This window comes from Spea bombifrons, chromosome 1, assembly GCF_027358695.1.
Source record: "Spea bombifrons isolate aSpeBom1 chromosome 1, aSpeBom1.2.pri, whole genome shotgun sequence".
NCBI classification, from domain to species: domain Eukaryota; kingdom Metazoa; phylum Chordata; class Amphibia; order Anura; family Pelobatidae; genus Spea; species Spea bombifrons.
In genome coordinates this window covers 66,134,402-66,206,490 of record NC_071087.1, presented here as the reverse complement: position 1 = coordinate 66,206,490, position 72,089 = coordinate 66,134,402, and the positions used below count along the sequence as shown (strand labels likewise).

The 72,089-nt window shown below is 40.4% G+C and overlaps 3 protein-coding genes across 7 annotated transcripts; 1 reads left to right on the top strand and 2 right to left on the bottom strand.

Annotated features, from left to right (window-relative positions):
* Positions 1-34,000: 34,000 nt before the first annotated feature.
* On the bottom strand, positions 34,001-45,753 carry HNRNPD (heterogeneous nuclear ribonucleoprotein D). The gene is made up of 8 exons (XM_053463138.1): positions 45,501-45,753; positions 42,249-42,417; positions 40,660-40,821; positions 40,032-40,163; positions 39,416-39,515; positions 39,184-39,327; positions 35,917-36,014; positions 34,001-35,573 (listed from the first exon to the last, which is right to left on the bottom strand). The coding sequence occupies exons 1-7, from the start codon at positions 45,620-45,622 to the stop codon at positions 35,947-35,949; spliced, it is 897 nt and encodes a 298-aa protein (XP_053319113.1). The 5' UTR covers positions 45,623-45,753; the 3' UTR covers positions 34,001-35,573; positions 35,917-35,946.
* Positions 45,754-47,849: 2,096 nt separating this feature from the next.
* HNRNPDL (heterogeneous nuclear ribonucleoprotein D like) lies at positions 47,850-51,271 on the bottom strand. 4 transcript variants are annotated; one of them, XR_008353992.1, is made up of 9 exons: positions 51,126-51,271; positions 50,550-50,718; positions 50,307-50,468; positions 49,964-50,095; positions 49,763-49,871; positions 49,473-49,649; positions 49,144-49,238; positions 48,691-48,794; positions 47,850-48,163 (listed from the first exon to the last, which is right to left on the bottom strand). XR_008353992.1 is itself a non-coding variant. In XM_053463055.1 (8 exons), exons 1-7 carry the CDS (start codon positions 51,182-51,184, stop codon positions 49,168-49,170), a joined length of 879 nt encoding a protein of 292 aa, XP_053319030.1. In that variant the 5' UTR covers positions 51,185-51,271; the 3' UTR covers positions 47,850-48,794; positions 49,144-49,167. The 4 variants fall into 4 exon arrangements, 3 of the variants coding, with proteins under 3 accessions (XP_053319030.1, XP_053319021.1, XP_053319043.1); XM_053463055.1 differs by having other exon boundaries at positions 47,850-48,794; XM_053463046.1 differs by lacking the exon at positions 48,691-48,794.
* A 144-nt stretch (positions 51,272-51,415) lies between these two features.
* Positions 51,416-71,280, top strand: ENOPH1 (enolase-phosphatase 1). 2 transcript variants are annotated; one of them, XM_053463087.1, is made up of 6 exons: positions 51,416-51,471; positions 54,616-54,717; positions 57,229-57,428; positions 64,367-64,499; positions 67,731-67,854; positions 71,063-71,280. In XM_053463087.1, the coding sequence occupies exons 1-6, from the start codon at positions 51,454-51,456 to the stop codon at positions 71,200-71,202; spliced, it is 717 nt and encodes a 238-aa protein (XP_053319062.1). In that variant the 5' UTR covers positions 51,416-51,453; the 3' UTR covers positions 71,203-71,280. The 2 variants fall into 2 exon arrangements, with proteins under 2 accessions (XP_053319062.1, XP_053319054.1); XM_053463079.1 differs by lacking the exon at positions 51,416-51,471 and adding an exon at positions 51,942-52,098.
* The last annotated feature ends 809 nt before the right edge of the window (positions 71,281-72,089 follow it).

Genomic DNA, 72,089 nt, shown 5'->3' with positions numbered 1-72,089 from the left:
ATGTCATAGCAACAAGAAATACATAGACATGTTGACAGTCTTCAAATCTGTTGATGGAAACCTGACGCTCTGCGGATCTCTTTGCCGGGGAGCCGACACTCCGCAGATCATTTTGCCAGGTAGCCAGCTGTCTTGAGATGGTCCTTCAAAAGTGTTTGCGCTCTGTGTGTGTGTGTGTGGAGAGCCAGCGTAACATATGGGACTTCTACTATGATGACACAATGATAGCTGGCAGGAGAGGTTCCATTGGTCACAAAGCACGGTGAAGCATATAACTAAATACTACAGCTTTATTTAAAAAAACAAAATTTGCAAATGTAAATCACAAAGATGCTAATCCATTAATTTTATTGAAAAGACTACATTTTACATTTCCTTTTAAGTGACATTTTAATGTGATATTTGAAACTATGAGGATTTACCTTTTTACTTTTAATTTGAGGCCCCCTGGTGTTGAAGATGTGAGAGGAGACCAAGTGAAATGTGGGAAGGGAGAGCTAAACAGATATGCTTGGTGGTTTGGAGATGTCTTTCCATGCATATATGTTTCTTTTTAGTAAACCCCATGGAATAACTTTATGAAGTGTACTAAACAGCATTCAATGGAGGGTGGACCCTAAAGGTCAGAAAGGAGTTGTTTTGCTTTTTTTCAAGAGTTATAGAGCATCCCTTTCCTTTAGTTTGCTCCTTGTTGGAGTCCCTTCCTGAGCATAATCGCTTGACACAATGCAGTCTATTCAAGGTCAGATTGCACACTGTTCCTGCAACATTTCTACAGGTGGAGCGCTATGATACAATTGTAACAGAATATAACAAAATAGTATTATCACAAAAGTAAAACATGATACTTAAGTAAACTGTTAGATGGTCCTGAAGAGCTTCATTTGAGAATACAATTTATCTTCCTCTTCTTTTTCCTCAAAATATCAGGGTATTATAAAATAGAAAAAAACAAACATCGCACACACTGTGTGATACGATTTTAAATACACAATCTCCCCCTCTGTAGTTCCACTCACAGATTAAAATACTGCTCAGTATATCGGCTTGTCTTTTTTTCTTTTCTTTTTTCAGATCCCAACCTCCAACATATAGTAGATGGCGCTGGCTCATACCGTAGAAAGCACAAGGGAAATATGATATAGTGTAACAAGTTTTTAATCATATAAAATTGAAAAAGATTAAAAAAGGCCTACTCTTAGCTGTGGTGACTACTCTCACGAGAGTCACCACAGCTAAAAAATGACTTTTTCTCACTTTTGCTAAAAATAATGAAAAAAACCTGCTAAATAGATTATACTGTTTGTCTTGAGTTTTGTTTAGAAATACCCAATGTTTTTTTTGTTGTTGTTGCCTTTTTGTGCACATTATTTCCCCCCCATGGTATGAGGGCATAAATTGAATTGACATAAATTGACATAATATTTTGGAGGGCTTAATGGCATTATTGGGATTTTAAAAAGTGAATGGCAGCGGTGGGAATCGAACCCACGCTCTCATTGAGACTGGAGCCCGTCTCCTCCAGTGCCGTCTACCAGTAGGCCACTCTGCCTTACATCAACTGTCACTTGTGGTTGTCATTTAGTACCTTCCTGTGTCTTGTGAACGATCAGTGCAGACGTATATATATATATATATATATATATATATATATATATGCACAATGTCTATCCCTTGCATGCTTAAACTCCTTCACTCTATTAACCTCTACCACTTCTGTTGCAAGGCTATTCCATGCATCCACAACCTTTGTAAAGTAATATTTCCTGATTTGCCCCTCTAATTTAAATCTATGTCCTTTGGTTTTGGTAGTTTCTCTTCTTTTAAATATACTCTCCTCCTTTATCTGGCTGATTCCCTTTATGTATTTACATGTTTTTAATCACATACCGCCCAAACCCCTTTCCTTTCATACAGTCCCAACCTCAACATCAACTATTTTATGCATTCCCCTTGGGTTTTTATGCCCCAGGGGCATTATCTTGCAGTTATCCACATAAAACACCAGTTGCCACGGCTCCTGCGTGTTTTTATAGTTTACCTAAAACATTTGGCATTTGGCTTAGCCCTCCAGGAACATTAATATAGCAAAAATACACATATAATTAACTTTATATGCCTGTGTGTTTGATTCCATACACGTGTTAGCAAAGGTGTGCGGCTGAAACACCTAAACTCAATAATTAGGAGGGGTGTCCCAATCCCTAGAAGGTAGAAGGTAAGCAGGCATTGCAAGAGTGAGAATCTGACTATACACACCTAGAACCCTGGAGCTCAGACCCTGAGTGTTCCAGGTATCGGCGGGATAGGCAGTGGTATTAAGCTATGGGGTTTGCATATAACGACCAAGACTAGTACAAAGGGTGATATCCATAATCATTAGTATTAAAAACCACAAGTGTACCTACAGCATTAATATGTTCAGTGAAGCAAGCATGTAGGATCTGAAGACAATTTAGTTTCAAAGATGTATTTTGTTCTGAAACAACTTCAAAGGAACAGTGTGTCTTACAGCACTTTCTTTCTTTGCTTGGCGTTTAAAAAGAGGGTGTGGGTAACTGGGTGATATATTATTTGGGCAAGAGTGAGATCAAGGTTCTTTTTATGAGCTAAGAAATCCTAGTACAATAAAGTATGAAGAAAATGGAACTAATCCTCAAAAGAACCAAAGTAAGCAGATGTCTTGTCAAGTTTGTACATAACCATAATTTATGAACCTCCTAAGAGACTGTAAGCTCACAAGACCAGGGATCTCTTTTCCTTCTTTACCAGATTCCTGAAATACATACATCGCCTACATAGCCGTGGTGACTACTCTCACGAGAGTCACTAACAATGCATAGAGTCCGTCTCTAGCAAAGGTTTGCTCTTTAAAGACAAAATCTTTTTGTTTTGTTTTTTAAAATCCTCATGGAATGTTGACAACGCTTTATAGAATGTTACTTACATAAAAATATATGGTTTTTAGTAATTAGCTAAAAGCTTCCAATGTTAAGCTTACCTCTGCTGCCCACTTCTGTAATGTCCTTTGTCTCTGTTGTGGTTGGTCAAACTGGTGACCAACAGTGCAGGCACCGGCAGTGCATATACCTGTTTGGATTAACACAGAAAGTGGGTGACAAAGACGGTTTCCTTAGCTTTTGCAGAACTAATCCAGGAGTCCTGGTCAACGGAGCTGATACCAAGGAGAAATATAAGAAGAAGAGAAGAAGTGGAGCTGGCTGAAAGAAGACGCGTTGGGGCCAGCGGACAAGGTAGAGCAACTTTTTTCTTATTTAGAAAGAACTATTCATTAACAATGATTATGAGAATAGTCAAAGCTTTTTTTTCTTTATCATTTTAAATATTGGCTGAATGGGTGAGGTGGTGGCCACGATGGGGTCCTGCTTGGTGCATAATGTCCCTCTTGTGTAGCAGATTTAGTCGTTTACAAGATAGAAATTATCAGGAAAGACTAAAGTATCTTAATATATATATATATATATAGCTTGGAGTAAAGAAGATGATCGGAGATGCAATAGAAGCATTTAAATACTTAAAAGTGAATTAACAAAGTAGAAGAGGCAAGCTTATATAAAAGGAAGAACAATGTTAGAACAACAGGTCATAGTCTAAACCTAGAGGGTCTGAGGCTTAGGGGCAATTTAAGTGTCAAGTTAACCCTTTAAGGCTGAAGACTCGTGGGGTTATGTTTGAGTGTGGGAGTAGGGCACTTTAGGATTTCTGGGGAGACTCCTTACCTGCTTGCCCAGTCCCTTGTCTGGGGAGCACAGGGTGAACGGAAAACCCCGTCTGGTCTGTTGGAACCAGACTCCCATGCACTAGCCGGCCATGAGGGGTCTGCAAGCCAGGAAACACTCGATGCGCCTGACCGGGACCTAGCCACAAATTCATGGAACTGTGCGGCAGCTAGGGACCGCGGCGATGCCTGCCGACAATTGGAACAGCGTCGTTACGGATGCTCTTTTGAGGGTACATTAAGCTTGTGGTGGGCAATACTTGGTGATGGTTACAGAGAGGGAGCTCGTTTGGGAACCGTGGTTTAATTACCAATTTCTAGGACTGGGGTCTACCCAGCAGCGGCTGCGGTACTCTGCCCGGCTACCGCATGGACTATTCCCTGGCGTGGTCCTCGCTTTGATATCAAGTTGGTTGCATTTTTGTTCCCGACCCTTGGCGTTGCTGACCTTCCTTTTGCTCAGCGATTCGAATTTGTTTCCGTCCTGTGTATGACCCGGTCCGCCTGACTACGCGCTCTGGAATTTAACCCCTGTTCATCTGACTAGCCATCTAGTGTATGACCTTTGGCCCGCCTGACGTCCCGCTCTGGTTGTGATTCTGAGCTTGACTACATTTGTTTTTTTTGGGGTTTCACTAATTTAGCGAATCGTGCCCCAGACACGATTTTCCCATTCTCTGTGGTATTCGCGCCGTTTCAGAAACTTCACCTGGCATACTCAAGAACTATCATTTTAACATATTTATCTACTTATTCTGGAGCCTCCTCACTGTTAGGATCATCGGTACCCTGGTGGACGTTACTTGGGGTTTTTCCACTTGTACTGTTTTGCTGGGAGAAGAACTTTTGCGGCGAGTTCTCCGGCAAACGGTAGACGAGACAAGAACAATAGTACGGGTGCCGGCATTGTAAATACCCGTCTGGATCTGTGTCACACAGAAAGTTGGTGACAAAGGTGTTCCTTTTGCTATTGTCATTGAACACATTCAGCTAACGACTGTGTTTGCTTTAGTTTTAATAGATGTGTTAAATGAGTTAGATGTGTTTTTACAATAAATAACTAAAACATTTGATGTCTATTTCACAGTAACACCAAATTTCAATGACATAAAATCAAATTGGTAGTCCAATAGTAAGTTTCATTAGCACAGCATTGTAGACTTTTTGGAATAATACCATTTTAACTAAAGGTGATAGTAATTTGAAAGAATTACTCATAGACAGCAACAATTATGAGAACAAACCTTTTTATTTAATAGTAAACATTGTATGGATAGTTTAAAGATGGAGCTGCCTCTGGACTCACGAAGAGTCATTCTTCAGCATGGAGGAAAGAAAAAACCTTGTTTTATTGAAGGAAATCTCTGGGAAGCCATGGCTCGAAGAACTGCCCCTCCCTCTGGGCACTAAGAGGCTAACTCTGACTAGTACTAAAATGTAAAGAATTTTTTTCTTAAAATGTCATAGCAACAAGAAATACATAGACATGTTGACAGTCTTCAAATCTGTTGATGGAAACCTGACGCTCTGCGGATCTCTTTGCCGGGGAGCCGACACTCCGCAGATCATTTTGCCAGGTAGCCAGCTGTCTTGAGATGGTCCTTCAAAAGTGTTTGCGCTCTGTGTGTGTGTGTGTGGAGAGCCAGCGTAACATATGAGACTTCTACTATGATGACACAATGATAGCTGGCAGGAGAGGTTCCATTGGTCACAAAGCACGGTGAAGCATATAACTAAATACTACAGCTTTATTTAAAAAAACAAAATTTGCAAATGTAAATCACAAAGATGCTAATCCATTAATTTTATTGAAAAGACTACATTTTACATTTCCTTTTAAGTGACATTTTAATGTGATATTTGAAACTATGAGGATTTACCTTTTTACTTTTAATTTGAGGCCCCCTGGTGTTGAAGATGTGAGAGGAGACCAAGTGAAATGTGGGAAGGGAGAGCTAAACAGATATGCTTGGTGGTTTGGAGATGTCTTTCCATGCATATATGTTTCTTTTTAGTAAACCCCATGGAATAACTTTATGAAGTGTACTAAACAGCATTCAATGGAGGGTGGACCCTAAAGGTCAGAAAGGAGTTGTTTTGCTTTTTTTCAAGAGTTATAGAGCATCCCTTTCCTTTAGTTTGCTCCTTGTTGGAGTCCCTTCCTGAGCATAATCGCTTGACACAATGCAGTCTATTCAAGGTCAGATTGCACACTGTTCCTGCAACATTTCTACAGGTGGAGCGCTATGATACAATTGTAACAGAATATAACAAAATAGTATTATCACAAAAGTAAAACATGATACTTAAGTAAACTGTTAGATGGTCCTGAAGAGCTTCATTTGAGAATACAATTTATCTTCCTCTTCTTTTTCCTCAAAATATCAGGGTATTATAAAATAGAAAAAAACAAACATCGCACACACTGTGTGATACGATTTTAAATACACAATCTCCCCCTCTGTAGTTCCACTTACAGATTAAAATACTGCTCAGTGTATCGGCTTGTCTTTTTTTCTTTTCTTTTTTCAGATCCCAACCTCCAACATATAGTAGATGGCGCTGGCTCATACCGTAGAAAGCACAAGGGAAATACGATATAGTGTAACACGTTTTTAATCATATAAAATTGAAAAAGATTAAAAAAGGCCTACTCTTAGCTGTGGTGACTACTCTCACGAGAGTCACCACAGCTAAAAAATGACTTTTTCTCACTTTTGCTAAAAATAATGAAAAAAACCTGCTAAATAGATTATACTGTTTGTCTTGAGTTTTGTTTAGAAATACCCAATGTTTTTGTTGTTGTTGTTGCCTTTTTGTGCACATTATTTTCCCCCCATGGTATGAGGGCATAAATTGAATTGACATAAATTGACATAATATTTTGGAGGGCTTTATGGCATTATTGGGATTTTAAAAAGTGAATGGCAGCGGTGGGAATCGAACCCACGCTCTCATTGAGACTGGAGCCCGCCTCCTCCAGTGCCGTCTACCAGTAGGCCACGCTGCCTTACATCAACTGTCACTTCTGGTTGTCATTTAGTACCTTCCTGTGTCTTGTGAACGATCAGTGCAGACATGTATATATATATATATATATATATAGATATATATAGATATATATATATATATATATATATATATGCACAATGTCTATTCACATGCTTAAACTCCTTCACTCTATTAACCTCTACCACTTCTGTTGCAAGGCTATTCCATGCATCCACAACCTTTGTAAAGTAATATTTCCTGATTTGCCCCTCTAATTTAAATCTATGTCCTTTGGTTTTGGTAGTTTCTCTTCTTTTAAATATACTCTCCTCCTTTATCTGGCTGATTCCCTTTATGTATTTACATGTTTTTAATCACATACCGCCCAAACCCCTTTCCTTTCATACAGTCCCAACCTCAACATCAACTATTTTATGCATTCCCCTTGGGTTTTTATGCCCCAGGGGCATTATCTTGCACTTATCCACATATAACACCAGTTGCCACGGCTCCTGCGTGTTTTTATTGTTTACCTAAAACATTTGGCATTTGGCTTAGCCCTCCAGGAACATTAATATAGCAAAAACACACATATAATTAACTTTATATGCCTGTGTGTTTGATTCCATACACGTGTTAGCAAAGGTGTGCGGCTGAAACACCTAAACTCAATAATTAGGAGGGGTGTCCCAATACCTAGAAGGTAGAAGGTAAGCAGGCATTGCAAGAGTGAGAATCTGACTATACACACCTAGAACCCTGGAGCTCAGACCCTGAGTGTTCCAGGTATCGGCGGGATAGGCAGTGGTATTAAGCTATGGGGTTTGCATATAACGACCAATACTAGTACAAAGGGTGATATCCATAATCATTAGTATTAAAAACCATAAGTGTACCTACAGCATTAATATGTTCAGTGAAGCAAGCATGTAGGATCTGAAGACAATTTAGTTTCAAAGATGTATTTTGTTCTGAAACAACTTCAAAGGAACAGTGTGTCTTACAGCACTTTCTTTCTTTGCTTGGCGTTTAAAAAGAGGTTGTGGGTAACTGGGTGATATATTATTTGGGCAAGAGTGAGATCAAGGTTCTTTTTATGAGCTAAGAAATCCTAGTACAATAAAGTATGAAGAAAATGGAACTAATCCTCAAAAGAACCAAAGTAAGCAGATGGCTTGTCAAGTTTGTACATAACCATAGTTTATGAACCTCCTAAGAGACTGTAAGCTCACAAGACCAGGGATCTCTTTTCCTTCTTTACCAGATTCCTGAAATACATACATCGCCTACATAGCCGTGGTGACTACTCTCACGAGAGTCACTAACAATGCATAGAGTCCGTCTCTAGCAAAGGTTTGCTCTTTAAAGACAAAATCTTTTTGTTTTGTTTTTTAAAATCCTCATGGAATGTTGACAACGCTTTATAGAATGTTACTTACATAAAAATATATGGTTTTTAGTAATTAGCTAAAAGCTTCCAATGTTAAGCTTACCTCTGCTGCCCACTTCTGTAATGTCCTTTGTCTCTGTTGTGGTTGGTCAAACTGGTGACCAACAGTGCAGGCACCGGCAGTGCATATACCTGTTTGGATTAACACAGAAAGTGGGTGACAAAGACGGTTTCCTTAGCTTTTGCAGAACTAATCCAGGAGTCCTGGTCAACGGAGCTGATACCAAGGAGAAATATAAGAAGAAGAGAAGAAGTGGAGCTGGCTGAAAGAAGACGCGTTGGGGCCAGCGGACAAGGTAGAGCAACTTTTTTCTTATTTAGAAAGAACTATTCATTAACAATGATTATGAGAATAGTCAAAGCTTTTTTTTCTTTATCATTTTAAATATTGGCTGAATGGGTGAGGTGGTGGCCACGATGGGGTCCTGCTTGGTGCATAATGTCCCTCTTGTGTAGCAGATTTAGTCGTTTACAAGATAGAAATTATCAGGAAAGACTAAAGTATCTTAATATATATATATATATATATATATATATATATATAGCTTGGAGTAAAGAAGATGATCGGAGATGCAATAGAAGCATTTAAATACTTAAAAGGGAATTAACAAAGTAGAAGAGGCAAGCTTATTTAAAAGGAAGAACAATGTTAGAACAACAGGTCATAGTCTAAACCTAGAGGGTCTGAGGCTTAGGGGCAATTTAAGTGTCAAGTTAACCCTTTAAGGCTGAAGACTCGTGGGGTTATGTTTGAGTGTGGGAGTAGGGCACTTTTGGATTTCTGGGGAGACTCCTTACCTGCTTGCCCAGTCCCTTGTCTGGGGAGCACAGGGTGAACGGAAAACCCCATCTGGTCTGTTGGAACCAGACTCCCATGCACTAGCCGGCCATGGGGGGTCTGCAAGCCAGGAAACACTCGATGCGCCTGACCGGGACTTAGCCACAAATTCATGGAACTGTGCGGCAGCTAGGGACCGCGGCGATGCCTGCCGACAATTGGAACAGCGTCGTTACGGATGCTCTTTTGAGGGTACATTAAGCTTGTGGTGGGCAATACTTGGTGATGGTTACAGAGAGGGAGCTTGTTTGGGAACCGTGGTTTAATTACCAATTTCTAGGACTGGGGTCTACCCAGCAGCGGCTGTGGTACTCTGCCCGGCTACCGCATGGACTATTCCCTGGCGTGGTCCTCGCTTTGATATCAAGTTGGTTGGATTTTTTGTCCCGACCCTTGGCGTTCCTGACCTTCCTTTTGCTCAGTGATTCGAATTTGTTTCCGTCCTGTGTATGACCCGGTCCGCCTGACTACGCGCTCTGGAATTTAACCCCTGTTCATCTGACTAGCCATCTAGTGTATGACCTTTGGCCCGCCTGACGTCCCGCTCTGGTTGTGATTCTGAGCTTGACTACATTTGTTTTTTTTGGGGTTTCACTAATTTAGCGAATCGTGCCCCAGACACGATTTTCCCATTCTCTGTGGTATTCGCGCCGTTTCAGAAACTTCACCTGGCATACTCAAGAACTATCATTTTAACACATTTATCTACTTATTCTGGAGCCTCCTCACTGTTAGGATCATCGGTACCCTGGTGGACGTTACTTGGGGTTTTTCCACTTGTACTGTTTTGCTGGGAGAAGAACTTTTGCGGCGAGTTCTCCGGCAAACGGTAGACGAGACAAGAACAATAGTACGGGTGCCGGCATTGTAAATACCCGTCTGGATCTGTGTCACACAGAAAGTTGGTGACAAAGGTGTTCCTTTTGCTATTGTCATTGAACACATTCAGCTAACGACTGTGTTTGCTTTAGTTTTAATAGATGTGTTAAATGAGTTAGATGTGTTTTTACAATAAATAACTAAAACATTTGATGTCTATTTCACAGTAACACCAAATTTCAATGACATAAAATCAAATTGGTAGTCCAAAAATAAGTTTCATTAGCACAGCATTGTAGACTTTTTGGAATAATACCATTTTAACTAAAGGTGATAGTAATTTGAAAGAATTACTCATAGACAGCAACAATTATGAGAACAAACCTTTTTATTTAATAGTAAACATTGTATGGATAGTTTAAAGATGGAGCTGCCTCTGGACTCACGAAGAGTCATTCTTCAGCACGGAGGAAAGAAAAAACCTTGTTTTATTGAAGGAAATCTCTGGGAAGCCATGGCTCGAAGAACTGCCCCTCCCTCTGGGCACGAAGAGGCTATCTCTGACTAGTACTAAAATGTAAAGCATTTTTTTCTTAAAATGTCATAGCAACAAGAAATACATAGACATGTTGACAGTCTTTGCCTTATACCCCCCTATGTGCCACTCTGTCCCATGATATGCCTTTTAACCCCCTATTTGCCAGAGTTGCATATAGGGGTATAAGGCATTTCTGGATGCAGAGTGACATATAGGGGGACACACTTACATACACACACATGCCATTAAGCCCTCCAAAATATTATGTCAATTTATGTCAATTCAATTTATGCCCTCATACCATGGGGGGAAAATAATGTGCACAAAAAGGCAACAACAACAAAAAAAAACATTGGGTATTTCTAAACAAAACTCAAGACAAACAGTATAATCTATTTAGCAGGTTTTTTTCATTATTTTTAGCAAAAGTGAGAAAAAGTCATATTTTAGCTGTGGTGACTCTCGTGAGAGTAGTCACCACAGCTAAGAGTAGGCCTTTTTTAATCTTTTTCAATTTTATATGATTAAAAACGTGTTACACTATATCGTATTTCCCTTGTGCTTTCTACGGTATGAACCAGCGCCATCTACTATATGTTGGAGGTTGGGATCTGAAAAAAGAAAAGAAAAAAAGACAAGCCGATATACTGAGCAGTATTTTAATCTGTGAGTGGAACTACAGAGGGGGAGATTGTGTATTTAAAATCGTATCACACAGTGTGTACGATGTTTGTTTTTTTCTATTTTATAATACCCTGATATTTGAGGAAAAAGAAGAGGAAGATAAATTGTATTCTCAAATGAAGCTCTTCAGGACCATCTAACAGTTTACTTAAGTATCATGTTTTACTTTTGTGATAATACTATTTTGTTATATTCTGTTACAATTGTATCATAGCGCTCCACCTGTAGAAATGTTGCAGGAACAGTGTGCAATCTGACCTTCAATAGACTGCATTGTGTCAAGCGATTATGCTCAGGAAGGCACACCAACAAGGAGCAAACTAAAGGAATGGGATGCTCTATAACTCTTGAAAAAAAGCAAAACAACTCCTTTCTGACCTTTAGGGTCCACCCTCCATTGAATGCTGTTTAGTACACTTCATAAAGTTATTCCATGGGGTTTACTAAAAAGAAACATATATGCATGGAAAGACATCTCCAAACCACCAAGCATATCTGTTTAGCTCTCCCTTCCCACATTTCACTTGGTCTCCTCTCACATCTCCAACACCAGGGGGCCTCAAATTAAAAGTAAAAAGGTAAATCCTCATAGTTTCAAATATCACATTAAAATGTCACTTAAAAGGAAATGTAAAATGTAATCTTTTCAATAAAATTAATGGATTAGCATCTTTGTGATTTACATTTGCAAATTTTGTTTTTTTTAAATAAAGCTGTAGTATTTAGTTATATGCTTCAACGTGCTTTGTGACCAATGGAACCTCTCCTGCCAGCTATCATTGTGTCATCATAGTAGAAGTCTCATATGTTACGCTGGCTCTCCACACACACACACACACAAACAGAGCGCAAACACTTTTGAAGGACCATCTCAAGACAGCTGGCTACCTGGCAAAATGATCTGCGGAGTGTCGGCTCCCCGGCAAAGAGATCCGCAGAGCGTCAGGTTTCCATCAACAGATTTGAAGACTGTCAACATGTCTATGTATTTCTTGTTGCTATGACATTTTAAGAAAAAAATGCTTTACATTTTAGTACTAGTCAGAGTTAGCCTCTTAGTGCCCAGAGGGAGGGGCAGTTCTTCGAGCCATGGGTTCCCAGAGATTTCCTTCAATAAAACAAGGTTTTTTCTTTCCTCCGTGCTGAAGAATGACTCTTCGTGAGTCCAGAGGCAGCTCCATCTTTAAACTATCCATACAATGTTTACTATTAAATAAAAAGGTTTGTTCTCATAATTGTTGCTGTCTATGAGTAATTCTTTCAAATTACTATCACCTTTAGTTAAAATGGTATTATTCCAAAAAGTCTACAATGCTGTGCTAATGAAACTTATTTTTGGACTACCAATTTGATTTTATGTCATTGAAATTTGGTGTTACTGTGAAATAGACATCAAATGTTTAGTTATTTATTGTAAAAACACATCTAACTCATTTAACACATCTATTAAAACTAAAGCAAACACAGTCGTTAGCTGAATGTGTTCAATGACAATAGCAAAAGGAACACCTTTGTCACCAACTTTCTGTGTGACACAGACGGGTATTTACAATGCCGGCACCCGTACTATTGTTCTTGTCTCGTCTACCGTTTGCCGGAGAACTCGCCGCAAAAGTTCTTCTCCCAGCAAAACAGTACAAGTGGAAAAACCCCAAGTAACATCCACCAGGGTACCGATGATCCTAACAGTGAGGAGGCTCCAGAATAAGTAGATAAATGTGTTAAAATGATAGTTCTTGAGTATGCCAGGTGAAGTTTCTGAAATGGCGCGAATACCACAGAGAATGGGAAAATCGTGCCTGGGGCACGATTCGCTAAATTAGTGAAACCCCAAAAACAACAAATGTAGTCAAGCTCAGAATCACAACCAGAGCGGGACGTCAGGCGGGCCAAAGGTCATACACTAGATGGCTAGTCAGATGAACAGGGGTTAAATTCCAGAGCGCGTAGTCAGGCGGACCGGGTCATACACAGGACGGAAACAAATTCGAATCACTGAGCAAAAGGAAGGTCAGGAACGCCAAGGGTCGGGACAAAAAATGCAACCAACTTGATATCAAAGCGAGGACCACGCCAGGGAATAGTCCATGCGGTAGCCGGGCAGAGTACCACAGCCGCTGCTGGGTAGACCCCAGTCCTAGAAATTGGTAATTAAACCACGGTTCCCAAACGAGCTCCCTCTCTGTAACCATCACCAAGTATTGCCCACCACAAGCTTAATGTACCCTCAAAAGAGCATCCGTAACGACGCTGTTCCAATTGTCGGCAGGCATCGCCGCGGTCCCTAGCTGCCGCACAGTTCCATGAATTTGTGGCTAAGTCCCGGTCAGGCGCATCGAGTGTTTCCTGGCTTGCAGACCCCCCATGGCCGGCTAGTGCATGGGAGTCTGGTTCCAACAGACCAGATGGGGTTTTCCGTTCACCCTGTGCTCCCCAGACAAGGGTCTGGGCAAGCAGGTAAGGAGTCTCCCCAGAAATCCAAAAGTGCCCTACTCCCACACTCAAACATAACCCCACGAGTCTTCAGCCTTAAAGGGTTAACTTGACACTTCAATTGCCCCTAAGCCTCAGACCCTCTAGGTTTAGACTATGACCTGTTGTTCTAACATTGTTCTTCCTTTTAAATAAGCTTGCCTCTTCTACTTTGTTAATTCCCTTTTAAGTATTTAAGGGTAAATTCAAAGGTTTTGGGGAGGGATACAAAAAGGAAAAAAGGGAAGGGTGGGAGGGACAAGGTACAATGCAATAAAGTACATTACAGGACATTACAGCATCCAACACAACACCACGCGTGAGAGGGCCCGGGAGGCAACAACAGGCCCCGGGACTAGGCACAAATCCAGCGTAGATAAAATATACAGGCAGTAATAAGGTAGACGCAACCCGAAAAGGCGCACCACGATGTGAGTGGCTGCAGACACAAAGGGCCCGCAATGAAGCTAAGATTATAGAAGGCAGAGTTGACAAAGCGTATTGTGGGTTGTGGAGGCGTGAGAGAGGAGAGAAAAGCACTGGAAAGACCAATCGAGAAGGCCAACTAGAGAAGGCGAGTCCATGCTCGAACCAAGCAGAGGCCGGACCGGGTGAGTATACGGCCATAACCAGTCAGGGCAGGTCAAGGGGATTAACCCGTACAATGCACTGTAGTGCGTAATAGTGGTACCAAGCCGAAAACCTGAAGTGCAGAAAGGGACGGTGAGTACGACGGGCGGGGGGGGGCAGGGTTGCAGGGGCAAGGGAGGGAGGGAGTGGACAACAAAGGGACGGGACGACAGGACCAAGGGAAATCAAGAAGGGAGAGGAAGACGAAGAAAAAAAAAAAAAAAAAAAAAGGGGGGGTGGAAGAAAAGGACGAGAGACAGAGACGCCGAGAAGAGGGCGAGAGAGAAAAGCAAAAGGACTAGATAAGTAGAGAACGGGCCAGAGGGCCAGACACAAATTCCAACCAGTAGAACCATGTCTTTTGGTATCGCTCAGTCGCCCCAGTCGCAGAAAGGTGGAGCTCCTCAAATACCCGGGTCTGTTCCACCCGGAGAATCCATTCCTTAAGAGTAGGCGGGGCGGAGCAACCCCAATGAAGGGGGATCAACGCCTTAGCTGCAGTGAGAAGGTGGCGAAGGACCGACTTCCGGAACCAGGAGGCGGAGTACTGCATGTGAAAAAGAAGGAAAAATTCCGGCGTGAACGGTATGGCCCTATCCGTAAAGTGCTGCAGTTGAAGGTGGATGGAGGACCAGAAGGGAACGATACGTGGACATAGCCACCACAGATGGAGAAGAGAGCCTGGAACCGCATCACATCTCCAGCACGTGTTTGGTACATCCGGGCGGTAAGCGGAGAGAACAGAGGGAGGCCGATACCAAAGGGCCAGCAATTTATAAGACATCTCTTGATCACCATTACTCCTAGAGCAACGATGAGTAAGGACACAGATCTTCTCCCATTCCTCGGAGGAGAGGACAATCTGCAGGTCAGACTCCCAACGCCCCATAAAGGGGGAGAGCCAGAACTGAAGGCCTCGAGAAGCAAGCCATAGAGACGTGATATGCCATGAGGCGGAAGGGAGGGCGCCGCACAAAGGTCCTCAAACTTAGTCAAATCCCGTAACACATTATGCCTCGGAACCAGGGACCGAAAGAAACTACGAAGCTGAGCATGGTGAAGCACATCAGTAAGAGAAGGAGGAGAATGCGTGGCAAGCTGAGCCAGGGGCTTGACACCTGCCGCAGTCAAGTACAAGCGGATGTCGCACCGCACCATAGGGGCGGAGGAGGGAAAGAGGGGGGCGCGCAATCCAGGAGGGAAATCAGGGTTGTTGCGAATGGACGTCAGAGGAGAGGGAATAGTGGACAATCTGGTCCGACGCACAACGGAGAGCCAGGCGTCCAAGGTAGCCCTAATGAAAGGATGGGGTAGCGCAACACCCCTGGCCGTCGGGATCGAAAGCCAGGGCAACACCCCGGCAGGAAGACCCAGCAATGCGGACTCAACCCCCACCCATTGCTTATGACCAGGGTTATGGGACCATTCCAGGACACGGAGTAAATGACAAGCCCTGTAGTAAGTGCGGGGGCAAGGTAAGGCTAAACCGCCTTGAGACTTAGGTAGGATTAAAGTAGAGAAGCGGATCCGAGGGGCCCGTGAATTCCATACAAACCGCATAAACGACGTTCGAAGAGAGGCAAAAAAGGAAGGGGGGACAGCGATAGGGAGCGTCTGGAACAAATACAGTAAACGGGGCATGATGTTCATCTTAATGATATTAATCTTACCGACCCAGGAGACCGACAATCGCTTCCAGGACTGAAAATCAGTGGAAAGGGCGGTGAGAAGGGGTAAGAAATTATTGGCGAAGAGTTGGGAGAAGTCTGGAGAAAGCCAAACCCCCAAATATCTAAGCTTAGCGCCGCACCAAGCAAAGGGAAAAGAGGACCGCAGGTGGGACGATACAGTCTGGGAGAGAGTGACATTGAGGATCTCCGATTTGGAACTGTTAATTTTAAAATTGGTGAGCACACCGTAGGTCGAAAATTCTCGGATGATGTTAGGGAGGGAGACCGAAGGACAGGTGACTACAAACAGGAGATCGTCGGCGTAGCTCAGCACCTTATGATGAGAACCCCCGATGCGCAGACCACTGACGTCCGGGTTTAGCCTGATAGCCTGGAGTAGTGGCTCCAAGGCAAGCACGAAGAGAAGAGGAGACAACGGGCAACCCTGACGGGTCCCATTACGGATATAAAAAGGGTCAGAAAAGGAACCGTTAACGCGAACACGAGCTGAGGGAGTGGTGTACAAGGAGTTCACCCAGGAGAGCAGCCCAGGACCAAAACCCATATGAGCGAGGGTGGACATCAAGAAGCCCCAGTCCACCCTGTCAAATGCCTTCTCCGCATCAGTGGCCAGTAGGACGGCAGGCGTGGAGGTGTGTTTGGCATAATGCATGAGGGATAAGGCCCTAATAGTGCTATCCCTAGCCTCCCGGCCCGGAATGAAGCCGGTCTGATCAGGATGAACCAGCAAGGGCATGAGAGGCTTCATTCTGTTGGCTAGAATCTTTGCAAAGAGCTTCAAATCGGCATTCAATAAGGAGATAGGGCGATAGCTACTGCACAACGCGGGATCCTTACCATCTTTAGGAATCACGGCGATTGAGGCCGCCAAAGTATGGTCATGGATACGGCCACCATCCAGAATGGAGTTAAAGGCCCTCACAAAGTGAGGACCCAAAAGCTCCTGGAAGACAGCGTAATACCTCAAAGGGAACCCATCAGGGCCAGGGCATTTACCAGATTGAGAGGAGCGAAGGGCCAACGTAAATTCTGATAAGGTAATTGGGGAATCCAGAGGAGAAGATTCCTCCGCCGTCAATGTCCTACCAATCGTCCTCTCCAGGTAGGAGCGGGCCAGGGAGACACCATTGGGGGAGCGTGAAGCGCCGGCGTCCGAGCGAAGGTTGTACAAGCCCTCATAATAGTCCCTAAAGCACTTGGCAACGTCCGCAGGGAGAGACTTAGAGACGCCATCAGAGGAGCGGATCTTGGAAACATAGGTAGATTTCCGACTAGCACGGAGAGCCCGTGCCAAATACTTACCCGGTTTGTTGCCATGCTCGTAAAATAAGGCCCTAGTTTTCAGAAAGGAACGGTGCATGTTATAATTAAGAAGAGAGGCCAATTCCCCCCGCAAAGCCAAAAGATGTTGGAGGTCTTCTCCCGACAGGGAGGATTTGTGAACCTGCTCAGCAACAGCTATTTGCCCATAGAGCTCCTCAATCCTCTCCGCCTCACGGCGGCGACGATAGGAACAGGCGCTAATAAGGTGGCCCCGAACCACACATTTGTGCGCTTCCCACACAGTCAATAAGGGGGTCTCCGGCACTAAGTTGTCAGCAAAGTATCCCTCAAGGACGCGGGAAGTCTCCTCACAGAACGCGGCATCCGTAAGGACAGACTCATTAAGATGCCAGGAACGCCCAGAGGGGCGGGCCAAAGAAGAGGAGAGAGAGAGGGAGAGAGGGGCATGATCGGACCAAGTGATGATCCCAATAGTGGAGCTACGGAGAAACGGGGCAAACTGACATGGAATGAAAAAATAATCAATGCGAGAGTAGGAGCAGTGAGCCGTGGAAAAAAAGGTGTAGTCCTTAACAGCGGGATGTATGGCCCTCCAGCAATCAACCAGAGAATCTTCCGCAAGACATGTCGAGGAGTCCGCGTACCACCCGTGGAGGCGTCAAGCACCGGGTGTAGAGCCACATTAAAGTCCCCTCCCAAAACCAATAAGCCCTCCTGGAAAAGGTCGAGCTCACGCAGGACCGCACGGAGAGCAACATGTTGCCCCCGATTAGGGAGATAAACGTTCGCAAAGGTGTACACCTGCTGCAAAATTGTCCCCTTCACCAACAGAAATCGCCCCTCAGGATCAACACGAGTGTCCATCACCGTAAAGGGAACACGGCTGGAGAAAAGCACCGCTACGCCTTTAGATTTGGCCAGGGGGTTGTTACTCACGAAAACGGTGGGATAGAGCCGGTGCTGAAGCTTGGGAGCCTTAGGCCCAAAAAAGTGAGTCTCCTGTATAAAGGCGACATCAATCCGATTCTTTCTCAAGTCCTGGAAAAGGGAGGAACGTTTCTCAGGGGTGTTGAGCCCACGGGCATTGAGAGACAGGAAAGTGAGCTCAGAACAGGCCAGAGGCGCCATAGCACAGTAAAAGAGAGGTCAGAGAGAAGGAAACGTGAAAGAGAGGGAAAAACGAAGGCGGAAAGTAAAACAAAAAAAAAAAAAGGGGGGGGGGACGAGGGGGAAACTCACAAGAACAGGACCAGGAGGGAACAAGGAGAGAGAAAGGGAGAAGGGGAAGAAGAGGGCAAAAGGGAAGTAAAGGAAAGGCGGGAAGGAAAACAGACACAAACTACGCCTGCCGGGGCCTTTTAAGTATTTAAATGCTTCTATTGCATCTCCGATCATCTTCTTTACTCCAAGCTATATATATATATATATATATATATATATATTAAGATACTTTAGTCTTTCCTGATAATTTCTATCTTGTAAACGACTAAATCTGCTACACAAGAGGGACATTATGCACCAAGCAGGACCCCATCGTGGCCACCACCTCACCCATTCAGCCAATATTTAAAATGATAAAGAAAAAAAAGCTTTGACTATTCTCATAATCATTGTTAATGAATATTTCTTTCTAAATAATAAAAAAGTTGCTCTACCTTGTCCGCTGGCCCCAACGCGTCTTCTTTCAGCCAGCTCCACTTCTTCTCTTCTTCTTATATTTCTCCTTGGTATCAGCTCCGTTGACCAGGACTCCTGGATTAGTTCTGCAAAAGCTAAGGAAACCGTCTTTGTCACCCACTTTCTGTGTTAATCCAAACAGGTATATGCACTGCCGGTGCCTGCACTGTTGGTCACCAGTTTGACCAACCACAACAGAGACAAAGGACATTACAGAAGTGGGCAGCAGAGGTAAGCTTAACATTGGAAGCTTTTAGCTAATTACTAAAAACCATATATTTTTATGTAAGTAACATTCTATAAAGCGTTGTCAACATTTCATGAGGATTTTAAAAAACTGCTCCCATGCGTAGTCTTCTGTCGCGGAAATTCGTTTCTCCAGGGCTCCTATAGTGTTGTCTCTGCGAGCTATGTGCTCAAGCAAGGAAACTTTCTCATTCTGTTTACCCAGGCGTAGCATTAAGTGCTTTTTCTGCTGATGAAGACCGATAATGACCGTTTGTAGCTTGTTGACATCACGGTCGTGGCTGTTTTCATCAAGCAGACTAAAATCTGACTGAGATCTTCCGCTCTGAGACACCCGACAGCCTCCAGGACTTGTCTGTTGATATTTATCATGGCGTCTGGGTGACTCTTTTGCACGTTCCCATTTCCAGACTTCATCCGCTGCCTGTTTCTTGCGTTCCAGAGCAGAGACCCGGTCTGCAAGATGGGACAGGGAACGCCTTCGTTCTGTCTGTATCTGGAACATGGTGTGGTTTGTGCGTTCGATTGCGAACATAATCTCTAGGTAGAGGTCGGCTTCATTTGCCTTTCGTCCTCCACTACGTTTTCGTATTCCAACAAGTAATAAAAGCATCATGAAGGTGCAGAGGCACCCCACGATTATCAGAAGAGTATCTAACATCTTCTCACTCGCCTGCTCTGCTGAGGAATGAGAAGTGTCTGAGTTTCACCTGCTTTATATAACCTCCTATGATGACATCACAGAGGCTGATGATGCAATAGTGGGCGTGGCTGCATCAAGTGGGCGGGGTCTAAATCATTTCAGTTCCAACCACAAATGAGACAAGTCCCTTAAAGCCTGGCTTAATCTTACAGAAATGGATTTTTGTTTAATAAAAAAAAACAAAAGGTAAAAAGTAATATTTCATAAATGGATATTTCGGATCCGTTTAATTTCTGGCTTGAAAAGTCGCGCAGAATACACGGAAAACAAAATGATTCCTTTTTGGTGCAAAGTTTCAATGTTGATCTTATCACCATGGCAACCATTGACCTGGTTCTTCTGCTTAGACCACTCCTATGGTTGCTATGGTGATAGACCTGATAGAACATTCCATTGGTTCCAACGTTCCAAATGTAGCTGTTGCTCTCAGTACATTGATATTGCCCTTGATCAAATTAAACTGACCCGTTATCTTAGAACATTAACTGATAATTGCTAAATATCATACGTTATTTGTGGGAAATAATAATATTTTTAAATAAACAGCATGAACTATACTAAATGTTAACAGAATTTTATTGACACGTTAAATTGGAAGTTCAGTTTACAGATAACATGAAAATCCTCTGGTGGAGGTCAGTGTAGGATGATGGTCTTGGACTCCATGGTGTAGCCAGCGAGACAAACAGGCAGATGATGCAATAATAGGCGTGGCTGAATCAAGTGGGCGGGGCCTAAATCATTTCAGTTCCAACCACAAATGAGACAAGTCGTTGGCAAAGCAGGCTCAGGAGGGCCAACCACATAACCATACATGCGTGGTAGAGCAGCTTGTCAGCGTAACTACCAACATGTCAAGATCATGTCACAGGTGCAATCTCACCTCTCAAAGTCCCTCAAATAAATATAAAATATATTTTCTCCATTTGAGTTTTTCCTCATATTACTATGGCATTTAATTTCACCATCTAAGTGTGCCGACCCTGGCATATGTTGTGTACAGTCACCTACATAGACCTCACGTTCAATCTACATGTATGTACAAACACATGTATGGGATACATTTATAAAGGCCTTTTAAGAAAATTTTGTTTCTGTTCCTTTCTTTTTTTAACTTGATTTGTTAGATATTGGGACATACTGGGGAAAATGTTTTATGTAAATACAAAAAGGAGCACATGGGAGAAGACAATACCTGAGTCTAAGTAGCAATAGGTAATATCTATAATGCTGGAAGTGAAAAGTTATCCTAGGATGAGTGATGTTATTAAGGTGAGGGTATTAAACATGCATGGGATAGACATACGGCTCCTGAATCTAAGACAAGACCAACGACTGATTAAGGTTTGAGTCTTTACAGCAGGATAAACGGGCGAGTAGACGGGGGCCGAATGGGGCCGATCTGTCGGCAGGTTCCATGATTCTATAACATTAGATTTATTTTTTTTGATTTCAAATATTTATTTATCAATTTTCCATACAAAGAGAAAAATTAAGGGGTACAAAAAGAAGAAACGGGACAGGGGTATTGCACTTTTAGAATCTCAATTGTACATGCCATAAATAACATATATAGTTGAATTATATAAAACTTATTTCATTTTTAACCGCCCGAGGTGTTTATCAACTTTCTATACAGAGAGGAGAAAAAAAAAAAAAAAAAAAAAAAAAAAAAAAAAGCGGGTACAGAGATAAGAAATAGGGCTGGGATATTCCATTTTAAATTCGCAGATATATCTGCCATAAATAATATATATGCTGGGATTATATTAAGCTTATTTCATTATTAGCTGTCCCGTAGAAGAGGGAAAAACAAGAGGGAGCAGAAAAAAAAAAAAAAAAAAAAAAAAAAGGAAAGAGCCGAGGGTAATTGTTTCTATGGTGTATTTATAACTTATTAATTTCAAGGATCCAGTCCTTATATATTGCTATTCTTCTATAGTAGCTCTGTCCAACCCATCCTAGCCCTTTTTCCATCTGTAATTGAAATAATAGTTGATTTTTAAATTGTATCTGTAGAAAAGCGTTGTTATTTTTCCAATGTCTGGCAATCAATATTTTAGCTGCTGCTAGAGCATGAATTAGTAGAATTTTCCTTTCTATAGTTAGGTTGGGTGGGAATATATGAAGAATAGCAATATCAGGAGTTTTGTTTATCCTAGATTTAGTAACCTTAAAAAATAAATCAAAAACCATGTCCCACAACAGGCTGACTACATTGCATGACCACCATATATGCATATAATCTCCTTTCTCTCTATTACATCTCCAGCATGTTTCTGATGTACCAGGGAACATTGAGCATAGTTTTGAGGGGGTTAGATACCAATGGTTTAGAACTTTAAAATAGTTCTCTCTAATTGAGATTGAGTGTATGATATTATGCGTCAAAGATATTGCATTTTGCCAGTTTTGTTTTGAAATTGGTCTCTGAAGTTCCCTGGACCATCTGGAGATAATATTAGAGGAGGCTACAGCATCTATCCTTTTTATCACTTCATATGCTTTTGTCAATATTTTCTTAATTGCTTTCCCATTAAATATATGAGCTAATTTTATTTGAATATCTGGATCTTCTTTATATAATGTATATCTTAGGAAATGTTTTATCCTTAAGTAAGGAAAGACCTCAGTAGATGGAAGATGGAATTGCTGAACTAATTGAGCGTACTCCTTAATGGAGTTATTTATCAAGAGATCTTTTAAATGCATGATGCCCGCGTCTTTCCATTTCGTCAAAGATATATCGGATAAATTAAGCTCAATAATGTCGAGCCCTGCTGTATCCAATATTTTATCTTTAAGCTTTAGTTTTTTCTTAATTTTGAACCATTCCTGTATGATATCTCTAATAATAGTATTATTCCCTGTATAGATCTTCGTTTTCAGTTTAGATTGAAATTCCCATACTGCACTAGATGGATTTCTAATTCCGGATAGGTGTTGTTCCAATTGATACCATGGTTGTCGGTTATTAATTTCCAATTGTGTGTTATATATATGTATTATCATACATGCCTCGTACGTGCGAATTATCATGGGGTGACTCAGGCCCCCTCTATTTGACTTTTGAGCTAATAGTTTAATTCCCAATCTGGCTTTTCTATCGTTATTGATGAATTTATTGAAAGAAGTCTGTATCATATTTAACCAAGAGCTAGGCATTTTTAAGGGCAGATATCTGAAGATATACATCCATTTGGGGAGGATATAAGAGTTTATTATATTTATTCTACCCACCCAAGAGTACATTGTATTTTTCCAATTTTTTAATAAGAAGTTGGTCTCTTTAAAACAGGAAAGAAAGTTTCTTTCCATCATATTCTTTACTTTTGGGGTTAATTTTATGCCTAAATAGTTAAGCTCTTGTACTACTTCTTTGAACTTAAATTCCTCATTGATTATTTGTTTAGTATGTATCGGGATGTTTAAATAAAGAATTTCTGATTTGTGGATATTTAGCTTATAGTTGGAAATTTCTGCATAATTATTTATAACTTTTAATAATTCTCTGATGGAACTTGCTGGATTTTCCACTGTTAGAAGAATATCGTCTGCGTAAAGACAAATTTTAAATTCTTCTTGTTTCAATACTATACCATTTATCTTGTCATTATTTCTTATGATAATAGCCAGGATCTCTATTGTTAATATATATAACATTGGGGAAAGTGGACAGCCCTGTCGAGTACCATTCTTTATGTAAAACCATTCAGATTTAATGTCATGTGCAACAATTCTTCCCGTGGGGTTAGAGTATAATGCTTTAATTGCCGATAGGAAACTGCCCTCTATTCCATAGGATTGAAAAGATTGAAACATAAAGCTCCAATTGATACGATCGAACGCTTTTTCTGCGTCTAATGCTAATAAAGCAGTTTTTCTGCGTTCAATATTAGCAAAATCTATGGAATCAATAATCCGTCTAACATTATTATAGGTGTATCTATTAGGGACAAATCCTATCTGGTCAGGATGTATCAACAGTGCGATTACCTGCTTCAATCTTTCTGCCAATATCCCTGCAAATATTTTCATATCTTCATTAATAAGTGATATAGGTCTATAGTTAGTAACATCTTCCGGTTTTTTATTTTGTTTAAGTATAGGAATAATATTAGCTCTTAATAATTCCTCTGACGCATGCTCTGTATCTATTAATTCATTAAACATTGCAGTTAAGTGTGTTGTTATCTCACCATTAAATTTTTTATAGAAGAGTCCACTGAATCCATCTGGTCCTGGACTTTTATTGTTCTTAATCTTATATATTGCTTTTCTCACTTCTACCTCTTCTATAGGTTTATTTAATTGAATCAGTTGATCTTTACTCAATTTAGGTGTCGGGACAATTTTTAGATACTTTTTAATTTGCTCCAAATTAGTATCATTTTTCAAGTTATATAGGGCCGAATAATATCTGTTAAAAGCCTGTCCTATCCTTTCGGGGGAGTTACAGATCTCATTATTTTCAATAATTTTATATATGCGATTATTAGCTTGTTTTTTCTTAAGCCTGTTGGTTAGTGATTTATCTACTCTATTATTTTTGAAGTACATTAGATTTAAAAGAGCAAAATGCGCTATGCGTTGCTTTGAGACCCTTTGTATCATATTTGTTCAACATTGTGGCTTCACAGATTCACCTGTTAACCGCTACAATGTAGCAAAATAATGAAAGCATAATTCTGTATATTATGCTGTATGATGTAGCAAAAGGAAAAAAGAATGCATGCAATTTGTGACGTGTATATGTTCTGTTACACACACACACACACAATTTTTACGTAAAAAGTCTATAAGGGGAGGCCAAGGAACGGTTGGAGCCTCTCGAAAAAAACAAGACTCCCCCTGAAAATGTTTGATTGGCTGAAATAGTTTTATTCAAACAATGATTTTGACGAGGGCACTAACTGGCTGCTTCAAGCAGCTAATAGGTGGTAAGAATACCTGGAACACACAGCAGGAAGACACTCTAAAGGGTGCATTTTTACCTGGGTATTGCCCTAGGCCTGACCCAGCAAAACCCCCCCCCCAGCTGCCATCCTCGCTGAGTTCCAGGATATGACATCACACAGCTTCTTCACAGCGTTCTAGGGAGGATGTGCCGGGCTGGCACAGTCTCCGTAGTGAAAGTATGCAAGTTGAGGGAGATCAAAAATCTCCATTGAGCAGCAGCATACTAGGGGACCTAATCGCCCAAGGACTTGCCTTCCTAGGCCCAGAAAGTCGGAATACTTGTTATGCATATTAACTTACCTTAAAGAGTGCATGGTGGGACTGTTAATATATATTCACGTATTATTGAAGCATCCCTTTTTAGGACTAAGGGTCAAATTCACTTTTCTATTTACTATTTTTTTATATTGTATACGTCTATGTCAGAACTTTTTCCACCTTTAATGTGACCTATAACGTGAACAATTCAATTGCAAGACAAACTGAAATCTTTGAGGGGGAAAACAACTCACAGTAACCTGGTTGCATAAGTATGCACACCCTCTTATAACTGGGGCTGTGGCTGTGTTCACAATTAACCAATCACATTCAAACTCATGTTAAATAGAAGTCATTACACACCTGCGATAATTTAAAGTCACTCTGATTAATCACAAATAAAGTTCAGCTGTTCTAGTAGGATTTACCTGACATTTGCTTAGTTGCATCTCAGAGCAAAAGCCATGGTCCGCAGAGAGCTTCCAAAGCATCAGAGGGATCTCATTGTTGAAAGATATCAGTCAGGAGAAGGGTACAAAATAATTTCCAAAGCATTAGATATTCCATGGAAAACAGTGAAGACAGTCATCATCAAGTGGAGACAATATGGCACAACAGAGACATTACCAAGAACTGGACGATTTTCCCCAATGATGGTGTGAAGTCTGAAGTCTGACGGTGACCAAGAGACCTGAGGGAAAGACCGATGGCGAGCCTATACCAATTATGGAATGTGTGAGTACAATAACAAACCTATAGGGCTAATTATACCCTAACTGTACTACACTATTTGTTTTGTGTTTCTTTTTTCTGTCTTAAGATACTACCTTTTAAGAAGTCATCTATGTACAAGACATATATACGGGTTCTGTAATATTGTCTCTACTACTAATAGATTATACTGAGCGCACTTATCAATTTTGACATTATTTTACTATCGCCAGCAATGCCCACCCGACCAAAAAATCACTATTTCGGTCAGGGGCATCGAGCGTTTCCTGGCTTGTAGAGCCCCCATAGCTGGCTAGTCCATGGGAGTCTGGTTCGCTGTGCCCCCCAATGAGCACAGGGTTACTTAGACATAAGAAGGGACTGGGCAGGCAGGTAAGAAGCCTCCCCAGAAATGCAACAGTGCCCCCCTCCCCAACACAAACATACCCCCATGAAAAAAAGGCTCTTTCATTGACAAGGCTAGGAGCTCACTAATCCGTCTAGCCGAGGTTATAGCTAACAGGAAAACCAGAAGGTGAAGAGAAGAACACTGTAACGACCCAAACAGATATCTAGAACGGCTTCTCAGGACCAGACTGAGATCCCAGGAACCATTTTGATGATAGGACGAGGCTTCATTCTGCAGAGAGCCTTAGAAAGAAAATGTCAACATCCAAAGTGAAGTGAGTTCAATCTTCATAATGGTGCTGAGAGCAGAGATTTGGACATTAATAGTAGCCCATAAAGGGTAAGGACAAGATGATGCTTAGCAAGCGCAAAAGAGCAAAATTTCTTCCAAATCTTCAAATATCTAATGGAAATCACCTTCTTTAGATTGAAGAGAAGAGTTTCCATGATGGCTGGAGAAAAACCTTTCTCTCAAGATCCACTGTTCAATCTCCAGGCTGTCAGATGGAATATTCTCTGGTTGGGATGAAATATAGGACCCTTTCTCAGGAGATCCTTTCGAACCAGCAAGCTTAGTGAGGGCTGAGAACTGAGATGGATCAGGTCTGCGTACCAAATACTCTTTGGCCTGTCTGAGGCTACCAGAATAACTAAAGCTCTTTCTTTTCTGATCATTTAGACAACCCTGGAAATGAGTAGACAGGGAGGAAAAAACGTAGCCTGGATGAAAATTCCAAACTTGAGAGTGTTCATCTACAGCCAGGGGATTGTCTTCTGGACAAGACAGAAATGTGCAAACTGTGTCTGGATGCCATGAGATTGATTTTGGCCCTTTCCCATCTTTGCACATCAGAAGAAAAACATTGCAATGAAGGGATCATTCCCCTGGAAATATGGTCATTCTGCTCAAAAAAAAGCAGCAGGGATTTTCCTGATTCCACTGATGTCTGTTGCAGAGAGGGAAACTGAGTGATGTTCTGCCCATAGACAAATCCCCAACAGGATATTTAACAGGCAACATCCTCTAGTGCCTCCTTGTTTGTTGATGTATGCAACTGCTGCTTGATTGTCTGACTTTAGCAGAATTTTTTCCCCGTCAACAACGCTTCCCAGTGACTAAGAGCTCTTTCCACGGCCAGCAGCTTCATACCATTGTACAGTAGCATGCACTCTTTTGGGACCAGTAGCCTTGGACATACAGCTCTCGTTAGACGGCACCCATACCTTGCTGTTGGCATCTGTAGTAAGGTTTTTCTTGGTAGTAGGAACCCAAGATTTCCCTGCCAAAAGGTGGCCGAAAGGCGATCTCAATGTAACCAACAATGGTCATAAAATTTTACTCGAGCAGGGAGCTGAACCTGATGGTCTAAAGATGATATCTTCTTGTCCCAACACAGAAGAATGAACTGCTGAAGAAGCCTCATGTGTACCAGAGCCCAGGGAACGGTATATCTTGCTGCTGTCACCTTCTCTATAAGCGACATACAGGTTGTTCATAAGTGGAGGAGGGGGTATTTTCTTTACAGACCTTCCCTACGGAGGAGGAGTCTGTCTTCATGTGTCACCAGGGAATGCAGGGAAAAGGGCCTTTTGTGTTCTGACACATTTCTGTCAGAACCGGCATTAACTTTTTCAGCAATTTGAGCTACAGTAGCTCATCTGTTGGATTTGACCACACGGGACAGTCTTCGCCCCCCCACATGCATCAATAACCCTTGGCCGTCCATGACTGCGTTGCCGGTTCACAGTTTTTTCTTCCTTGGACCACTTGCAGACCAGGAACACCCCAGAAAAGCTGCATTTTCTTAGATGCTCTGACTCAGTTGTCTACCCATCACTGAACTTGGAATATAAAAATCATAAGGCAGAATATAGCATTGGTGGCGTTATACTGTCAGCAATAATGGAAGAGAGGGACTTAGCAGTAATTATTTCTAATCATGTAAAGGTAAGCAGACAATGCAATAAAGCATCTCAAAAAGCAAGCAGGGTGCTGGGTTTCAGAAAGAGGAAGGTGATTATGCCACTTAACAGATATCTGGTCAGACCTCACCTAGAGTATTGCATACAGTTCTGGAGACCCCATCTCCAGAAAATATTGACACATTGGAGAGAGTTCAGAGGAGAGCTGCAAAGATGGTAAGCGGTTTGCAGGACAGAGGCTTAGATGTAAGTTCTACTTTACTAGATAAATTGAACAGTCTCCCAGCAGCAGTGGTGGAGGCTAATACAGTGAGGAAATTTAAAAAAAAAAAACATGGGATAGACATAAAGCTTTCCTCACTATATGACCTGACCAAAGTCTGATAGGGTTTTTTTAAACCATTTACATCTGGAAAAATGGGCAGACAAGATGGGGTGAATGGATCTTAACTGCCATCAAATTCTATGTTTCTATCACAATTTGGCCCACATCAGCATACCTGGGAACTCTCCAGGTTTGACCCGGAGATTGCCAGGTGAGCACTGCTCCGCCCGTTCTCTGGGTCAAGACCTGAATCCTCCGGTTCGCGGGAGTGGGGTCTTGACACGCCCCGGTTCTCCCCCATTTTTTCCTTTAAATGGGGGTGTTTCCTGACGTCAGTGTGCAGTCCTGGCCACGTCCCGCCGGAGCCGAGAAATTCCCAGATATGCACATCAGTCACTCAGATCCTTGCGCTTGCCCATTTTTCCTGCTTCTAACACATCAACTTTTAGGACGAAATGTTCACCACTATATCCCATCCACTCACAGGTGCCATGATAACAATATTATCATTGGTTTTTCACTTCACCTGTCTGGTGGTCATAAAGTTATGGCTGATAGGTGTACTGGCATAGAAAGCGTGAGCTGTAATAAAATTTAGCAAAACAACACTGACACCTAGTGTTTTGCATATCACTTACTTTTCAAAGCAAAATTAGTAGAATTATATGTTAAGATATTTGGCATATATCGTAAGCCCAGATGCATGTAGGTGCTACACTGTTTGAAATGGTTTTTGTTTTGGAGGTGGAGTGGGGCCTAAAACAAAAGTCTGAAAATAGGGCTATTGAATGTAAACAAATGTACTGTGCTCTGCACCCCATTTCAAAGAGGACATGGAAGCTTCCATCAGAGCTTCAATGAGATGTCTAGCACCTTTAGAGGTATAAGTCTGCTTGGCCGTAAATAATGTAGTAAGACATTCTTCCAACGTGGAGCACCTTGAAATGACTCTAGAGCAGTGGTGGCCAAAATTGCTTAATATAAGAGTCACATATGATACATGTGTGAAATCGCAAAAACGATATATGAATATTAAGAAATACATTTATGTAATATTATTTATTCATACGTAGTTCGATAAAGTGCACATGTACATACCAAATAGGTTACTTCCTGATAGCAGAGGTCTTGTGAGTAACAATTTGTTGGCTAATTGACAGATGAATATTCCCTTCTTTTCAAATTGTTATAAATGCATGTGGTATTTTGTAGTCCGAATTAGATTTGTGCATTTGGATTCATGCAAATAAAAATTTTAAGAAAATTTTCCAATTCAATTTACCCCATCACTCCATATATTTTTGAAAATTAGACACCGCTGGGCATTTTAAATGGTCGTATTTTAACTATTTCCCATGCACTTATTCTACTACCAGCCTTTGTCACATTTTGTGGTGGTAATTTTTTTTATTCACACACATATGTATGAATTTACAGTTCCTGGTATATGTCACTGACAAACCAGGGGTTTTTGGTTCCTCAAAGCCCAGAGCAAGTTTGCCATTTTTGCGGTATGTCGGATCAGCGATTATTCTCCTTTCCTGTGAATAGTGTACCCATGTAAAGTATATATTGTTTTTTCAAGGAGAGATAGAGCGTTCTTTTGATACCATAGTTAGATGATTAGCTGAAAATCTAGGATGAGAAATTTAGTAAAAACTAGCGAAAATTAGAAAAGAAAACCTATTTTTTATATATTCTCCCTCTGAATCCTCACAAAATTGGGTAAAGTGATAAATCCCCTCTAAGTTTATCAATTCAGGGGTCCTGATTTAAGAAATACCTAATTTATATAGATTTTCCATACTTTCCCAGCACTTATAGGGAACATGCTATAAGGTGTACATTATTTGTAGAAGTTTTATGCTTACGGCTAACGGGTTTGTGAACGGGGGCAGGAGGGTTATACTTTTTAGATGTGTTAGGGCAATTTGATGCAAGGGTTTTTGTTGTTTTTTTTTTATCTTTTTTTATGTGCAGTATGGTTAGGGACCTCTTGAACAGCTCACTTCATAGTTTTTTTTTATTATTATTTATTGTATTTTAGTGATTTTTTTTTTTTTTTTAATCATTAACAATTTTTTTTATCTTCGTTTAGTTTTTCAGGGTGAGAAACATGGTTTCTTGCTCTCCTCCCTGCGATCCCCCAAGTCTGTGGGGACTTGCATAGTGATCACAGTGTCTCATCGGAGAGACCCTGCAGGGGATATTCTGTACTCCCATCCCGTGATCGGGCATTTAAAAATGTAACAGCTGTTATATGAGATTGGGCATCAGAATGCCAGCGAAGCTGGCTTCTGCTGACACGGGGGAGTCCAGACCGTGACAGGATGTGTCCCTGCCGCTGCAAGAAGATCAGGGCGTACCGGTGTGTCCATGGCGGTTTCTTTATTTGCGTTTTTTGGACGTACTGGTACGTCCATAGGGGACTAAATGGGTTAAGGATCAAGGATGTTGCTGTTCTGTGGCAACATCAAGCAGGGGCAGAAGCGTGTTAGTTGTAACAGGCCAAGGTCACAAAGTTTCCTATAGGTTTGCTGAGATCTTTTAGGCAGAAACCTTTCATACAATTCTTTTTTATGCAACCCACCCTATCAGTTATTGTAATACAATACCTGTAAACAACCCCGAGTTTGTTTGTGAAGCCTAGCTCACCCGCACCACATTCTGCCTATGCTCACTGCTCAAGTAACACTCCAAATACCAGTGCAACCACCTTGTGCCATGTATTTTGTAATGTAGCTAGCTACTGTTGGGCCCTATGCACTGTTGTGGAAACAAGCCGCTGACATCCTTGCTAATTACCACACAGATAATCATTTGTTTTGCCTGAATCCTGATTTGCTGCCTGCTGCTTCCTGGTTTTGCACATGTTTTTTTACTGTTCCAGTGGCCTTTGACACAATACCTCAGAAGATATAAATCATTTTCACATTTCCTGAGATAACTCTTTACAACCATTCTCAGAATCATACACATTTCTCTTGAGAACGTCTAGGACAGAGATACCAACACTTTTTTCCCCTTTGGTGCAACATTGTAGATCGCGCTCCTGAGCTTTTTTTTTTTTTTTTTTTTCTGTTTCCTCGCCTATTTCTCACAAATAGCCAATCAGCAGCAAGAATAATCAGACCACAGGTGAGGGTTGCAGTTTGTACCCTGAGTACAAATAATAATTTATTTGTTTCTGGAAATACATTTCATTGTACTGATGTGGTACTTTTATATATTCTTTCGTATGGCTAAACTGTCCTTATTAAGCTTTCTTTCAATTTACTTGTTTGATTGAATGTTAGACTAAGTTTACAGATCTCTACTTTTAAAGGCAAAATATAAAGCTTCAAATAATACAAATATATCAGATTTCAAATCCTATGGAGGAAAATGTGTGAAATACACCTGGTCAGAAATTACTGTGAGTAGTAAGTTAGTTTGAATTATTTCTGTACAATCAACATCATAACCTTTTACCAAGGGTATGAAAAAACTAGACCTGAAAGATTAAAACAAAGATAAGCTATTTTAGAATACCTTTTAACTCCTTCAGGACTAGTTTGTTTTGTTTGGGGTTTTTTTTAACCATGTTTGCACTAATGGACCAGAGCAGTTTTTGTGCTTTTGCTAAGACTTTGTTCAACTCTGATTGCCCACTAACTCATTTAGTGCACCCACACACATTATATTTTGGGTTTTTTTCACCACAAGTAGGGCTTTGAAAAATATCTAAAAACATGGGGAAAATTAGGAAAAGGAAACAGTTTTTACAGTTTCACCTATAAAAACTACATATAACCATTACAAATGGAAAAAAAATCCAAGTGTAATGAGTATTTGTCCGGTTTTTGGAAACATCACATTTGCCTAGTATTTACATTTCTTTTGGTACTTACAGGGTTAAATATGAATGATGCGTGTCAGTTTCTAAACAAGATTTATTTGAAATGTGGTATACAGGGACTTGCGCCCCAATAGCAGCCAGAAAAACTGCTAAACAAAAGTATGTTTTTTGAAAGACATCCCAAAGTATTTCACTGGGGGCATTTTAACACTTTTGATTTAACCATTCTATACAAACAATATTTCAGTAGATTTGTGTGGGGACAAATATTAACCCCTGGTGTCGTACACAATTGAAGTATTGAAGGGGTTAACACTGCATGATCGCTCTTTTTGGAGCAATCAGGCAGCAGGGGAGGGTTGAAGCTGGGACACAATTGCCAGGAAGAGAGGAGTCTCTGATCACTGCTGTAGGAGCGATCTAAGGGCTAAGGGATTGCGGAGGCTTTTTTTTTGGCGTTGCTGGTCTGCCTGGGCTTCCGGCAGTAGCAGAGTACAGCTGCACTAACTATTATTTTCATAATCGATTAGTTGGCCGATTATTTTTTCGATAAATCGGATAAAAAAATAAATGTAGATTTTTCATTTATTTTAAATAATTTAACAAACAGGATGTTAAAAACAAATAGCAGAATATTTTTTTTTTGATAAAAATGCATTTATTGTTTTTATTTCCCAACCTGCACCCCCCAGTTATGCACATTTGAGCCCAGGCTTGCCACACTGCCTCCCAGATATGCCACTCTGCCCTCCCCACATATGCCTTATATAACCTTTATTCCTTACACCCCCCCCCAGATATTCCTTTTACCCCCCCAGATATACCATAGTGCCCTCAGATACACAGACTCTTTCACACTCATATACAGCACACTGACAATACTTTTATAAATACAGGATTAATCACTGCCCCCAGGATTTAGATTCCCCTTCGTTGCCCCCCCTTTACATCTAACTGCACCTTAAGTTAACCTTATTAAATTAATTAACTCTGTCTTCAGCATTAAATGAACCCTAAAGACCCCATCAATCACAACTGCCCCTGAATTAACCCTAAAGACCCAATTAACCAAAACTGCCCTTAAATTACCCCCACCATCCCTAACTTTCAACAGCCCAAACATAAATGTTATACTTACTGTTAGATGAGTTGCTGAGCAGTGTGGACGCTACAAGGATTGTGGCATTGAAGGGGAATGTTGTGGCAGGTCCCCACACAAGTGTGGGGACCCAATCAACAAACAACCCCCTTCTCTGAAGCTGCCTGAGGCAGCTGAAAACGTGATCGCCGGTTTACCAACTGTTGCGTTTTAAGTCTACAGAATCACTCCGTGGGAGTGATTGAAGGCTCAGGGGGGCTCGGGGTGGCTGCGCTGGTCTGCCCAAACCCGAGCAGACAGTAGCAGCAGTGCCCCTGCAATCATCACGATTGTGGCGACGTGGGGGTATTCTTTTATGGATGACCTCGCTGGTACGTCATGGAACCGCTTCTACCATGTCAGCATGAAGTACCAGATAGACCTTCGGTGGCAAAGGGGTTTAAGATGGTTTATTAACCTTTGTAACAGGATTTGCAGCTTACCATGTCCTATCTGTATACAATTGATGGCAGACATCTGACCATGAGACTTTCATGATACTAACTCGACATCCTACAAAGGGCAGGGGTAAGAGGAGGAGAGGTGAAATGCTGTCGAAGTAGTAATTAGTGCAGTGAAGTTTTGGCACTGAAAGCACCTTTCATTAGCGTAGCCCATTTTAAAAAAAATGTTTCCACGAGAATTACGTTGATTGAAAAATAAAGAATAGGCTCTGGGTATTTTAATAAACACATTTAATGATGTTGAAAGGATTATGGCCTTTGTCTAGTCAAAAGCCCATGATTTAGCACTTACACAATAGTACTAGAGAATGCAGTTGCAACACCAGGCGTTTTATAAATTCTTAAGCTGAAAATTAAATATATGATGTGCAGAAATGTCGCGTAATCTTGACATCTTGTAGAGTCTGAAGCCTAGATGCACCAAAGTCTCTGTCTAGCAACAGGTATCTCTCCATTCTGTTAACCAATATTAGTGCAGAGTTCAAGTAATACTGTGAGCAGAAACTGCCTTCTCGCAGGCAAGACTGGACATAAAAGCTTAAGGGGGAGCATATTGTAACCCTCCCCTTGGAATATCTTAAGAATTTCATAGGAAAGTGCATTCATCAAGAGTTTTTATGAATACTTTACACTTCACAGCCCACACAACTGGTAAGATACAAAAAATATTGACAATATTATAAAAAAATTAAATGAAATTTATTATAAAGGAAGAAAACGGTACAGCATGACACAGGCATTGAAGGCTCTTAAACACAAGAGCCTACCTTTCATGCTGGCATAATAAAGTTAATTTCTACCAAGAAAAGCGGTTATGAATTAAATCTAGATGAATTATAACAGAACTTCCCTTTTATAGGGTGTCAAAGAAAAAAAAATGCTATACACATGCAGAATTTGCCACCTCAAAAGAATCTTCAAACCAGAAAATACTGCTTGTCCACCTGCAAAAGAAAAAAAGAAACAAACACAAAATATTTATATAACATTCTTGAGAAACATTAGCCATTTCCGTTCTATATTTCAATCCTCATATTACGTCTGTGCCAAGGTATGTGTATTATCAATAAGGTAATAATTATGATATATAACAGAACTAATGTCCAAGAGCAATGAAATCCTCATGTGCACCAAAATATTTTCAAAGAGAACCATCATGGTTCAACATTTCTGTTCTATCTTTTAGCAAGAGGAATGCAAAATTATTCCTTCACCACACTGACACAATAAGTTAAAATGTGAAACGTGAAAATATGTTTTTTTGTCTTTAATACAATTAAAGAATTCATGTGCTTCAGAAAGTTATAATTCATCCGCAGGTAACCCTGTATTTGAAAAATTGATACACAACAGGAATTCAGCCCAAGAACTTACTGCAATTACATCTATGTTAAAAAATAAATAAAAAAAGGAATAAAAATGGGAAAAGCAAGCATTAAATAGATTAATATGGAGAAAACAAATATGAACAAAAATATGAAAATCCAGCTGTATCCTTAGAAGAACAAATAGTTAAGTGATTCAGTAAAGTTCACGTATCTAATGATTACGGGCCTGTAAAAAATGTATTAATAAAATTACAAGTACTTTTTTTTTTTCTTTTTTAATTAAGTGAAAGTATAGGTTGGAGTATCCAGTTTATTTTATAATTCTGATACAGGATGTTGGAAGAGACCATACCAAACGGCAGCATTCGAGAGCGTGAGCATCTCGTACCCTGTCCGCATTGAGCGGGCCTGTGAGAATCGTGAAGTCAGCGCGACACAGGGCCTGCAATGAATTCCCCGCTGGCGGGTACAAACAAGGTATAATGTCAGAGTTAGTAGGCAATTCCTTATTTTGTACCCATTAGCAGTACTTTACCTGTTAACGTTACTGGTTATTAATAGGGCAAAAATAGAAAAGCTCGCTAGAGCACGCGTTCGTATCTTCAAAGTCTCTATATTATTTTACAGTAAGCACTGCTGGGTGCTGTAAAAATTTTAAAACAATTAAATGTTTAAACAATATTTTAATACTAAACATATGGTACCAGTAAGCTTAATGCAAAACAAACTTATGTATATACTATATAATATATATATAAATATTTAAATTAAATACAAAAAAGGCAAAAGAAACCCAACTTACCTGTTTGAGTCACGTTGCGATTGGAATAATTTAATACGGTTTGTAACTATTTTGATGACCACCTCGTCTGGCCGTTTTCCCATAACCACTCTGCTGATCTAAAAAATGAAAAATATCTGTTTGATAGCAAAGACTAAATTTAGGGAAAATTCTACTTCTTTTGTTATAACCATACAGGTTAGCAAGCATACACAATACATTTTAAGCAGTTGAAGCCGTTCCATGCCTTCATACATTTTTTTTTTTTTTTTTTTTAAATAAGTGACCCAAAAAAACCTATCATGACAGCATGGAACGTCATGAAGAAAGTAGTGCACCTGTGCACACTGTTACCCTGACTGTTTCCCGGTGCAGGGGTCATTAACGCTCCCTACTCCTGAAGTCTCAGACGACTTCCATTATGACTTCTCAATTAATGAGATGCTCCATTCAGGTGTAGTGGGTGCTGTTGATTCGTCAGAGACTGATCAGCAGCCTTAAAGTAATAATGTAAAAGTTATCCAACAGCAGACAGAATTGATGTAAACGATGGTTCCCTGTGCAGGGAACCCAGTCACACCCGAGGCAGTCATCGGGAACCTCCATTCATGCTCCCCCATGCCAGAAGTCTCACGTGATCGAGCAAGACTCCGTTCATGTGTAGTTAGTGCTGCTGATCGGTCAGAGACTGATCAATAAATAAGTAATAATTTTGCCAACAGGTTGTCAGCTGATCTATAGCTGAGGCAGGGGATCAAGTATTATGGCAGAGCCAGCCCCACCTGCAAATGCAATCAGTAAAATACACCACAAATAAGAAAAACAATACATCCAACACTTTTAATTTTTTTTTTTTTTTAAGAAATGGACTGATGCCTCTGGGGATTATAACTCCCAGCCAAGTTGATAAGTATGATGGGAGTTATGGCCCACAAAAGCAGGTGTGCAATAAAATCAATAAAATGTATTTTATTTTTTTTTTTATTTTTTTAACCAAAACAGTTTTTGAGTAGTGTTATCATTGATAATTTTCTATGTGCTATAGCGCAGTGAAATGCGTGCGTCATGTAATGAGCTCGTAGATTTAAAAAATATATACAAAAACCATGTATGTGTGGTATTTCTGTAATCTGGAGATGCAGCTGAATACATTTTGTTGGGTTACATGCAGTCTGTGTAAACAATCCTAAAAAACATGGAAAGTTTGTAAAAAAAAAAAAAAGCAGCAACAAAACTTAACTTTACGGCTACCTTTGACAGAGATTGGTGACCAAACGGTTGCATTATAAGTGTCCAAATGCTCTTTGTGAAATAACCTGGGTTGTCTTCTCTCCAGAAACATACTTTTGTGGGGGGTATTTTAAGCTGGCGGGCTGATAAACAGTCCCAAATAAGACATAGGCCTCAAAATTTAATTTGAAATGGGGTTGGGCATTTTCCATTTTGTGGCCCGTAATTTCCAATTTTTTTTTTTTTTTTATTTTAAAAACCTATGCATGCTGGGTAAGACACTTACACTAATATATTTTATGGTATTTTGATCAACCAAACTGGTTTGGGGACAACTATAGTAAAATATTAGAAGGTGTTTCCCCGCCCCAAACAGTTTCATTATTTTAATGTATTATTCGTACTAAATGTTGCACTATACATCTAACAATGGTATCGAAAGAAAGCTCCACCTGTCCTTGAAAAAAACAATATAATATGTGTGGGTGCACGAAAAATGAAAAAGGAGAATCATGGTTAAAGAAAACACGTTTATGAATAGGAATCAAGGATCTTAGACCATACAAGCAGTGCAGAACTGAAAGGTAAAAATATATATACAGCAGGGCCCTATGACCAAGATCAACAAAATCATCCATCAAGGTAAAATAATTCCTCTTGTGAAGAAAAAAAAACCAAAACAAAAACGGAAAGCCACTTCCTCAATGGGTCAGCAGATATAGCCTTATCAAGCAACATGTGTAAGATGCAAAAGACAGACCCTAAGCCCTTTAACCTAATAGTGCCGTTCGTCTTCTTTGACTATTCTCATGGGTGGAAATGAGTCTTTTAAATCGCTGTGGGAGAGTTTTGGTCCACTCTTCATGGCAGAATTGTTTTATAACACATTGAAGGGTTCTTCAGCATGAATGAGCATGCCAATCCGATTTAAGTCAGGACTAGGCTGCTCCGAAACCCTAATTATGTTTCTTTTGAGCCATTCAGAGGTGGACTTGCTTGTGCGCTTCAGATCATTGTCCTGCTGCATAACCCAACTGCACTGGCGCTTTTGTCACAAACTGATGGCTGGACATTCTCCTTTAGGATTTTCTGGCAGAGAGTAGAATTCGTGGTTCCATCACGTATGGCAAGTTGCCCAGGTCATGAAGCAGCAAAGAAGCCCCATATTATCACACAACCACCACCACCATGTTTGACTGTTGGTATGATGTTCTTATGGAGGAACGCTGTATTAGCTCTAAACCAGATGTAACCGGATCCACGGCTTCCAAAAAGTTCAATATTTGACTCATTAGTCCACATATTATCCCAATAGTCTTGGGGGTCATCAAGATGTTTTTTGGCAAATACGAGACAAGCTTTTGTGGTTTTTTTTTTGGTCAGCAGTGGTTTTTGCTTTGCGACTATCCCATGGATGCCGTTTTTAACCCTTTCCAGACTGATAGATGTCAGTGACTGTCTCATTTGTCTTGAATTTCTTTAAATCGTGGCATCATGTGCTGCTTTTGAGACCTTTTAGCCTACTTATCTTTGTAAGACAGGTTCTATTTAACTGATGTTTAAATTCAAAAGGGGTAGCAGTAAACATGCCTTGGTGCGTAATTAAATAAAACCCAAATATCAAATACGTTTGGTAAATTTGTTGATTTATTTAGGAAGGGGGCAATTATTTTTTCACGGGGCCAGGTAGAGTTGGGTAGTTTCTATACAAGAAAACATCATTTAAAACTGCATTTTGTGTTTACTCATTTTAATCTTTGACTAATGTTAAAATTAGTCTGATGATCTGGAACATTTAAGTGTGGCAAATACGCAAAAATTGAAGAAATCTAGAAGGGGGAAAATACTTTTTCACAGCACTGTAGAATATACATAAGTGCCAAATGATGCCCGCTGTCAGGTGATGCCATTACCGTTTAATGTACCGTGTACTGATGTTCCACAAATACTGATGGAAATGGGTCAAGGGGCATTCCAGGCTTAATAAAATATATTAAGACCAACTGCTTTGCTTCTAAAAGTAGTCTAGAACCTACTAATTGGCTTGCTGATACTCACTATTGTAATCTCCATATCCATAGTAGTTATAACCAGAGTAGTCATAGTTTCCATAGCCTCCATAACCCTGATTGTTGTATCCATAACTGCCATAGCTTGGACTCCAGTAATTGCTATATCCCTGGTTCCAACTTAGGTTTGATCCTGTGGAAATAGTAAGCAAAATAACTAGGACACAGAAAAATACTATGATGGATGTTTTAAAATCCAATATATATAAATATATATTAACCTCCTCTTCCACGAGATCTTGATGATGACCCACCACCTCTTGTTCCTCCCCACTGCTGCTGCTGGTACTGTTCCTTAGAAAGGGCAACTTTAATTTCACACTGAGAAGAAAAACAAATATAACACGTGAACAACCAATAAATTGGCCATATGGCGAGACAATTATACCAAGAAAAAAAAAAAGTTCACTTTCAGAATGAACAAATCAAAGAGATACTGCCTCCTGAAGTATTGTATTACTGCATGCACACAAGGGGGAAGAAATATGGGTAGGGAATCTAGATGGAACCTGGAAAACTGATTATACAATATTTATACATGCATAGATCAGAGCTTTCACAGCCATATCATTATAATGCCACTGAACTCTATGTAACCCAAAGCTGATCAGGATCATTTGCTCTGAGTTAGCTTGAAGACATTATGCCACTTGCAATGAAATGTGTATAACTTCAAATGTCCCAGTGTGACATTATTGCCTTGGATTTAACCTGAGATTATTAAGTCTAGAGCATTTGAAAAGCAGTTATATTACTACAGAAGGCAGGGAACAAAAAGTAACACTAAGTATTTAACGTAATAATCATAACATATATTCCTTAAGAAAACATACATACTTTGCTGAGGCCAACATTGTGGTATTTCTTTTCCATTATTTTCTTTACTGGTTCTTCTTCCTTAAATGTTATGAAGCAGAATCCACGCCTTTTGTTGGTCTTGTTATCGATAGGAAGTTCAACAGCTTCAATCTGGGAAAGAAAAACAAAATAAGCATACGTGTATTATCTGGCACAAGTCTCCATAATGTAAACGGCCCAGTTGGGTACATCAGAGATATCCTCTGTAACTGGCCCACTGAGCCGTAGCACATTAAGGGATCTGATCACCTATTGCCCCTTTTTCAAGGCAGGGTAGATTGCTGCTTCAGGCCAGAATGCTAAATGAAATTCAGAAAGCTAAATGAAAATAAAATCAAACAGGATTCCTTTCCAATTTGGAATCCATTAAAACAGTAGGATGTATATAGGTTAAAACAAAATAAGAATTCTATTTGTAAGTGAATGATGCAACAATTTAGTCATCCAAACTTTTTGGATCTTCCATATCACAAGAGCATTTTCGAGCATATTCCCAAAGTTTTCTTACGTTCAATACTAATAGCGATTAAATTCCTTTTTAATTTAGCATAAAAATGTAACATATTTAAGCCAGGTAGCAGTTTTTTGACATTTAAGATTTCTTTACCTCTCCAAATGTTCCAAAGTATTCTCTGATCTTCTCTTCAGGGGTATCTGGAGACAAACCACCCACAAATATCTTTTTAATGGGCTCTTTTGTCTTCATGGCCTTGGCCCGCTTTGGGTCAATAACTTTACCATTCAGCTTGTGTTCTTTTTGTTCCATTACCTGTACAGTCAAGGGGAAACATTTGTTTATGGATATGCTTGTGTTCATTTTTATTATTCATAGAAACTACATTTCTATCTTAAAAATATGATTATAGCATTCATGATACAAATAAAGTGACCTTTAATCGTAATTTGCAATCTTTAAATAACAAAACATGAAAATAGGCTATTTTATATTGGTACACAGTGGACATTTTTTTTTTAAATGATCGTGTTCTTTATTTGAAAACTAAATTATTTTGTACACATAAGTATACTGTCAAACCTGTATTGATACAGTATGTCACATTTAACTACAGATTTCAGATGTAACATCTTCATGGGCAGGTTTTTTTGTGATTATTAGGAACATTGAGATAACCAATGCCATGCATTTATTCCCAATACAATCTCAATGTAGTCCACAAGACCAGATATGCATTTCTCCAAACTACTTTTAAACATCTGCATTATGTTAAAGAATTATGGCAAATCCCATCCATTAAAACCCTAATATTTGGATTATTTTGTGATATACACATTAATACGGCCCCTGGGTACATCTGCTAGCCAGTGACATATCGCGTCCTAGGCTGTCTAAGCCCAGGGGGCTGCTGACTCCCTATTACAAAACCAGCAGACGGATTTCCCGGTGCTTTCGTACAGCGCCATTTATTGTATTGGAGGCACCCACCATGGTGGAGAGAACTTGGTATTTTACCCCAAAGGTATATACAGCACTGCTGCTAATGCAGAAGTGACCAGCATTCAATTCTCAAAATTTCCATGATGCCGTAAGAACTGCTGGACTATTGGCAGGTCACAGTCCTGTGCTTGTAGAACAAGGCTGTGAAACTTTGTTCCACTGACATTGTACTACAATTATCTCTAATACTGGGCGCAGTAGGCAAGAGCTTATAGATGCATTAAGACAGGCACCCCCTGGGTACAAATTCAAAAGGTTGAAAGATACATGGCCAAAAGTATGCGGACACCCAACCCAATTAGCTTAGGTGTTTCTGTCACACCCAGGTGTGTAAGTATAACAGGCATGCCATCTCCATAGCCAAATGGGCAGAAGAATGGGTCACACTAAGAACAGCTTTGCCTAGTCAGCGTATGAAATTTCTGCCCTGCTAGAGCTGCTCCAGACCATTGTAAGCGATATTGTTGTTACTCCTAGATGCTTCTGCTTCACAACTCAGCCACAAAGCGGTAGACCATGAACGCTCAAGAAGACATATCAGCACATGAAAACAGTGCATCAGGAGCTTCCTGGAATGGGTTTCCATGGCTGAGCAGCTGCACACGAGCCGAAGATCACTATGCGCAACCAGTGACGTAAAGCACAAGGAGATGGAGGGCACTCCCAAATCAAATCACACAATCCCGGTTACTTTTCATATAGAAGCCTATAGAATGTAGGTTTTCATTTTAGCTCCATACCTTTTCGACACCTTCAGCCTCTTTAAACAATACAAAGCCAAAACCTCTCGATCGCCCAGTGATAGGATCCAGCTTTAGAGTGCAGTCGACGACTTCCCCAAACTTTGAAAAGTAATCTTTTAAATCTTTTTTTGTTGTGTCCCAGCTGAGTCCTCCAATGAACATTTTCCTGCAATATACATATATTTGACTAAAGCAATGTTTTAAGGAACGTCCAAAGCTGAAAATAACTATATTACATTTCCTTTCTGGTGTTAAAAGATACCAACTTAACAAAATGTTTAATACAAATGCTAAATATGTGGCATGTACACAAAAAATGTAAATGATAATAGTGCCCTTCCTCAAAATCTTTAAAGAAACGAGAACAAAAATCATTAATCATGTAGATACTGCTATAGTGCTTAAACAATACAATATATTGGACCAAAAGATAAGCAGGTATGATCCAAATGCGAAAGTAATGCCATCTATACAGGTTCATGTTAAAAAAGCACATTTCCTGTGTTATAAATGGCTTATGGCAAGGTGTATAGCAACACCAATAACAGTCTTTCATAGTTAAATATTCATCGTAGAAGAATTGAAAAAGTGTTGGTAAGGAATAGTTACCTCCATTGCAAAACCTTATCTTTTCTTTTGGTAATATGGGAAAATAATCTTGTAACACTGTTATAGTCTGGTGTTTTACCCTACCCTCACTGCACAACAATATTCTACCCGGAAATTACAGCTACAATATATTTCAGAGGTAACAAAATACAAATATTTCGTAATTTTCTTCCAAATGTGTTTTAAGGACATCTATATCACTGGACCATTTGCCTGGGCTAAAGGTTACCAACTGTCCATTATTAATGTCATCATCTTTTACTTATATAGCACCAACCATAAGCATAACTAGAAACCACAAAAAGCGCCCCCCTTCCTTAACATTCCCCACAGTGGCACCTTTGTCCTAAACAGCTTATGACCGCCAGCATTGCCCCAAACAGCTCGAGTTCTTTGCCCCAAGCAGCTCATCCGTGTCATCCATCCCCCAAACAGCCTATCTGTACCATCATTTCCCCAGCTTCTCAATGCCCCCCCAAACAGCTCATCTGTGCCATCTGTGTACCCTTCGAACATTCACTCGGACACACACATTACATACACTTACAATCACACCCACACAAAACTATGTTCACACATGTTTTGCCACTATGCAGGCAGCACTGGTTTCCCCGCAATGTCCATGACCACTATTGTATCAACGACTACCCGGTTAAGTTTTAATACTGTATGTTTTTGCTTAGTACCTGGAAGTGGAATTCCTACGGGGGGGGGGAATACTCTGTGTGTGTAAAATACAGTAATGTACAGTATATTTTAATGTAGGTTAACACTACCAAAAACCTGTTTATCCACACACCTGGAGGCTGCCACTGATGCCAGTCACATTCCCTGCTCAAACACTACAATAAGAAAAGATTTTTATGGCAATGCTTATTAAATCAGTTTCTCTGTTATTTGGAGTGTCCAGCCAGTGTTTTGGGTACCACAGGCAGTCTGAGAAGTCAGGGTGTTTACAGATTTGGCAAAGATAACAGAGCTTGAAAACACACAAAATGTTTCAAAACATATATTACGCAAAAAAATAGAAGAAAAAACAAAATACAGCACAATGTGTTTGAAAGGAGTATTTTAACTTTGATACTAGTAATACAAAATGAGTTCACCTTTATAAAGATGCATCAGGTACTAGGCTGGCACTGCCTAAATTATATATAATTTTTCATTATTCTAGATCAAAGCATTTCTGGTGCCAATGGAAATGAAACAAGCAAACACTGGAAATAGTTTACAAGTTGGATCATGCAGGTATTATATTTTAAGTTCTTTTTTCGCAGGGAACCTAAAGCAAGGCTGAACTTCATGCCAGAAAGCTATTAAAAGACCTTGCCAGTTTTTTTGTCACGTCACCCAACAGTCTGGAACATTCTCAAATACTTGAGAAATCTGACCTAGTATTTGTTGATGCTTTCCATCTCTTGTCAGCCCTACCTGAAAAATGGATGTGTAATTTGTGTGGGTACATGAAACACCAAAAAGAGGAAACTTGATTAAATCAACATATGGTAAAAATGTCAAAAAAAAGAAAATCTAGTACTAAACACCCTCAGTTTTAAAGGGGTTAGAGTGTATATCATGGCTGACGTGTCCTTAGAGATCGTTTGCAGTACCTATTTTTCATTCCATATTTGCGAATGCATCTACAGCCTTGGAGAAGTAAGAGGATTTGAGAACTAGAACTGGGAGATTAACGCCTTGGGTGGAAAGTCACCGTTAAGAATTCAGTTGTTGGATACAAATGCAATTATACAAGTGTATGTTAAGTATTACATCATGTGTTTGTAGCGCTGACTAATGATGTACAAAGATTAACACCCACCAGTACTGCGCCTTACTGTGTACACAAGTGCCATGTACCAGCCATTATCTCTCAAGCTGCTGACCTGTGCAGGCCAAAACACTTTTCTGCTTGATTGGCTAAAGTAAAGTTTTTCTAGTTGACCAGGTCACTACATTTGGAAGTGATTTCTCTATGCGCTGACAGTTCTGCTTAGACATGAGAGTGTGGGAGAAGAAATATAAAAGGAACAGAAGATAAGTCAACAGCATTCCTGGAACCACATGGTTTTATGCAACAATCACAAGTTAGCACTACTCTCTTTTTCTGACCCAGGTAAAAATCAAGCATCATATTTAATAAAAATAGCATTCTTTGGACAAAGATGAAGACAGTATGCAAGAGAAATATATATATTTACACATATAGATTGGGTACAATATAACAGACGGCTGAACACAAGATCATATTCGTATAGTATAGACAAAAATCCTTTGCACCGACTACTGTGTAGACTTCGCCATAAAACAAACACTATGGGCCACATCAATGAAGCTTAGTGTTTAATTCCATTGTGACAGGTTAAGAAGTGTCACAATGTTAGAAACCTCCCCCCTCCTCATTATGTATACTCCCTATGGTCATTAGTGTGAAGTAAGGTATATAACATGCCGCCCATGTAATGAGGAACGCTTATATACCAAGTAAATAATGATATTTCTATTACAGCAGAGGGCAATGATGCTACCTATGCGCATATTATGCTTACAATACATATAGCTAAGAGATGACACCGACACCCGTTCTGCTAAAAGCCCATGTCCGCGGAGCGCCCGTACTCCAAAGACCGGCCGCATACTCACCCTTCATCTTCCTCGGTCTTACTAGCGTCAATCTTCACCCCTTCGCTTGGTCCGCCACCCTCTGCTTCGGGGCCTGAGGTCTCCATCATAGACTCCTCTTGCATATCTTCCTCGGTTAACATGGTTCTTCGCAGTTCAACAATCGCGAAATATACAGAACGTTGGCGAGTAATGGCGGCTTTCGTTTACTCTCTCAGCAGCAGCCGATGTCACCCCTCCCCCATTCTGCCAATAGTGCCGCCTCCACCCTTCTTCACAGTAATGGCGGCGGAACGGTGCTTGTGTGAAATGGCGGACAGAACGGATAGCCACTCTAGTGTGTGTTAAACATACCCGAGGTGGAAATTACGATTAACGATATTTTTTAAGTGAAAAGAAAGAAAATGATGCCTATTGGATATAAAGGAATATACGTTCAGCAAAAAGCATTAGAAAGTGAAAGGGGCACGGTGGGCGGATAGCTCTGTTTTGTTTGCAGCTTTCGGTAGCTCTACATATTGCTCAATGTAGTAAATAGTAAACTACTTATAAGTACAATATCTCCTGGGCCAAAATATTTCACGGAGGAGCAGAAGTAGGTATCAGGATTTACAGCTTATTAAAGGGACATTCCACACATCCTATGCACTTTATTTCATACATGGCTGAGGGATCCTTTTACATTTCAGGGGAGTTCCGATTGTAAATGCATAAGGGGGTCCTGGAAATTTCCCCCACGTTTTCTATGAAGATATGTTTGTTTATCCAATCATCTCAACCGTGATATAGTTGCCGCTAGTGGGCAACAGCGCGGGATCGGCGTGTACAGAAAACACTTTCCTGCCACCGACTGCCTGGCTGCTTCGAGTAGACACCTCTACAGAAAAGCCACCCGGGCTGCCCCATATCTCTGAAATCTACTTCCAACCAACCTTCAGCATTCACCCTCCCTCCCAACATTCAGGAAACATCTCAAAACCCACTTCTTCAGAGAAGCATACCATCTTAGCTGCTAGAACTTCCTTGTCACTGATACAACCACCACACTACCTCTCACCCTTTCTCTGTGCCTTATGTTTTTTCACCCCATTCCCTCAAGATTGTAAGCAGGGCTCTCTCCACCGAACGTATCGGTTTGTCCAAGTGTCAATTCTCATCTTGTCATACCCCCTTGAATATATGTGTTGTATTAAGCCCTGCCTACATTGTTGGCGCTATAAAAATAGATTATAAGTAAATGATAAAGGCGATCACAGTTTTATATATAGAATTATCTGCACTTACATAAGGGAGTGAACGGGTTCAAACATTCAGAGTAATACACATTCTCTTTCAGTGCTACTGACAGGCAAAGGGAGTGTTTAACGATCTTCACTATTGCGGAAAAGGGCAAGCACTGGGCGTTTTAGCTAGGGAGAAGGGCTAAGTGGACCCAAACCATGCATACTAATGTGCAAGGCAACCAAAACAGTGATATATTATAAAGGCCCCCACCTAACTGTAGTAAAAGCTCACTGGAGTTGACCCTTCATACTGTATAATAAAATCAGCTCTCCCTTCAGCATACAGACTTGCCATAGAAAATTGGGGCAACTGGATTTAGCACTCGTTCTGCTCCCTTAGTTGAAGATTCATAAAATGTACATAAAGTGCAAATTTGGTAGATAACCCAATTGATAAAGGTAAAATATATTCCAATATTTTGTTGAAGCCTTCTGTTTCTATTGAGCCCTCTTCAGGCATATTACCAGAAAAGTCCCAAATAGTGCTAAAGCATGCAGCCCATTATACCTCGGTTAACGAATTAAAAAAAAAAAAAAAAAAAAGTGTGTCACCAAATTTGAGCTCTAAAGCTTACATGGTAAAGCTTTATACCTTCATCAATATGCGCACAAGCAATAGTGGCCATTCATAGGTTTATGCGTGACAAACAAGGCAATTGCTTTAGCCAAGGGTATCAGTGGTATAAAAAGTTAATAACTGAGGGATACAAGTATTTAAATGGAGGCATTAACATTCTAAATCTAATCTCACAATAGCAAATTAAAAAGCAAAATTCCCAAAATCCTGTATAGATTGTAGGACTTTTTTTTTAATAAAAAAAATGTATTCCCCTATTGTAACAGCACTACGCAGTCCTCTAAATATTTTTCCATACTGGAAAACTGACATTTTTATTTTTACAACTTAGTAATAAAGGATCTGTGGTTAAGAAAATTAGATCTCTCCAATTGTTTCATTAGAATGTCCACAATGCTCTAAAAACAAAACCCAACCATGTGACCAACTACAGCAGTAGCCACAGGTCTGTAGAAAAGTAAAAAACTGGAGTAGTTTAGTAGCCCTCCATACCCCTAAATATACAAGTCATTAAAGCACAAGTTAACAAATTTTGTTTTATTACAAAATCCTTACACATGTTAACATGAATGCACCAAGTCACAAGCACAAAATTTAAACAGATAAGACCTGTAAAACATAAAACCCATTCAATTTACAGATGGGGGAAAAAAAAAAAACCTAAGCCATAAAAACAAAAATTAAAAAAAAAAAAAAAAGATCAGTTGCTATATACAACAAGACACCAGTGTGCCTTGAAAAAGAGTCCTCCTAAGGGAGTGCAGCTTTGATGACTCTCCCTGCATGAACAGATATTCTTGCTCATAATCATTAACCACATCCACCTGCAAGAGAAAAAAAAATGCAATTATTTCATGGACTAAGTGACACGGGACCAGTCAAAGGCATCTTTTTACTATAGTAAGAATCATATGCACATAGTGTTTGTCTTAACAAGGCATTCAACAGCCTTCCGCACAACTAGCTCTGCCCAGCCATCCTGCCATTAGCTTTGCATAGTACAGAAGCATCACATGGGTCCCAAGGAATATTAAGTAACCTGCTTAGACAACTATTCATGTGCATATGATCTTCAGACACGTCACCCCTTAGTTTTAAAAAGTTCTTGTTTGTAGATTTCACTATTTGCTATAAAGAAAAGAAGCAAGCATTAAATCCTAAAAATAATAAAAAAAGTTGGGGATTCAAACACAAAAACGAGAAGCAAACTGGATTAAGCTGTAAAATGTCTACTTTAAATCTCCTGTAAAAAACAATTTATCCAATGTTAAAAAAAAGACTTGAGAGTTTATTCTGTAGTTTGTCCCAGTTTAATCTTTACGCTGGTACATGAAGTTTGAAGAGACCATACCACAGGACAGCGGTTTCTGGTGTACGCCTTGCGCTCTGCCCACAACGTGCGACCCCAGAGATAGACGTGGTCAGGGTGACACACGGCCTGCAATGAAGTTCCCGCTGGCGGGTACAAACAAGGTATAATGTCAGAGTTAGAAGACAACATTCTTCTTTACCTTAAGTTGTACCCATTTCAGTACTTTACCTGTCCATTATTTTGTTTAAAAAAATTGCTTTATTTACTTCTTAGTTCACCTGGCATCAAAAGACCAGAAAACCCCAGTTTAATAAAACTCTGCAGTATTTAAAAAAGGGAAAAAACCTTTAAGACAAAATTTTTAGTAATCTAAACATTTATGAAAAACCTTACAAATGGGATGGGAAGAATTAAAGTTAACAAGCGAGTCCACACACTTATCTTTATTAATAAAAAAATTTAATAACGTTAATCATGTTCTTATATACACACCTTATGTGTACATTTCAAAGTCAATTAGTAGGGCTGATAGTTGTTTTGATGGTTTCCACCGCCTCTTGATGCCTTGCCATATGTGCTCTGTTGACCTAGAGTAGCAAAATATAAAAGTTTGTATTAATATTTACATCAGCAAGGGTCTTCTAGAATACACTGCTGAACTAGATAATTGCAAGATTTGATTTGTATAGTGTAGAAGCTGACACCCAATTCCTCGCTGGTGGCACTGGTGTACAGCTCTTGCAGCAGGTGTGCTGTGCAAGTGAATAGGTGCCAAGCCTGTACATTGTAAAGAAAAAAAAAGTTCATATGGATAATCTCACCACTGTAGTCTGTATATCCTTGATTGTATCCATAGTTGCCATAACTGTAATTTGGATAGTCATAGCCACCATAGCTGTTGTAGCCTTGGTCACTGTAGGAGTTGTTATTTCCATAACCACCATATCCTTGATCATAGTAGTTGTTGTATCCTTGATTCCAACTTTGACCTTGTCCACCTGTTTATAATAAAAAAACATTTTATATACACATACACACACACAAACGACTTATCTGACCTTAAATCGCACCACTACACTAGATACACAAATCTGAGAAGTTCCATTCTCACCTCTACCCCTCCCCCTTGGACCTCCTCTTCCACTAGGTGCACCTCGCCCACCTTTGTGTTGCTGCTGTTGTCTGTAGACATCTTTGGGTTGTGCAACTTTTATCTCACACTGAAAGGAAAGAAAAACAAATTTGTTACATACAGTCTAAATAATGAAGCAAGCTTTTTGTGGGGGGGGAATTTAAAGACAAGAGTCATTACCTTTCCTGAGCCAATCTGATGGAACCTGTTTTCCAGAAGCTTCTTAACTGGCTCCTCATCTGTATAGGTGATAAAGCAGAAGCCCCTCCTTTCATTTGTCTTTGTATCCATTGGCAGCTCAATGTTTTCAATCTGTTAAGCGTTGAAGGAAAGGTTAGTCAGTTAAGAGTTTCTGAATGTTACTTACAAGCCACATGCACCCACAAGTCTACCAATCACTTGATCAAGCACTACATTACAAAGTAAGCATTCATTTCCATAGTTTAGGCATGGCATTTTAAGAGCAGCTCCACTTATATACACACACATTAACTTTTTCTTAATAGCCATAAGACGTTTATACCTCTCCAAATCCACCAAAATATTCCTTGATCTGCTCTGCTGTGGTATCTGGGCTAAGACCGCCAACAAAAACCTTCTTAGGGGGCTCTTTCCCTTTCAGGGCCTTTGCTCTTTTTGGATCAATAAGTTTGCCATCAAGCTTGTGCTCCTTTGTTTCGAGTACCTAAAAAAATAATTCACACTTAGATATTGGATACTTTACAGTAAAATCAAGTCATCATATTTAAATCAACAGTTTACTCACCTTGTCTACACTTATTGCATCCTTAAAGAGGACAAATCCAAAACCCCTAGACCTTCCAGTAACTGGGTCTGTCTTGATTGTACAGTCAACAACCTCACCAAATCGAGAGAGATATTCAGAAAGATCTTTTTTGCTAGTATCCCAACTAAGACCACCAATGAACATCTTCCTGCAGAGGGAAAAATTACATGGTTTATTACTACAAAGTAAATTAATAAACATTTTATCCCTTTTGATAAAACAGACAATGTGACAAAGAAAAAGGTCAGGCGTGTTTCATGGGTCACGCGGCTGCAACCAATCGCAGCAGAAACGCAAGCTTTCCCCACCCCTCGCATTCAGATTGGCTGTTGGTGACGACATCGTCTAGCAAGCAAAGCGCCGATACTGGCAATACGTAACACGCAGAGAACTACAGCTAGAATACACCAATTACTCAAAATATTGTCCATTACTAATTACCGTTGGTATCTGCACGACAACACACATGACGCTAGCTAACCATCAACTACACGAAATCCCGTTACATAAATACACTACACTCGGGTTCTAGGTAGCAAAAAATAAAAAGCTCACCCTTCATCCTGCTGATTTTTGCTAGCGTTGATTTTTGAACCTTCAGTATAGTCTTCCATTTTTTTCTATACAGCCTTTGAGAGACTACGCAACGAACTTGCCACTACAGCAGACAGCAACGGAAAAGATCCTTACCACTGCCGCCCACCATATATATAGCAGGCGTTTCGACCAATCTAGTGCGCGGTTCTTCGTGACCTCACATAAACGCTCCCGCTTGTTATTGGTTGGGATAGCAAAGGGGGCGTGCCGATCACCGGAAATCCTCTCTTAGTGTATTGGGCCCTAAATGGCAACGGTAGACAATGGCTTCACGTGTCCAAGTAAAATGGCGCCTAGGCGATATGTGTGTATTAGTTTTTTTTTTTTTTACCCTGGTGGTTTCGTGGAAAAAAAAAAAAGGAACGCGTTTATTAATTAGGGAGACATTGATATGGTGTATCATGTAGCACACGTATAGTTGTATCAGCACGTTTACTACAAACCTGGACGCCATACAATTACGACATTAAAATCGCGTGAACTATATTTATAGCGTCTTATGATCCGTAGTTCATTTTGATTTAAGTGAGTTTGACCCTCGATATTTCGTTGTAGTAAAATTTATTTTGGCGGCGTATTTCGACGTGATAAACCCCTGGTGTGTTTTGGCGGGGTGCTTTCAAAGCTAGAAGCGAGGATAAAAATGGCCTAATTCAAGTCAATTCACATTATTTTACGATCAAAACAAAAAGATGAGCGGAGTTTCGTCCCCTCCGGTAAAAAGCCGCAGTAATCAACGCGGCCGCCGAAGCGTCATGGTTGACGTGACGCCTCGTGAAAAAAGCCACACGGCGGACATTACTGTAGGCGCGTATGTGGGCGGTTGTTGGTAGATTAAGCGAGAAATATGGTGCTGTATACTGTGCCCCCTTCTGTGTCTGCCATCCTGTTAGATATTGAGGGAACAACCACCCCAATCACGTTTGTGAAGGTGAGAGGTAAGGGATATGAAAGGGGACTGTTGAAAGATATTTTATTTCTAATGTAATAAAATGTATCATGTATTCTATTCGGACAAGGCAGTGTCGTGTACGATATTCTTTTAACAACAGTATGTATTACGGTATATTGGATTATGGGTTGTCAGGTGGCTAAAATAAATAAGAATAAATGTAATTATAAACGTTTTTGTCTGAGGTATAACTTCTAGATACTGGAAGTCCTGTTGAGAGAAATGTATAATATAATTCAATTTATGATATGTACAAATACAGGACTGTCTAGTTTTAAAGATTGTGCGTGTGATTGCAATATGCATTCACATTTGATTTCCCAATACGCATATATGTCTTATTAAAATGTGCAGGACGGTATTCTTTTCCAGTATGCGCGTTAGAATAGGGTAGTGAGACCCAGCAATTTGCAAATTCTTAGATTCTGCGTAATTTAGACTTTAGGGCTATTATATGCTTATTCTAACTTAATTTAGCAATTTAAATAACTGTGGCTTTCAGTGTTGAAGTGCAAATGTGTGACTTCTTTTGGTCTTTCAAAAGGTCACACATTTCTAATACAAATTTAACTCATCATACAAGCAAATCATGTTAGTAACATGTTCATTCATGTGATTCAAGGAGCCTCAGGGAATCGAACATGCAAATGTATACTTCATACCACAGCGTGTCATTTCAATCTCTAAGCTGCATATGTGATCCAAAATACAAACTGAGTAAGGCCTGCAAATGAGGCACTTGATATGTTTACTCTTAATCACCTTAGCGCTTAAATATGTTACATGATAATGTCTGTTTATGTATAGACCAAAGTGCGTTAGATGACTATGCACTCATGGTACCCTATCTGTATGTTGCAAGTGCTGTATTTCATTATGGGTGAGTGTTACTCTTTTTCCTTTGCCACAACATATCTATTCTGGGTCAGTATTAAGAGGCTTTTACTTTGTTGCCAAGAGAACAGATCTACATTATATTACCAAAAGAATGTGAACACCCTTCTTAATCATTGAGTTTAGGTGATTCAGCCACCACCCCATTGCCAACAGCTGCATAAAATCAAGCTCATAGGCAGCCATCTTCATACACAAACATTGGCAGTAGAATGGGTCATACCGAAGCGCTCAGTGACTTTAATGCCAAGCATCGACATGTTGAACACACCACCACTGGACGCAGTGGTAACGTGTTCTCGGAGAAAGTCTGATGGACAAATCTGGGTTTGATGAAAGCCTGGAGAACGCTATCTATCGGAACACATTGTGCCTACTGTAAAATTTTGTGTGTTGGAAAATTAATGTTCTAAAGGCTAAATCCAGCTCCTGTTACAGAAATAGGTGTTTAAGGCTTTTGTTGTTTGGGGCGTGTTTAGTTCAAGCCAGAATTGCGCTAGCCTGTCTGCTGACTGCTCTTTATTTTCATTCCTTTTAATTATTCCCAGTTGCTTACCCATCATGGAACATATAATCATTGCTGTTATGGTGTTGGTAAACAAGAATGTAATTGTCTTAGATTATCATTCAAAATAACATTGCCATACACATTATTTTGACCATCTCTGGAGACCCTGATTCTATCCGGTGCAGACATTTTATTTTTATAGTAAAGCAGCTGTCTGCACAGACATCTGGAGCCATCAGAAAGCAAAGATCGCCAACCCGCATTGTCATGGAAACACTGGATACAGGCCATACTAAAATATTATGCTCTGATTTTAGAACCTGTTAACTAAAAGTGTTTTATCCTTTCTGTGAAAATATTAATACATTTCATGTATTGAATCAGTTTGCCCAAGTGCATGCCAATTTCCTAAATAAAGCTGGGTTTTTTTATACTCTGCAACTGTCAGACTGCACAGTTATGCTTTTCAGAACCCTGGAAAGTCTTATTACAAATTTATTAGCCCTTCCTTTGGCATCATGCATACCTCCTCTGTGTCCCTATTTAGGACTATTTGCCCTAATTTTTCTTCATCCTGATGTCTCTTTTTTTCTATTATCTTAAAATGTTTGGTGGGTGAGTACATCCCTGTGTTTTACAGCACTCAAAGTTACAATAATGTGTATAGAGACAGAAGACATTGTGTTGATACATTTTATAAATTGCATAAATAAAGTACATTTCTTCTTTTTTTTGCTGTCTTTGTAAATCCCTGCCCCCAAACACACCAGGAAAAATGTGCTCCTCCTTGAGCTCCGTGCACCTGAATAATGATTTCCTACTCTACACTTATGTTAGTGCATAATAAAGGCATGTATCCGTGTTTAACCATATATCTATTTTACTCCTTTTTTGCCCTGGCATTATTAGTTATTTGGAAAGGGATCACATTGGGGTATAATCCATCCATTTCATATATAGAATATACAGAATATCCATGGAATATTTATATAGAATATCCATGGAATAGGATGACCCTAGGTCTTGTACATTTGTGATATTATTCCTTGTGTAATGCATCACATTACAATAATGCACTTCTGTTCTTTCCATAGGATGTTCTTTTTCCTTTCATAAAGGACAATGTTAAAGATTATCTTCGGGACCACTGGGAGGAGGAACAGTGCCAGGAGGACGTGAGACAGCTTAGAAAGCAGGTTGGATGTTAATCAATACAAGCTTCCCGTTCTCAGCGCATCACATCACAGCAATCTTTTGTTAAAGAACGCTTTACTTTTAACACATTCAAATGTTTTCCTTAGTTTCTATGTTCATCCTAAACTATGCATAATAATACCTTCTTGTCAAACGCGCTTAATTAATAAACATTCATATTTTAAACCTCGCCTACAATCCTTCTTGCACCCCCCCCATGAGTACAGTAAATGCCTCATCCATTTCCCATAGCATTCTCATCCCATCCCCCAACCCTTTTTAAATATTCTCTCCATCCTCCCCCCAACCCAGCTGCTGCCTTGAATGAAGATGGAATTCATTGTACAAGACTTGGCCCTCCCTGACCTGCTGTGCGTCTGTTACAGCCCCGTCACACAGCTATAAATGAAGTAATGGTATATTACAGTACGGATTCCCAAGGCCTACCTATTAGTAAGGATAACATGGTCAATGAAACATAAGGGACATTTAATGGATGGACCTTTGGGTCGACAAATTTGCTTTGGATCTAGGAGCAGCTTTTTTATTCCCTAATCATGTTTTTATTTTCATACATTACCCCCTGGTCTGCAGTTAATGGATGTTTATTGGGGCAATACGGCATAAAAGGCACCACCTAGTACAGTACCGCTCTTTACCCCGTCAGACTCAATCTTGGATGTTTAACCTTTATTCCTCTTTTGTGTTTTGGTGTGCCTGCCAAAAGTTAAATTATTTCAAGGTTTCATATTAAACGTTTTCAACGTTTTGGCTAGAGATCTTTCTCAGGTATTTATAGAACCTACTGTGGACCAAAGAACCCATGTTTTTTTTTCCTTCAAATAAGAACAATTATTAATTCATTTATTCATACTTTTTTTCAGCTCTGCGTTGTTTCCCATATAGCACCCAACACTCTTTATCAGAAAGTTATTAAAGATAAGACCGGAAGCTAAATCTCAGTGAACCCAAATGGCTAGGAAGACATTTCTCTAATATTTACCAACACATGTGCACAAAATAATGAATGAAAATGCTGGTGCTTTTATCTGCTCTGTTTGCAGATCCCTGCTTCATCCATTATAGATTGGGGCATGTATCGGTTACATCATACGTTCATGTGCGCACTCTGACGCTATATGCTGACATACACCACACCGTTCACCCTAATTATACACATGCACTCTCTTTCCAACACTCCCACACGTACTGGCTAACACTATACATATAGAAAATACTGAATACAGTAGACTATATTTACACACTCACAGACTTACTCCAGCACTATACATATACACACACAAACACCCTGACTCTGGCACTATAGTATACAAACGCTGACTCTGAAACTACAGTATACAGCCGCTGCTTATCTTTGTGAATCCGGCTTTTTTGCAGGGTGCAGTGAAATGAGTGCCGGGTTCATGACGGTAGCCCTGGCAAGTTTTTACCCCCCTTTCCTGCAAAACCCTGGGCTCCAGGAACTTGTTTCTAGTCACCATGACAACCTGGCGTCTGGGGATTTTTTAGCTTTGCTCTAATGCATTTAAGCTAGCCTACATTGTTACCCGCTTTATTCCAATTGTTTTTTCACCGTTTAAGAATATGAATGGAATTTACATTCCAAATACAAAACAGACAGACACACAATTGATGTGCTAAAAATGTACCAAATCTATCAACATACCAGCCACTAAATTCTTGGCTGATTGCCAATGAAGGATGGCAGAAGGAATAATACGCTTAAGTAAATTACGTTGTTAAATGTGTGAAACCCTCTATCCAGTGTTATGTGGTATACAGTGTTTAATAATACAAATACAGCAATGCGTAAAATATAACGAATACAGCTACAAAGTTAATAAATACCTGACCCAACTCCCCATATTGTTGTGTGTTTTTCTATCCTCGTTTAAAAAAGATACAGTAGGGGATTATGTAAGAGCATTCAGGTGTGTTTGTAAAAGTGGGGCAGTTACTTTGGAATCAAAAAATCCTAGTGATTTTTTTTTTCTTCCAAATCTAGCATCAGATTTGCTCTTTTATACATAATCTTGGGTTTCACAGAGTTCAGGTCTGGCCTTGAGGCACAAACGATAAATGATAGAGCCAAATAAATTTCCATTAGTAATCCCCCTTTTCCAATGTTGTGGCTAAATATGATATGAATAAGCAAACCTCAAAGTGCTAAATATTTTTTTTTGGTATTTATCCAAATTAATATACAGTTGTGTGGTCTTAATGTGGTTCAACAGCAGAAAGAGAAGCCAAATCATAATCTGCCTGAATGGTCGCCTCTGTATCCTTCTGCTTATGTACAAGCGCTTGCTCCTGAGCACCTTGTCAGGGACCGGGTCAGCTTTGGTGCTATGGCTAGCTTCCCCACATCTACCAGCACAACCTAACTGCAACAATGTTATTGTAAATCTATGTATAGCATATTTGTGTACCACATAGTTGATTTCCTAATTCTTAATCTGTTCTTTTTTCCCTCCCTCGTTTTAATTGTGAAGGCTCAGACGGATTCCCACCTTGAGGGACATGTACCTATCCCTTGCTTGTCAGAGAATCAAGCAGACACAGATAGAGTAATACAAGGAGTAGTTCATAATGTTCATTGGCAGATGTCCATGGACCGTAAAACAACTGCCCTCAAGCAGCTGCAGGGTCACATGTGGAGGTCAGCTTATGTCACAGGACAAGTGAAAGGAGAGTAAGTATTTTGAATACACTTAAAATTGGAAACACTTTATTATTTATTATTATTATATTTTATTTATATAGCGCCAACATGTAATGTAATGTTCTCACTCATTCGGTGTACACACAAGTTATATATCGTTTTTTTCAGGACAAGAAGGGCTTTCTTCAGATACCATTTTTTGATCATATCTAATTTCCTATAAAAAAAAATATGGAAAAAAAACATACTTTTACGCGAAAAATATTTTACTCATCCAAAAAAGCTAATGAAAAAACCTGCTAAATAGATTCTACTATTTTGTACTGAGTTTAGACATACCCAATGTTTTTATGTTTTTTTGCTTTTTTCTGCAAGTTATTGGGCAATAAGTACACCTCAAGGTATTTCAAATGCTGGTATTTTAACCCTTTCCATGCACTATTTCTACTACTACACTTTGTCAAACTTTTTGGTAGTAATTTATTTTGTGTGGTTTTTTTTTGTTGTTTGTTTGTTTTAATCACTAAAATTGCGCTTCAGGTATAGATTTACAGCTCCTGGTATACGTCCCTTTCACACAAGACCCCAATATGTGTTCAGCAGTATCTCCCGAGTACAGTGATACCCCCCATACATTGGTTTGTTGGGTTGTTTGGGAGGTAAAATGCCACATTTAGGAAGTGCGCATTGTTTTACTTGGAACTTTTACATTTGGTCCTACTGCCCCCATGTCCTAATAGGGCCATCTTTGAAGCCGGCTAATTCAGTTTACCCCATCAAACCATATATTTTTGAAAACTAGACACCCCAAGGTATTTCAAATGCTAGTATTTTAACCCTTTCCATGCATGAGATTCTACCACCAGCCTTTGCCAAAGTTTCCCCCCCCACACACAAATTGTACTATGGGTATACATTTATAACTCCAGGTATACATCACTATAAAATAACACCCCAATGTGTGTTCAGCAACATCTCCTGCGTACAGTGATACCACCCATGCAGGGGCGTGGGCCGGACGGACGACCGGCAGACAGGCATTCAATGCGGCTGCGGCCGCAAAGTTAAAAACTAAGCGGCCGCGAGCAGGATTGAATGCGGCTGTCATGCGTACCTGGCGGGGGGGGGGGCGGTCCGCCCCGGCTGCCGCTCATCTGAGGGGTGCCACCATGCATGATAGGAGTGTGATTGCTGTTATACATTTTTTTTTGGTCCAACTTCGGTGTGTTAACACTTTTATTGGACAGAATAATTCAATGACAGTAATAATATATATATATATATATTTATATATATAATTGCAAACCGCAATCACACTCCTATCATGCTAAGTCAGCCAGCACATGCTAGAACCTGGACATGATAGGATTGTGATTGTTGTTATATATATGTGTGTGTGTGTGTGTATATATATATATATATATATATATATATATATGTGTTAATATTATTGTTGTTTTTTTTTGTCTAATTTTGGTGTTACTTTTAATAAAGTATTTTAAAGTTTTTTTTCAGTTTTGGCCAAGTGAATGCTGAATTTTTAGTTTCAGTCCAGAATTTTCATTTCGGTGCATCCCTACTATATACTATGCCAGTCACTAAAGTGGTAAGCCTACACCACATCAATGTTTGGCTTAGTATATAGTGATAGGGGTTGTCAGTGTCTGGCTCAGTGTATAGGCACACATTGACGGTGGTACCGCGTAATCCCTAAGCATATAATATAGAAACATAGAAAGTGACGGCAGATAAGAGCCAGAAGGCCCATCCAGTCTGCCCAACCTCTGAGTACTCTCCTTTAGTACTTGCCCTTATCCTATATCTAGCTTGGCATTATGCCTATCCCATGCTTGCTTAAATGACTTTACTGTATTAACATCTACCACTTCCACTGGGAGGCTATTCCATGCGTCCACTACCCTTTCCGTAAAGTAATATTTTCTGATGTTACCATTAAACCTTTGCCCCTCTAGTTTATGCTTGTGTCCTCTTGTTGCGGTTTTATTTCTTCTTTTAAATAAACTTTCTTCCTTTACTTTGTTGATTCCCTTTAAGTATTTAAATTTTTCTATCATATCCCCCCTGTCCCGTCTTTTTTCCAGGCTATATAGGTTAAGATCCTTTGACCTGTCCTGGTAAGGTTTATTTTGTAATCCATAAACCATTTTAGTAGCCCTTCTCTGCACTTTCTCCAACATATCTATATCCTTCTGGAGATATGGTCTCCAGTACTGTACACAATACTCCAAGTGAGGTCTCACCAGTGATCTGTACAGCGGCATGAGCACTTCCCTCTTCCTACTGCTAATACCTCTCCCTATACAACCAAGCATTCTGCTAGCATTACCTGCTGCTCTACTGCATTGTCTACCTACCTTTAAATCCTCAGAAATAATTACCCCTAAATCCCTTTCCTCACACATTGAGGTTAGGACAGTACCAAATAGTCTATACTCTGCCCTTGGGTTTTTATGCCCCAGGTGCATTACTTTGCATTTATCCACGTTAAATGCCAATTGCCACAGCTCTGACCATTTTTCCAGCTTACCTAGATCGTTTGCCATTTGGCTTCTTCCTCCAGGAACATCAACCCTGTTGCAAATTTTTGTGTCGTCGGCAAATAAACATACCTTTCCATCAACACCATCTGCAATATCACTAATGAAAATATTAAAGAGAATGGGTCCAAGTACAGATCCCTGAGGTATCCCACTGGTAACAAGACCTTGTTCTGAATATACGCCATTGACTATAACCCTCTGTTGTCTGTCACTCAGCCACTCCTTAATCCATTCAACAACATTGGGATCTAAACCCAGAGATTGCAGTTTATTTATAAGTCTTCTATGTGGGACAGTGTCAAAGGCCTTACTGAAATCCAGATACGCAATGTCTACTGCACCACCTTGATCAATTACTTTAGTCACCCAATCAAAAAAATCAATAAGATTTGTTTGGCAAGATCTTCCTGAGGAAAACCCATGTTGTTTTTGATCTTGAAAGCCATGTGACTTCAGATGTTCAACAATCCTTTCCTTTAACATTGTTTCCATTAATTTTCCCACTACAGATGTAAGACTAACTGGCCTGTAGTTGCCCGACTCCTCCCTACTGCCTTTTTTGTGTATAGGCACAACATTCGCTACTTTCCAATCCCCAGGGACAACTCCCGTTACCAATGATTCGTTAAATATATCAGTTAACGGTTTTGCTAGTACACCCCCAAGCTCTTTTAATAACTTGGGGTGTATCCCATCAGGCCCCATCGACTTATTTGTCTTTACCTTAGACAACTGAAGTAAAACCTCCGCCTCGATAAACTCACATATTTCAAATGATTCAGTCTTTTTTCCCAACTGTAATGATAACAAATATGCTGTACCCCTGTCAATGTTTGCCTAACCATAGAAACTATGCAGTTTTAAAGTGTGTGTGTGTAGGGGGGGTGCCACATACAGGGTCTGCCACAGGTGCCAAATACTCTAGGTATGCCCCTGCATCATGCGGCTGTCAGACCCAATGGCCATGCCTCAGCTCCTCTTCCCACGTCTTAAAAGGGGTGTGATGAAGAGCTGAGGCACGCGGTGCGTGCACGCCGGCCACTTTAATTTCATTAGGCGCTGGTGGAGTGACTGCCGCACGACGGCCGCTTTCAATGTCGCTCGCAGCCGCTTTGATGGTGCAATGGGCCAGTTGACTAGACTTGCCCCCCAGGCCTTAGGCTGCCAGCCCTCCTCTGCACCCATGCATGGGTTTGAGTGGTGTTTGCGGTTAAAAGGGCTACATTTGGGAAGTGTGCTCCCCCCCACCACCACCATTTTGGCCAGTCTGTGCCTATGCCCTGTGTTTGTCTTTGTATGTATCCTGTTTAGGAGCAAGGTGACTGTGACTGTGACTCACTAGTGGGTAGTTGTATTATAACTAAAAAACTTTTCGTAGTCTACTACTAACACAGCTTGCCTGATCGCAGTTGCCCCACGTGTAAATGGCTACCAAGTTGTTTTTGGACCATCCCTTACATGATATGATGTCCTGCTGAATGACCAACGCAACCGTATTCTCTACTACTACTGATTTATTTTGCTGATGATGAGTTATTGTTTTTTAAACACTGCAGCAGCAGTCATTATTGAAAATTTGAACTGTAACATTTCTAGTTGATGTTGAAGACAACAAAACTGGTGATGGCACCAGTAGCTGGACTGTGGCAGTTTGTGATGATTCTTATATTTAAAGCAATTTATATAAATGTCAACCGAAAGCAATGGCCCCACGTTTTTGTTTGACTTTATTATGTCAGTGGTATTTTTACTGTGTATACCAGCAGTTTACTTATAGCACATCTTAAAACAGGCAATTTTTATACATAGTGTAAGTATTCTAAAAAAAAAAAAAAAAAAAAAAAAAAAAAAAGGCAGGCCGGGGACACAGAGAAGGTCAGATACAGAAGGAGAACTCCAGGCAGTTAGCATAAGGGAATGAGGCATTATGGGCGATCAGACTCCCTCAGACACTGGTGGGGTGGTGCACATTACTACTGTGCCCGTAAGGAATGAGATGTGACACATAAGAGAATTATCAATATCCTAGCTTGGGCACTGCGCCCTCTCCTCTGACCTTTGTTCCTGTCTGCTTTGTCCTTCGTTCACACTGCTCTGCTGTGTTCCAAAAAAAAAAAAAGAATTGGGGCTCACGTGTCATGCTATTTATGCAACTACATTTGGAAAAGGGCTGTGCATTTTAACACTTGCGCAGGAAGTAGGCAGACATTTTCACCCAATCCTGCTGTCATTTCCTGTTTGATGAAATTAAACATTGTCCTGCCAACAAGTAAAACATTTAGAGTGCTTAAGTGTTGGCTTTTCACCAGATACGTTGATATTTATTGAATGCACTATTTCTAACACTGCTGCTGATTTAATTTTAGTAGATCCATATACCGTATATACCGGTGTATAAGACGACTTTTTAACCCCAGAAAATCTTCTTAAAAGTGGGGGGTCGTCTTATACGCCAGGTACTAACTTAGAAACCCCTGAGAAATGCATCCACCGGGTACTTACCAAGCCGGAGGTTCCCACGAAGCCACCAATCTCTAGGGGAGGGGCGAGTGAAGAAGCCGCCTCCCCTGGGCCGGTCTTCAGGGCCGCGCCGAGGTAGGTGCAAGATCGTGATCTCCCCAACTAGCCCTGATCAGCAGGGCTGGTTGGGGAGATCACGACCTCCCTCTAACTAGCCCGACATTAGGGAGCTCGAGGTCTGGCACTTCAGACCTCGGCTTCCCTGCTCTCTAATCACTACGCGCCGGCTATTGATGGTGGTACATCATAACACCTATCACTATATACTGAGGCACGCACTGACGGTGGTACATCATAACACCTATCACTATATACTGAGGCACAGCACAACATCTATCACTATACATTGAGCCAGACATTGCCAATAATGTAGCATAACCCCTATCACTATATACTAAGCCAAACATTGATGTGGTGTAGGCCTACCGCTTCAGTGTCTGGCTTAATATATAGGGATGCACCGAAATGAAAATTCTGGACCGAAAATTCAGCATTCACTTGACGAAACTGAAAATGACCCCCCCTTTAAAAAAAAAAAAAAAAAAAAAAAAAGAACACTTTATTAAAAATAACACACCAAAATTGGACAAAAAAAACCACAACACTATTAATTATATATATATATATATATATATACAGGGCCGGCCCTATAATGGGGCAGACTGGGGCAATTGCCCCAGGCGGCACTTTAGAAGGGGCGGCACTTTGCCGCCCCAAGCGCTTTTTTTTTTTTTTTTTTTTTTTTTTTGAAGCGGAGGAGAGAGAGGGAGAGGGGCATCGAGTGATTTTCGCTTACCCGCTCGGCGCCCCTCTCTCTCCTCTGCGGCGAGTCTCCCTGTTCGGTCCCGGTGCCGGCTTGTAATGCAGAGCGCCGGAAGTGACGTCAATTTCCGTTTTAAACTTCGCCCCAGGCGGCGTTAAGTCTTCGGCCGGCCCTGTATATATAACAGCAATCACACTCCTATCATGCCCAGGCAGCCAGTTCATGCTGGAACCTGGGCATCATATTAATGTGCTTACAGCCTCCCTATGCCATGCTATCCCCCCCCCACACACTTACACATCCATGCTATCACACACACACACTCATTCACAAACATTAAGCATAAACTACAGCATAACACCCATCACTCTCACACACTTACTAATCCACTCTCACTTAATGTTTTCCTACCTTTCCTCTGTTAGTTACTTTTCCTCCTCCTCTTCGTTCTTCCTCTTGCCTCTTCTTCTGTGTCCTGTCCTTCCGGTGCAGTAAAGACGGTGGGCGTGACATTAGTGCTGTGCGCCGGGATATGACATCAAGTCCCGACGCACAGCATCAGTTGCCGCACGCATCACAAGGGAGCTGGATCGGAAGTCTGCATTAACAGACCTCCCGCTCCCTTGATTTTAAGCCGGTTGGAGGGAGATCTCCCCAACCGAGCTTTCTCCTCCAGCAGCGGACATTACTGTCAGTCTCTGGAGGAGTGCCAGCGTCACCCTGGATGGACTGCCCGTCCCCCCAGCTCCCCGTTAGGTACTGTGGGCACAATTTTAGGACGTGTGCGCTCTCTGGAAAAGTTATGTGCGCGTGCACAAGCGCGCAGCTTAGAGGGAACACTGACGGGCAGCCCTTCTCATCTGCCCCATCATGACAGCTGCTATCTCTGAGGTGACCGGAGAGGTGCGGGCAGCCATCAACTATATTTGAATAAATGTAGATTGTTATACCATACTTAATAAAAATAAGACATCCCCTGAAAATAAGCCATAGTGTGTCTTCTTGAGGAAAAATAAATATGAGACAGTGTCTTATTTTCGGGAAAACACGGTATATAGCCTTTGGATTTATTTCATGTTTTTTTTGAGCACGTTTAATGTGGTTATGACTTCATTTTGTTGTAGGGTATATGGTGATGTTGTTCCTGCTATTCAGAAATGGAGAGAAGCTGGATTGAAAGTGTATATATATTCCTCAGGGAGTATAGAGGCACAGAAACTCTTATTTCAATACTCTATTGAAGGTGACCTGCTTAAGGTGCGTGTTATAAATTCCAGAACTGCTTTGTGTGGTGACATGTCACCTGCAAAACTTGATTGTAAGAAGGTATATGTATTTGAATTGCAAGCAACAACATATCATTTGGTTATTTCTTACCCACTTGTCTATCTCTGGTGGAAGTGAACAGCTTAGACTGAAATAAACCTTTCGTCACAATATACAACATGGGTAACTTCAGGATTGTAAGTTATTTAGTAGTAAAATAAGCCATTTTGTAGTGCAAGTGTATTCATAGAGAAAAACTATGATGGACCCTGCCTCTCTAGGGGGCCCAGATAACCCCTGCAACCACTTTTCTCCTTGTGGCCCTTCAAAATTGTTCATGAAGGGCCCTTCTGTTCCTAAACAATTCTGAATAGGCATGGGGAGACAGGAACGCAGTGGGGTCACACTTCATTACGTCAGGTGACTCTGTGGTGTGCAAGCAGGATACCTAATGGGGGGGCTATGTACACTGATGGCACTGATAAGCTCCTGTGTTGCTTTGGTATAGGTGGGGGGGGGCTATGGGCAATTATCACACAGAGACCCTTTGGTTCCTAGTTACGCCCTGAATTGGAAATGGTAGGAGGTAACTCTAGGTTAAGTTATTCTCGTGTAAGAAAAACAGTAGGCTTTTTTTTTTTTTTTTTTTTTTTGAGAAAACATTTAATTAAGACTCAAGTTGATGGTAGTAGCATAGCAGTTGGAACAGACATCAAATAGGAATAGGACATTAGTATACTGAGCATGTTTCAATAAAGTATAACAGATTTGTAACATCATCCAAATCCCAGATAAAGTGTCCCTACTGACTAAAAAACTTCCTGCCACCGGTTTCCTTTGCCAAGCTCGCCTTAAGCCAGTCCATCCTCATGAGAAACACGAGTATGGACTTGAGCAATGCCAGAGTCGGCGGGGATGTCTGGATCCACTGCTGCAAGATCAACTTCCTTGCAGGCGCCGTCAGAATTCTAAGTTGAGTTCTATTTACTTTATTCTCTGTTGGGATTATTCCCAAAATTGCCAACTCAGGTGTGATACGTCCCAAAGGGAGTTTCAATTGTTTACAAAAGGCAAGCGTAGCCTCCCAAAAAGGTCGAAGACCTTGCCAGAAACAGTGGTATAGATCGGCCTGAGGTGCATTACATTTTATGCACTTTGCATCCCATACTAAAGAGACGTGGGGGGGGGTGGAATAAGCATGATGTGTAATTTTCAATAGTATGTCCGTATAAAGGGCAGTAGGTAACGCCCTACTGGTTGCATAAGCTGCCTCGTAAATATCATCCACCTCCATACACTCAAGCCACCTAGGAGGACCCCCTTCTAAAGCAGGCAAGTATTGTGGCCTCCTCACTATAGAGTAGACCATGGCTGTTGAGCACACACTACTCAAGGAAGACCAAATCAGCTAATCCAGAGGATTCTCCCAATCCTCAGGAGTGAGATAGCGTAGTTGAGCCAAAAATAAAGCTACGGATTTGAAAATAATGAAAGAGGTGCGTCGGCAACTCCGGTTTCACAGCACGGCGGGGAGCAGAGGAGTCCTGGATTTCTGTCAGTCAGGGGGACCCAAGAGGTGCAGAGTGGTCGTTTTCAGCAACTGCTCGGCACCCCTTGGGCCCCCCTGACTGGCAGAACTCCAGGGCCCGGTCGCAGTCGCGACCCCGGTAGTTCCACCACTGATTGTGAGTATGCCACTATCTCCCCAAAGAGTATAAGGGCGTCCAGGTCTAGCCTCTTCAAAGGCTGGGTTACCCGCCCATGTTAGAAATGGGATATGTTGCCACTGAAGGCGGAGACGCAGCCTAGTCACCTTCCTGGCCTCAATTGTGTTAAACAGGAGAGGATTAGCTTTAACAGAGTCAAGGAGCTGGGAGACAGAGGTGTGCAAAGCCCCAGCGAGAGACAATTATCGACAGACGGCCTGTTCTAGACACGGATCCGTATATAGACCATCATGTCTGATCCAATCTACCGCATATCTCATCAATGCCACCAAATTATTATCCCTTGGAGAGGGTATAGTGAGACCCATGGAGGACCTGGGCTGCTGTAGTCGGGACATGCTCAGTCTATAATGCTTTATTTCCCCCCCCCCAGTGATAACATCTATTCTTTGTGTACCCCAATTGTGCCTGTGCCCATTCCAGTTAATAATCTTCTAACAGCAGCTTGGCCTGTGTGAATTCTAATCTGTTGTGTTCCGAAGGGTTGCGGATAGAAGCCTGGAAGTCCTCTGAAACCCCAACATTCAGGGATTCACACTTCTGCTGCCACTCCCTATGGAGTCTCGCCATATAGGAAATTATATGACCCCTTAGTCATTAAAGTTGCCCACCAATATAACATTAGAAAGAGGATAGTTTGACAAAGTCTCCAACAATCTGCCAAAAAAAGTCTTGTTAGGGGCATTAAGGACTTTTTTTAACACAAGAAAATAAAATATGCCTGTGAATTTACACAAGTTAAATGTTATTTTTTGCAGCAATAACACCATGCCTCCTAGGAGGCAGTTACATGTGGTAATGTGCGAATTGCAGCACTGGAGATGCTTTTACTGAATTTCCATTCAGTTTGAATTACAAGAAAATGAAAACAAGCTGTATTCACATGCAGCCCCAGAATCCTAAAAGTTAACTAAATATGTGATGTGCATTAACTTGATATGGGCAGCACACATTTGGAAGGCTCAGTAGAATATAGGAATGAGTTAAGTAGTGTCCATTATAAATGCTACATTAAAAAATAAAATAAACAGGCTTTTGTTTTATCTGTTATCTATGTGGAAAAACTATGTTTTGTGAGTGCAGAGTAAAGGTAAAATATATTTAACAAAATCGCCTAAATTAAGTCAGTTAATACTTATGGTTAGATATATATCACATTTCAAAATTTGACCTGGATAGTAGGACAGGGTTCATTGATAATACAAGCACCAACCTTTTGGTGTAAGTGTTCTTTTAGTAAATTATAGAGCATGCATAGTAGTTAAAGAAGTATTACATATGTGTCATAATAACCTGAATGTAAAAATGGAACAAAATAAACCATATGTAACTTATGGAATACATTATAACAATAAAATATATAGTATTACCTCTTTCCATATACCACCTAATGTTGCTCTGGGTCCAAATAAATGTGTTTGGCAGTGATACTGATAAGAGTATTTTTTCACAGACTTAAAATATCTAGATTTCATTGTAGTTTTATCTTTTTTAGTTGTTTGATGGCAATTTTGATACCACTATTGGACACAAGATAGAAAGTGAGAGTTACCAAAATATTGCAAGAAGTATAAAGTGCTCTGCTGAGAACATTCTATTTCTGACAGATGTAACTAAAGGTATGTTACATAATTATTTGGGCATTTTACCTTTATGTTAACTATAACATGTTTAGATATTGGTGGGAATGCTTTGTGTGAATGTGTGCATGGGGTTTCATTAGACACTCGTGCTTGGGGTGTCTGGTGATAAGTATAGAGCCCATGCACACCTTCTGGACTCACCTTTCTCTTATAGCAACGCTATCTCAAGGTTCAAGAAGAGAGCCACAATTCACTTTGCACTGCAGGAACACCAGCAGCACTGCACGAATGGATACACGCATCCAGCAGGATGCAATGGGACCAAATTTCTCTAGCAATTGCACCAGTTTGATCCTTCAGAGTAAGGAAGGTCATATGGCAGCAGCAGCAGTAGTAGCAAGGCACTGGAAGTGGTTAGACGCTGGCAAATATCCAGCACAACCGTACAGGACACTGATTTTCCCCCACAATTAGAAATATATTTATCCCTCAGGAAGGGAATTGAGCTGCAGCAGCAGAGGCAGAGTAGGGCACAGGACAGGCATTGGCAGACAGACTAACCCCCCCCATATTAGAAACAATACAGAATTTATACACCAGATTAAGGAAGGGGATTGAGGCACATAGGACAGGCCAAGCAGTGGCATACAGACCCCCTCCATATTTCAAAAGAAAATTGATCCCCAAAAGCAAGAAAGATGAGACAGGACCAGTAGCCGTATTAGGGCACTGGGCCTGGGCAGGCAGGCACTGACACATGATGGATACATGCAGCGTCTTGGAGCAGGACTGAATTTCTGCAATATTATAGAAATTTAAAAAAACGATCCCTCAGCGTAAAGGAGGCAAAGCAGCAGCACTAGAGCCTCACTCACAGTGAATATTGAGTGCTGCCAGTGCTTACTGTAGTGGTAGGACCAAGGTCGGTTGTGGTTACACTGGTAACATAGTAACATAGTTCATAAGGTTGAAAAAAGACCAAAGTCCATCAAGTTCAACCTGTATACCTATTGTGTCCCTACTGTGTTGATCCAGAGGAAGGCAAAAACCCTTATGAAGCAGATGCCAATTGCCCCATACCAGGGGGAAAATTCCTTCCCGACTCCAAATATGGCAATCAGAATAAATCCCTGGATCAACGTTCTGTCCCTATTAATATAATATCCATAACTTGTAATATTATTGCTTTCAAGAAACACATCCAGGCTCCTTTGAACTCTTTTATTGAGTTTACCATTACCACTTCCTCTGGCAGAGAGTTCCATAGTCTCACCGCTCTTACTGTAAAGAACCCCCGTCTGTGCTGGTGTAGAAACCTCTTTCCTCTAGCCGTAGAGGATGTACCCTTGTTATAGATACAGTCCTGGGTATAAATAGGTCCTGGGAGTGATCTCTGTACTGCCCCCTTATATATTTATACATAGTTATTAGTAGTGGTTTTATTCTGTACTTCATCATATAAAATAGCTTGCAAGCCATATCTTTGCCCTGGATCCTACCAAGTCACAGGCGCAATACCCTTCAGTGAGTCCTTGGCTGTAACTAAAACCTTGCCTTATTAAGTAGGTGGGGGTGAACAAAGATTTTAGTACTAATAGATCGAGTATGTTCGGTACTGCTGCTAAATGTTAGTTCAAATTCTGACTCTGAGCAAGAAAGCTTCTGCCTACTTGGGACTGGTTTACCAGGAGTCACTTGACCACTATTTTCTCTTACATGCCAGCTCCGCCCAACACAGGAAAACTGTAATCACGCCTCCAAGTGTTTTTTTTTTTTTGTTTTTTTTTGTTTGTTTTTTCCCTCGCTGGTAAAAATGAAAAGAAAAAGAAAATCTATACCCCTATTCAGGAATTTCACATAGGTAAATGCCAGATTTTGGCACCAATATTTATTATTTAGCAATTTAATTAAATATAACAAAATTATTTTGTGTTGCCCACTAATTTAGAGGTTTGGCTGGTAGGGTTAATGGGCAACTCTTTTAAACGAGTAGTCAGGAACAGGTTTAAAACAAAGCCCTGGTTTAATGCACAATATTAATTTATCAATGGAGAGTAATATCTAATAATTTGTGTTCAAAAATTTGACTAAACTCTGCATAAGAACAGAACAGTATTTAATAAACAACCAAAACACCCTGCGTGCAGGCACATTCCTAATATTTGTTAGTATTTTTTTGTGGTGACCAAAGCTAAACAAAATTAGGAAAAATTGTCTGATGCAGTCTCTGTAAGTGGTGTATATCAATTATATATGTACACTACAGTAGTACATGACTGCTTTTGCAATCTACACCATGCCACTAAATTTGTTGCACTAGAATAAACTGTTTGTTTATGAACTTGCAGTATTGCATATGAAAATAAGCATCAATCTCTGCCTCTGCTAAGGTAACTGTTACTGTCTCACACTCCAACTCTCATCAGTCTAACTGCTGCTACTGACAGGTTATCGTGGCGTTGGCACAATTATGTCTCTAATGCTTGTCCCTTCCCCTTGTAAATCCTGATTGACCAGAGTGGGGAAAAAAGGCAAACTCCCACAGGTTGTTGGAGACATCAATGAAAACACCTCCTTCTACCTCCTACATACCAGTACAGTCCCTTCCCATTTTTCATCATGAAGGAGCCATAATAGGACAAAAACGGCTACACGCGTCCTACTGAAATTTCGGTACTTTTGCACTTAGTTTTAAGCAGTTTTGTCAGGGATCACCCTCATTATATACCCTCACCCGCATGTATGTATGTATGTGTAGAGTTGCCCCTTGCCAATATCACACCCACCCCATAATTCATATGTCATTTCCCCCAATCACCATCTTCATACCTTCTACCATCATCATCATTTTCCTCCCCAGTATCATTGCCATCCCCTATCAGTATTACCCCAAAATCATCCCCCTCCATCTCTATACTTGGCACGCCTGCTTCAAATTTTTAAATAACATTTGGTATGGCACATTACAACACCTCAACCTTGACATTGTTCCTCAAAAGAAAGAAAAAATGAAAATAACTGCTGATTGCCACTAGTGTTAATCTGTATTAATTTGTATCCGTTTTGACATATCATACATACCACTAGGAGGCACCAGCTAAAGCGGGAAGGAGCTTGAATCATAAGGTCACAGATAGTTGTTTTTTTGTGTGTGTGTAATGCAGTACATACATAATATGTATATTACTCAGTTCTATGTTTTAAAAATATTGCGTATACACTTAATTTTCTTTTCTTCTTGCAGAGGCAAAAGCTGCCAATGAAGCAGGTGTGCACGTGGCAGTAGTAGTAAGACCTGGGAATGCTGCATTGACAGATGAGGAAAAATCTAGCTATCACCTTATCACGTCCTTTAAGGAGATTGCCCTTTCCATCAGGCGGTAATCCCAAGAGATATGTTGCAATCCAGAATAGTGTTTGGAGATCGGAGGCTATCTTGTAGAATAAAATTATCAAAAATAAGGATTCTGTGGGTTTCATTTTTCAAATCTATGATTTTAATAAAGAAAAGCATCATGTTTTAATAATCTTCCTATTCAGTGTTCTACATTTACAAAATAGAGGAAACATTAACCCCTGCTGATATCAATAGAGGCATTCAGCAACACAAACCCCCTACTTCGATCGCCTTGTAATTGCTCCGAAGAGCAACCACAAGCCCCATCAGTGAATGGCATTGCTGCTGCTCGCAAGATGGTGGCGCCAACTTTCAACTATGAATGAGTTCACAGAGGGTGTATCCAGACCCTCCTGAGAACTCTGGCTCCTCTTGCAGGATGAATACAGGTACTGCATCCAACCATGCAAGTCAATGGAGCCCAGCTTTCTAATCACATTGTGATTAGTAAAATACATTTTAGAAAATAATTTTAAAAAAAGTGGTAACATGTAAAAATAATTTTTCACTGTTGCGACCATCAGGAGAACCTTCCAGTTAACAAAAAAAAGTAAAATAAATATATACATAATATAATTTAAATATAATTTTATATATAATATAAAATAAATTTTTATGAGCAAGTCCTAAATTTAGCGCTATATGTTCAAACAATTTCCGCATGGAAAAAGTTAAAATACTGGCATGACAAATGCCCATGCGGTGTCTGCTTTCGAAAAATGTATGATTTGATGGGATAAATTGAATTGGCCGGCTTCAACGATGTCCCAATTAACACAGAGGGAAGAATGACCACATGTAAAATTTCCAATTTCATAAATGCACACATCCCAAATGTGGCCTTTTAGCCCCCAAACAGTCAGGCAAACCCATG

Excerpts from the sequence above, each read along its gene's own strand:
- HNRNPD (XM_053463138.1), bottom strand. The coding sequence starts at position 45,622 with ATGTTAACCGAGGAAGATATGCAAGAGGAGTCTATGATGGAGACCTCA. Across the intron at positions 39,516-40,031 it reads ACAATGTTGGCCTCAGCAAA|TGTGAAATTAAAGTTGCCCT; the intron begins GTATGTATGTTT and ends TTTTCTTCTCAG. Across the intron at positions 39,328-39,415 it reads AAGATCTCGTGGAAGAGGAG|GATCAAACCTAAGTTGGAAC; the intron begins GTTAATATATAT and ends CTATTTCCACAG.
- HNRNPDL (XM_053463055.1), bottom strand. The coding sequence starts at position 51,184 with ATGGAAGACTATACTGAAGGTTCAAAAATCAACGCTAGCAAAAATCAG. Across the intron at positions 49,650-49,762 it reads TCCAAGGGGGAGGGGTAGAG|GTGGACAAGGTCAAAGTTGG; the intron begins GTGAGAATGGAA and ends TATTATAAACAG. Across the intron at positions 49,239-49,472 it reads AGGATATACAGACTACAGTG|GTCAACAGAGCACATATGGC; the intron begins GTGAGATTATCC and ends TTGCTACTCTAG.
- ENOPH1 (XM_053463079.1), top strand. The coding sequence starts at position 52,015 with ATGGTGCTGTATACTGTGCCCCCTTCTGTGTCTGCCATCCTGTTAGAT. Across the intron at positions 54,718-57,228 it reads TGAGACAGCTTAGAAAGCAG|GCTCAGACGGATTCCCACCT; the intron begins GTTGGATGTTAA and ends TTAATTGTGAAG. Across the intron at positions 67,855-71,062 it reads TCTGACAGATGTAACTAAAG|AGGCAAAAGCTGCCAATGAA; the intron begins GTATGTTACATA and ends TTCTTCTTGCAG.